General features: G+C 38.1%; 1 protein-coding gene across 1 annotated transcript; it reads left to right on the forward strand.

The window, feature by feature from the left end:
* Positions 1-5,254: 5,254 nt before the first annotated feature.
* Positions 5,255-59,868, forward strand: OLFM3 (olfactomedin 3). The gene is made up of 6 exons (XM_082287662.1): positions 5,255-5,384; positions 44,098-44,244; positions 46,668-46,823; positions 49,929-50,148; positions 57,662-57,768; positions 59,103-59,868. The coding sequence occupies exons 1-6, from the start codon at positions 5,316-5,318 to the stop codon at positions 59,778-59,780; spliced, it is 1,377 nt and encodes a 458-aa protein (XP_082143788.1). The 5' UTR covers positions 5,255-5,315; the 3' UTR covers positions 59,781-59,868.
* The last annotated feature ends 12,221 nt before the right edge of the window (positions 59,869-72,089 follow it).

Genomic DNA, 72,089 nt, shown 5'->3' on the forward strand with positions numbered 1-72,089 from the left:
ATACTTTTTTTGTGATCTTGTAGAAGAGAATCTTAATTCTTAAGTTTTATGATCCTTAAAATTATAAAAGTCGTGCATAACCAATACAATTAAAGGCTACTCTGATGGGATGTGTTATAAAATACTTGTCCATACTCGAAGGGGAAAATGCCAGAAAGCTTGTGAGCAGAGTTCCATAATCTTCTAGCAAAAGCATTTTTGTAGAGAAGCATTCCTTATAGATGCTGTCACTTTGACAAAGAACATTCTTCCTACATTTCACACTGATGAAATCTTTAATTACATTTTCTTATTTCTATTCATAGTGATTTAAATATAACTGAACTATAAATCTGAAAATACTATAGCTACATTTTACTCTAAAGATTATGTTAACTCCTAAAAGGAGGATTTATTTTATAGATTTGTTTTTGATGCATAAATGAAGTCCTGAATTTAAAAAAGTAAATAAATAAGCATGGTATATAAAAGAAAAACAAAGCAAACTAAATCACAGAAATGTTTACAAATATTGATCTTAGCTTTATATACAATTTAAACTTCCACAGAATTAAGTCTTTCTTATATTTCATATGAACTGTAAATACGTGAGAATACTTTACTAAGGCTGTTTCTTCACCAATGAAAATTAAGGTCAAACTTAAACTCCAACCAAAGTAAATTCTAGATATGGATTAGCTTTAAAGAACGAGTTAAAGAGGTGCCTGACTCACTGGTTCTCTATTAAACCTGTCCACAGTATCCAGTACCTAAATATTTCTGTCCATCTGTCAGGTGCAACTTGGTATTTGTCAAGGGAGGCAGTAACACTTATGCTGACTCACAGCTCCTCGCATCACAGCACACCTCACACCGGCACCGGCACATCGGGAAATAATAGCACTGCACTTCTGCAGAAACTTGAATTTTAACTATTTTCAGTGCACCCTTACAGAGATATACAAAGAAAGGTAATGTTCACAGAAAAGTTCCTAAAACAACTCTGAGTAACAAAAATTCTTTTGAAAGATTCACTTCAAGAAAGCAGGGAGTAGGAAAAACATCAACTCCTAAACTTACTTTCAATAATTATTTAGTCACCTTTTAATTTTGATAACATTCAAGAAAAATCAAAATACATTTTTCAGGTATTAGTAGGACTTTAAAAAAATCTCTATTTAGAAAAGTAATCATCACTAGGACTGTTACACTGACAAAACATGCTTCTGAAGCCTCACTTTGATATTTAACTAATACAGATGTGTGGATTAGGAAGCAAGGTCATAGTATTGACAGATTCCAAAATTTACTCTGCTAAAACAACTGATGATTATAAACCGTATTTCAGTCTGATAGTAAAAACTATCCAAATATTAGCAAATTCAATCATTGAAAGTAGACCTGAATTTTGTCCCACATGTGCAGTATTTTTGTATTTTATTTAACATCTATGTACTCTTCACTGGCTAAATTAAATTAATATTTTCCTAATATTTCTAATCATCTGATTTAAAAACACTTCAAGTGTCCTGTTTCTGTCGTGTTCTTTACAAATATAAACAAATATAATGTGTCAAAAAGTTTCACTTCTATACCATTGATAGCTTAATTTTGTTTGTACCTTTTTCTCTCTTTTGCTTCTGTGAGGCATAAAAATCTTTCCTGTAGTGAAGAACAAATTTGTCCTCTTCAAGGACATTTCAGACCAGTTAACATCAACAAGGGTCAGTATTCAACCCTTCTTTCCAACTCCCTAAACTTTTCATTCTCATAATCAGGAGAATGCCTAAAATTTGAAATCTGGACCACCTTCCTAACTTAGTAGAAAATACAACACCCGTGAAATAGTAAGCGTACGACCAGTTTCATGAAGAATTTTCTTGTTTGGAAAAAATACTTGTTAGCACTGCAATTCAAAAGTTTTCAGATGTTACCTGCTACAAATAAAGATTGTCTTTCCACAGATGCACATGTATGGTGTCCTTTTTCATAACCCCCATCACTACTTTCAATTCTCAAACTCAGATTGCAGAACTCTGAATTTATTTATGTATAATTTGGCACCTACACCCAATTTATCTTCACTTTCCGTGCACCCAAGTGAACAAGTGTCTGTCTTATTCCAACTGCCAGCAATGCATCTTGCAATATGGTGTGAAGAAAAGTTGTTGTAACTTTAAGCACACACTGAGAACATCCTTCTCCATCTAGACGAGCTGTATTCACAGTGTGCCTCCATTCTGCCCATACTCTGTCCCTTGATGCCTGCAGGAAAGCTTTTGGTATCTCTTTCATTTCTCTCACAATCGTGTATTTCACACTGACTGCAGCAGCCAGTCTCTATACTAAGACCTCAAGAAGAAATGTCATTCACATAGAATTTCACAGGTTTTTAAGGATGATTAAAAGCTTTGCTAGAGAGAGATCTTCACAATCAGGTATTCCCTTGCCACTTCAGGGCATGAGGCAGAAATAAAAATTTCTCATGAGGGCTTCAATTTGTTTAATTTTTCAGATACAGTTTAACAAACACAATTATTTCAGGTACTAATTGCTAATGATTCTCACCAGTTTTCATACAGTCTTTCCTGGCAAAAAAAATATTACTTGTCGGCTTGCTGGAGGGTGGAGGAATAAGTCTATTACCCATTTTAATTTTCTTCCAAATGGATTGTTAAAATCAGACAGAAAAAAATTGGGTCATTTTATGCTATCCTTTTGAAATATGTTTTGGTACCTTTTCATATATCAAAAAAATTATTAGATTGTAACACACAAAAGTATCTGAGGAGTTCAGGAGTTCTGAAGGCTTATGTTTTCAGGGGCCTGGGGAACCACTGGTTTTATTTTTAACTTTACTCTTCAATATTTTACTGATTTCAAAGACAGATATTCCAAGCATCATCAGGAAGTGGAAAAACATACTGCATCACTGAAGCTCCTTAAAAAATTTGCATTCTATGATTAATTTAATAGTTCATATACTTTGCCAGGTTTATCTATGATAGACTGAAAAAAAAGAAGGGGAGAAAAGCGTGGGGACAACAAAGCTAGGGAAAATTAGAGAACTGGTCACTGAGGTGCTCTAGAAATGATTTAAATACCTTCAATCTTGCCTTTGTGGCTTTGAATCTATGTTCTTTTTTCATATGAAATTGTTTCTGCTGAAAGCACCATTCACTTTGTCCTTTGGAGAGCCTGAGGTTTCCAGTGCTTTGGTGTGAGTACCTTACTCTATATTGAATTCATAGGAATATATGTGACTATCCCCTTTTATATATATATATATTTTTAGTGCTACTTAATAGAAAATAAGGCTTTTACCTACTTTCTACAGAGAAAAAAAAAAAAAAACAACTAATCTCCTTTCTGTATCCTTTGTATTTTCCTTGCAGAAGGTAATTCAATAGTGTCTGTATCAGAGGGGATTCTCTTTCCATTGCTGACCCTAGCATGTCAATGAAATCTAATTCATAATTTCCTTTCCATGACATAAGGAAACATATTTTGTAGATCTACCTTCCAAGGAAATGAAAGATTGTATCTCTGTAAAAGATACTGCTGATGAAAAGGGGATGTCTAAGACATCTTAACATAAAACATAAATTTTAATTCACTCACAAAAGAAAATCTAGTTATTGTAATCCCAGAAGAAATCAGAAATGTAATAAAACACTGGAAAACACAAGAAAAGTCAGCATTTTTGATCTGGGAACACTGTGCCAAGGATACACAATCTTTTCAGATAGCCTGAAAGCACAACAGTTTCTGCTCCATTTATCTTTCAGCAGTGGTCTTAGCTCTTGAAGGCAAAGACACCAATCTTGTAGACTTGGAGACAGTTAGAAAATCATGTCTGTTCACACTAATCCTAGCACCCTCCCAAGCATGGGGTTTTGTTTTGTCTGGAGTTTGGTATTTTTACACTGAAGTTTTGCTTTTTTAAGGAAGTTTTTAGCCCATTTTCCTCTTAGTTAAGATTATACAGCACCTAAATAAAAGGCACAACAGTGTTGGCCTTTCTGTGCTAGATACTGAAAAAGCACACAGTATAGCCCTCAGAGAATCTAGTTAAGACCAAAAAATCGCCAACTATAAAGCTATTTTTACCACACAAAGCTGAAAAACACATTTATAATAACCTTGACTATGACATAAATAAGACTACCCTGCCCATACATTTTGGGTTTGAGTCTTCTAAGGGGAAGTAATTGAGCCATTAAGACGCTTCGTCCATGTTAACAGGATAGTGCTGTTATATTCACTTGAGCCATGTTCAGCTGCTGAACGCGCGTCCCTGAGGAAGCCAAATCCCATTGCTGCCTGTCCTGTGAAACCGACCTGCGAAACTGACCTGCACAGGCGGACTGGAGCCAAGCCAGAGCCCAGGCTGGCAAAGCAGCATCGTCTGACTGCAAAGACGCTGGCTAATGTAGGCAAAAAGAAACTCCTGGTTGCCCTTGAGAAGGTTTTCAAGGGCTCCTCTCAGCAAATGACCTTCACCTGCCTGCATGTGCACAGGCTTTCCCACCTCAGCTCACAGGTCAAACCAAGGAGACACGATAGTCCCTTGCTGCCCATGGGCCAGCTGGAGAGCACAGGTAGCTTTACCCTCACCAGGGCTCAGTCAAGCCCTGATTTAACTTTCTAGATGGAGGTGCGAAAGGGATTCCACTGAGGAAAACCCCGTCCTCGCAGCTCCCTACATCAACCCACCCTTGCCATGGTGCCAGGGGTTCTTTCGGGAGAGCGGCTCCTCCCCGCCTACAGCTGCACTCCACAGAGGAGCGGGCCTCCGCCGGCCCTGCCGGGGGCGGTAACCCGCAGTTGGGTGCGGGGCCGGGCGCTAACCCACGGCCGGGTGCGGCGTCGGTGAGGCCGCCCCTCACGGGGGCACCGCGCCCCGCAGCGGCCCGGCCGCGCCTCCCCTCAGCCCGCGGCAGCTGCCCGGAGCCCCCGCGCCGCCCCCGCGCCCCCTGCCCGCGCTCCCTCCCGGCGGCGCTGATGTCACATCCGCCGCCCGCTCCCGCGCCCGTCCAGCCGCGCTGGCTCCGCCGTCTCCCGGGCCCAAACTTTTGCGGTGGGCTGGCCGGGGGGAGGGGCGGGGTGGGACGGGGCCGCGGAGCCGCTCCGCCAGCTCGAGCAGCGCCGTCCTCGCCCCCCCTCCCCGCGCCGAGGCTGCCTGCGGAATGAGCGTCCCCCGGGCGGCTGCCGCTGCCGCCTCCACTCGGGCTCCGGCGGGCGGGCAGAGAGCGCGGCTGCTGGCGCGGTCGCTGCGGCGGGAGCGGAGTGAATGACCGAGAGGAGCGGCGCGGAGAGGCAGCCCCGGGATCAGGATGCGGGCGCCCGCCAGCATCCTCAACCTCCTCCTGCTGTCCTTGCTGGCCGGCCTCGATCCCTCCAAGGTAGGAGCCGACCGGGCGGCAAGTTCGCAGCGGCGGACCCGGCCCGCACACGGCGTATGCGGTAGCGGGCGAAGCGCTGGATAGCTCCGGGGAGAAGCGGGTGCGTGTCCTTGGCTGTCCGAGCGGCCAGGCGGGAGAGCTCGTGTCGGGAGCGGCTGGCCCCGGTTCCCGGCGTGGCGGCCGGGGCGGGGGGCGCGGTGCCCGCCGTCAGCGGGGTGCGGGCGCCATGCAGCGCGGCCCTGGGCCCCGGCGCGCAGGGCAGGGCACCGCCGCACCCCGCAGCTGCCCGCGGCCCCGGCAGCACCGCTCGCTCGCAGGAGCTGTGTCCGCCGCAGAGGGACGGGGCTGCCGTGCGGGCTGCCGCGGCCCCAGCCCGGTAGCTGTCCAGCGCAAACCAGCGGCGATCCATCCCGCTCCAGGCAAGGAGGCACTTACAGCGCTGGGTGACTGCACCAGTTCTGGGGAAGCAGCGAGGCGCTGGAAGCAGGGATCGGCAGCCTCCGACTGGAAATAAAATTGTTTAGAGTGAAACTGGAGGCGTCACGTGAAGACGCTGAATTTAGTACTATAGCCACGCTCCGGGCTGCTGCAGAGTTTTGTTATTTACAAACGTGGTCAAGTCACCAAGAGATCGCAGCTGATATTGAAATAATGATAAAAGTAAACAATAGGTTTTAGCCGTACAGCCTGGCTTTTGAAGGAGATTTCAGATTAAGTAATTTGGAAAATCGGAATTGCACTCTACCACTTACAATAATGACTGAACAGGTCTGCAGATGTCTCTAGAGCTGTATTTTATAGATGTAGAGCTTGTCTCATTTGTCTTTTTTTGTGGCATACAGTCTTGAAACTGTGAGCATTATAGAAACGTGACAAGAGAAAACATTGCTATAGTATTGCAGTCCATTACCAGTAGCAGTCCGTGCCATGTTGCCACAATTGGTATTGCATGTTGGTGAATGTCATTTTAATGATACCAGTTAGGTACCAGACAACCATGTGAGGCAATGTTCAGCTCTTCTGGCAGGTTTTTCATTTAAAATAAAGGTATTAATCATATAAAAATATGTACTGAATGTCCAACAATATGGAATGGATGCTCCTCATTAAAAACAAAAACAGAACCTAAAAAGCAATTCAGTGGAAATCTGATTTACAGCTGCAGTATTCTGACTGCTTTTCAGTCAGTAAGATACAGTAACAAAAAAGCAAAGGGGATAGTTGGATTAATAACATTACCTAAGAAATTAGTTATATCAGTTCTATTAAATAAGAGCTATTTGAAAGTATCAGGTATTGCTGTGCCTGTAAGGGGACTTATCAGGCAATGCACACACAGGAGTTTCACATCTGTGTGAATAGCAGCACATGGTCTCATTATAACTACAGGTTTCCACACACTCATTTTCTTTCTGTCTTCTGTTACCCTTAGCAAGATCTGTCAAAGAGGCTGCATAAAAGCAGGAAAAGCAAATTTGTATCATTCTCTGTTCACAGAAGAGTAAAACCACTAATGAAGCAAAAAGAGCTGGCAGAAAAATTCTTTTTAGTTCAGGCCCCAAAATAACACTGGGAAAAAATGTTCCATCTTATGTCTCTGTCACCATGCAGCACTGAAAACCAGGATGAGGCACTGGAAAGAAATGGCACAAATGAACTTTGGAAACTTTGCTTCTAGCCCTTTTTGCTGTGGCAGGCTGTGCAGAGGGCATGAAAATGGCCTTTTATTCATCACTCCTTGTGACATTTCCAGAGATATTCAGATATTCTTTCCAGGCTCTTTTGACTTTGTCAAGGGTCAGGAATAAAAAATCACAGAAGTCTTTAAGATTAGATTAAAATTAGAGCCCTTAGTCAAAATCTGTTTTTTATTGGATCTAACTGGATTTTCATAAATTAAAAAAAAGTGAGATCAAATGGATCCTACACCACATTAAATATAAAAAGGTGTAACATGGAAAATAGTAATTAAATTTTGTTGACTATGGGCAATACATCTCCATATTTCTGTGGAAAATTACATATGTTAAAAATTTTTACAACATTTTTCTAGCAAAAAAGTACAAGTTCTGAGTGCAGACTCACTTCAGAAATGGAATTAGTGCTTAATTATTTATCTTGCTTTATGCTAAATTGAAATAGAATATTAATTTTCTGCCCTGCAGGTTGGGAAGCAAATCTATGACATGAAACTAATTGTAGGAAACAACGGGATGGGAAATTCTTTCTTTTCCAGAAAGAATTGTGCAGTATGCTCATGCCTAGAAAGACAACTTTTACGTGCCCTTGCCACTCACAAACTTACTAGCTTAGGGAAATGAATCACAAGAGATATTTCCAGTATACACAATACAATTTCTAGTCATGGCCTACATAATTTTCAGGTAATAATTTATTTTATTGATCAACTATTTTAAAATAATGCCTTGGGCAGTAAAAAAAATACTACTAGGCTATCATTGAGTCAAGACTGCTGTCCACAGGCACTCTTATTATGACAGAGATACTGTGCTGAACTTACTCAGTTATTTACTGATAGTAAAGTGTTTAAGTATCGCCATCTTATGGTAAAATATGTAACAAAAATTTATATATGGTTTATTCCCCAAACTCTGAAACATTAGGATTTTATTTCAACCACAGCAGTTTACTGCCCGTGCTTTTGAATTCTTTCATTTTAAGCTCAGTATAAATTATTGATCAACTGAAGAAATTCTTCTTTAATAAATGGAAGGCAGCTCACTAATGATAAATTATAACACAGTGCTAATTACTGAATATCAATTTAAGATACTTATTAAATGCTATTTTTTTTTACTTTATTCTATTTTTTATCTGTATTTACATAGGATTTTTTTTTTCATTATCCATGATAATATATTTCATTAAAGATTTATTTCCAACAGGGTGCCTAGACATTCATCAGGAAGCCAGATACAGTGATAGGACTTGGATATAAAATTTTCCTTTCTCCTAGTCGTAAGTGCAGTATCTTGAAAGAAGGAAGTATCCAATATTAGGAAATTTCTAAGAGTTACTGCTAGATGGCATCTCTGTACTGCTTTTCTCCACCTGGATTTTTCTGTAATGACCTTCACAGTATGTAAAGTGGACTTCTTTTATAAGGGTTGCTTTGCTGACCATCACTTGATAATCACTGTGGTATGACCAAGTAAGCATTTTATAGTGTGATAAAGCTGTTCCACATAGAAATCAAGCTCAGCATTTTTCTAAGTATAGATGGCATTTTGTAAGTTTAGTTTTTGAAATCTAAATAGATCTGATAAATATGTTCATGTTTCAATGCAGTTAATGACCTTTAGGCCTTTAAATTTTATAATGGCTTTATATCCTTCATATAGGATATGTATATGCTGTTTGTTTTCCATTATTTGAATTTTGAGAAAAAATACGCCAAGTGCAATCCCAGACAAAAACTAAGTGCAGTATTATTAAGGACAGTTACAGAAAGGAACTGTGATTTATATTCATTGCATGGGATAAGAGGATGGTTGGGAATATTAACACTAAAAAATAAAAGCTGATTTGAAATCAGTCATCTATTTTGGAATGCTTAAACTTTGCATCTTTGGAATGGCTGTGTTTCTAGATTTTAAAAATCTATGATTTTCACACAATCAGACTATACAAATAGCCACTAAAATCTTTATTTTTCCCAGATTTCAAGAACTTGTCAGTAGGCAGGGTGCACTGCTTTAGTGCTGCTTAGCAATACAAATTAATTGATCCATATTGCAGGAATTTATAAGAATCCTAAGTACAGCAAAGGCTTACCACAATACACTATTGTACTGAAAATGACTCATAGGACTACAGTACACTGCAAAATTATATCTCATTACCTGCTTGGAAATTAATTTACTCTGTTTCCTACGGTATTAGTACTTAGTCAATATGAAAATCATTCCTAATTATTTAACCTCCAAGGTTTAAGAATGCTCTAAATCATTAATTGCTGAATGTGGTCAACTCTCACTTGGTGTCTTTTCTCCCGTTTCTGAGGATCATGACTCAACAGCCATTGAGGAACATCCTGTTACTGTCAATATGCCCTGGGCTCTCTCCCAGGTGTCATTCCAGTTATTTTACTCTCACTCTAGTAACTTCAGTCAATATGTAAAGACCCAAGATTGTAGTTAACACTGCTTGTTCTTCCTGCAGTAATCAATACAGTGCCTTCTAGCCTTCCAGTCCTGGGGAAAAAGGGTGCTTCATGTATTTCCTATTTATGTACACACAAAGACATCCCTCCATCATTACATTATATAAAATCACTGAAAGGTATTCATTACATCATTGTAAGTCACATATATTAAGATATTGGAAGAGAATATGCAAAAACACACACGTGAGTGACAACTGGATGAGTGCTAACTCCCCTGTATATATCAGATATCACGTGGTCTTTAAGGGCTTTTTAAAACTCTTGATGCTATGGGAAGAGGTCTTTTTTTTCTCTGGCTAAAATCCGATTCCTTTGTTGCTCATGAGTATTATGACTTCTACTCATTTGAATGCACTCAAAACCAATTATATATGGTATGCAAAATCTCAAAAATAGTTTTGTATGTATACATATACACAGACTTATCCTCACAGGAAAAAATTATTTTTCCAGTAGAGACATATTGCCTTCAGGTAACCAAGCTTCCACCTTTCTTCTATGTTTGGCCAAGTCATAAGCCAGTGAAAGAGAATCAATTCACAAAGTCTGCAAAGAAGAAAAAGCTGAAGCACAGAAGGCAACTATCAGGAACAGGAAATACAGTATTAAAGCTATTAAAACAACATCAACTCTAAAAAATTGTGTTTCTGGTTGGCTGCAGATTTAACAGTTGTGTTAAAATTTCAAGTTCAAATATGTGAAATTCATAAGGGACCTATTAAGAAATGAACAGGGAGTCTAGAGGGGGCCCAGTCTATTTGGGGCACTGAAATCCCCTTTTTCAAAACTGCAGTATGACAAAAATGCTTCAGGGCATCACTTAGGCATTCTTAGTGAATCTTGACTGAAAAGCCAGGGAAAATTCAAAAGCATTCTGTAAATCTATGCAGCAGTAGTCTGGGAAAAGTCCTCTCAAGGACCGTCTTTCACAAGAACACCAATCTATCCTACTGCTTCACTCCACAAGGCAGTAGATTTCTTGCCTGAGACCAAACCTAGAGAAAGCAAGGATTCTGTGTGCCTAGGATTGAGTATAGAATTCTTTGCATGAGTGAGAATTTGGAAACAGTGTAACAGTTACCTTACTTTCAGAGTTTCAGAAATTCTTGGATTTACCTCAGAATTCCAGACCACATCTGTTGTTCACGTGTTTTTAAACCAAGATATGTGACCCAAGCACATGGTTCTATCCACGTTAATCATTCCACCTAAGAACCTAGCCAGCAGAATTCTTAGTCCTCTAAGTCAGTAAAAAACCAGAAATGCAATAGCAATACATATTACTCTTAAAAGTGCTTTCAAATCTATCTTGGACATGACCTTAGTCTATGTCACAGCATTACTTCCAAGGTTCAGTGACACTTGTAAGCATGGACTGCAGCTTCTGATTTTTTCCTTAGTGACTCAAAGAAAACTGACCTTCTATCAGCAGCATAATCTACTAGAACACTTGAAACTATTTCAAAAACGTTACTATTTTTATTGTCTTTGTTTTAATTCCTGACGTTAAGGGGCTTTAAAGGCTAGACTTTGTTTTATTTGAAATCGAAGAATTTGTATTTCTGTCTTAAAGAGACATCAAGCAGCAAAATGTAAAATAACAAGGCACACTGTATGGATTAGTTTATCTCCATTCCATCCCTTTTGGAATAGGACTAACATATTTTTTTGTAAATAAGGAAATAACTGATGTATCAGATAAAAAAAGTTAGTATCTTTGTCTACTTAGGCACGTGTTGTCTAAAACTAGATGATGTCTAGTCTTCATCTTTACTGGCCAGCTTCTAGAGATGTTTCCTAATAACTACTTTTTCTGACAGCAGGACTGTTTCATACCAATTAACTGAATACAGCACAAAATGTGTGCCTGCTTAGGGAAGGAAACAGAGCACAAAATATTGGTGATAAAAGCAGTTGACATTGAGAAGTAACTGTCTCAATGGATACAGGAGTGTACACAAGAATTGCTTACTGAAAGGTTCATGACAGAGGTTTACAGATCAGAAAAGCTAAAGAAACAACCAGCTATATTTTTCATAAGTCGGTAAACAATCTCAAATTGGAATTTGAGTTATAGCCCAAAGTAGATTGAATACCAGGCCTATGGATATGGAGTTGTGTGAATTCTTACCCAGCTGCTTCTGTAGCTATGTCTTTTCACAAGAAAGAAAAACATTTTATGTAATTACTCATAAAATATGCAGCCCTCTTTATTTAAAACATTTTTTTCCTCAGGAGGAATTAAAGAAACTTTAATATTCTGACCTCTGTTTCAGACTTTTAAATCACTTAAGTAACTAACCTAAAGCAGCCCCAGATAACACAAATGCAGTGGTTTTCATCCTGCATTCCCCTGAAGAGCAGTCATCTGTCTGCTGCACTGCCTTCTAACCAAATCCTTGTAACTATGATTTAATGATTCTGTTTACTTATTTCACTGAAAAGCATGTATCAGTCAGCATAACAGCAGCTTAAGCAAATTCTGGAAACAAGCAGCCCTCTTCACTGCTATGGTTTTGGGAAACAGTGTTTGCATCCTCCTCAAGCTATAAAGTAACCCATAAAGGGGGCAGCCAGAACAATTGGAAAAAACTAACTCCATTCTGAGTGACAAGTGAGGGAACTCTCTTATTAAGAGCCAATCATAATATGGTGAATATTATTCTTAAATTATTGTGGCATATTATTAAAAAAGAGTTTATAGAGATCTGCATGGGCTTCCTTTCTTAGAACCACAGCTATAGGAATATACTTCAAATTGTGTTTCAGTGTATCCGTCTCAAGGAGACAACTAAGCACGTAAGTATTTTTCCAGGTATGAAATTATAAAACTATTTGAGTTTAGACTTCAGATTTAAAATTAGATTTACACAAATATGAACTTCAGCATTTAGAATACAGTAGTACTTGTGGTGACAGCAAATATTATTGATCTGAGATCTCATTACAAACACAAACCTATCACACACTTCCTTACTCATATTAAATGGGGATGTTCAGTCTCAGCCTCCCTACTACAATTATTTTTTTTCCTATTCTTTTTTTATAACCTCCTACATCTTATTTGAACTGTTTTACTTTCTTAAATAAGACTGTGCATTTTCAATATATGGTATTGGGATGTTTTTCCCAAGAAAATATGCAGAAGTCACTGTAGTTGTAACAAAATATTGTACTGAGTAACCAACAGTACATAGAATAGATGATGGTACAAAAAAGGTAGATCCAGCTGTAGATACAAGCACTCAGTTCTCAGTTCTGAAAGCCAGTGTGTGATAGGTTTGAATTTATAATGAGATCTCAGATCACTATTTTTTGCTATCATCACAGGTGTTTCTGGGCACCTGCATAAGGAATACAGATATATATGTCAGGCAGAGTAGCCTAAATGCAAAAATTGCTGCTGATCTGTTTTCCATCCTGTCTCTGAATACGTACACAATTATCAAAACACCAAAACCATATGTGTTAGCAATCTCCCGTGAGAATCAGCTTTAGCCTCAAGCAGAGAGGATGGTCTCCTGCATTTCTGAATTTTTAAAGCCTCAAGTTCCCTTCTGACTCTTTAACCTAGAGGCTAATCCTACTGCCACCTCTGCCTGCCATGTAACAGGCAGGAATTCACTGACTTCCAGATACCTCCTCAGTCTCCAACAAAAACTTCACAAGCGCTCTTGCTTTTCTTTGTGATTAATATGTTGATACTAAAATGATATGGACTTTACTATTCAACAAGCTCAACAGTATGTATGTGTAATACCATCTGCAATTAAACTAGATATGCAAAAATGTAGCTGAAAGGCAAATGAGTAAACTGGAAGCTATTCCATACTATGTCACACAAAAATTAGTTTCCAGTCTTACAGAAGTCTCCTGGCCCTGAAAAATACACTGAAACCAGATGCAAAGAATAAAAGAAGTTCCTCTAAGGTAGGAGGATATGTAAATAGTAGGAGTGGCTATGTCTTTACCTTTTTACTGAATTTTCATGTAAAACTCCTGAAGTTACATATGCACCATATAATTCTACGTTCTTTGATGTAACAGGTTCACTTATGACATCAAGAAATCTGGCAGCTGTGGCTCATACAAGGTTAAATACCTGGTTTGCATTCTAATCCTTTTCAATAGATAGGTTAAAATAATTTTTAATGACTTGCTATACTCGTTCTACAGACACTGTTAAAATAAATACTTCCATATTAGTAGATGATACAGATATATATTTCTACCTTGTTTTCTTTCCATACATCTTGCTGTGATCAGCAATCTATCCAGCACAATTCAAGAAGCTCAGATTTCTGTGCTGTAGTTGTCTTTTGCTGATCTTTGCCCTCTGGACTTGCTTTCTCATAAAGCCACACACATCTGCTGCTCAAGTTCAAGTCAATGAACGTGAATATCTTCACTGGGGTGATAGAGTAAAATAAGTGTATCCAGAGTTCTGGGTACTGACCTTGCATTTACATGTGACATCTCACAACACCAGCAATGTTCTGTCCTTCCTTTAAAACACCAAAATACAACTTTAGCCTACAGACGTGTGTGTGTGTAGATAGATATAGATATAGATATAGTTCCCCTCTTATTTGTCAATGAAAAAGAGCATGCATTTGAAGAAAATTTTGAATGGAAATATTTACTGAATCAGTGTTCTCAGAATGCCCCATTTATTTAGACCATGGTATTTATCTTTTTTAGAGACAAAGTTCTCCCTCTCTAAGGTGGTCTTTCTCGTCTCAAGCAGAAGAAAAACTCTATTGGCTAAAACACTTAGTCATCATTAAAAGTATTTCATGAAGCAATAACTTGATTTTGTGAGCACCACCAGGGATTAGATTGTGGAATTTTAGAGCTGTCAGGGAAGTAGTTTCTCATCCCCAAAATACCTTTATTTATACTTCAGTCAGTGCTACCTTTCCCCCTCTTCCTTCTCCCACTCTGAGCTTCAGAGGGCAGCACATGAGGATGACCACAAATGCCACTCATCTGTTCTTCCAACTCCTTCAACATCATCTGTGTGTGGAGGGATGTACAGGCAGATCTGTTCCTCTACTTGTCAGACTAGACAATGAAATTATCCTGGTGGCTGTGATTCACAAGGAGAAGGAATGTGTTGGCTCAATTTGAGTTTCTTCCAGCCTGAGCGAGTGGTGAAGAAACATTCTTCCTTTGGAGATTTCGAAACCAAAAGAAGACAGAATGACATGGCTCCCCTGATGTCTCTGATAAGGCTGCTGTACAAGAAGCCACCAGGCAATACATAGAGCCTCAAATTTTAATTTTTTGAGAAAATGAAGGAAAAGGGATTTTGATGCAATACTGGTAGTAGTTGAAGTATTCAAATTTGCCCAGTTCTAGATTTGTCAAGTAAGAAAGCTACATGAATGGCTAAGGTCACCACTGTTGCTTGTACAGAAGAAAAAATTACCCAGATCCTATTGGCATTCATATTATATTCACCAGTGTCTTTCAGGAATAAAATAATTTCCTCATGCTAATAGCTCTCTCCCATTTAGAAATAGCACAGAAATTAAGTAAGGTCAAGACTGGTTAGGCCAGTGGGTCCATTGTCTGTGCAAAGGACATGACCAGTTCATGTTTTCTCATATGATTCCCCAAATCACTTTTTAAAAGATGGTAAGAGTGATGGTAGTTACTGAAAAATATGCCTGATAAGCCCTAACTGCCCAGTTCTGCTGGTAAATAGACACAAGAGTGCATCTTTCCTCCAAAATTTTCCCAAACCACATGGAATTAGGTATCATCCAACACTGACATTCCCATCCTCATTAGCACTCTTGGATATATGCTATTTGTATTTTGTGATTTTCTGGTTTTAATAGCCTCTTTTACTTAAGAATGACCAATATTACCTTTTCACTTTCTAGCCCCTCTGGGCCCCTACCTTCAGAAACTGTTCTTTTAGGCAAATATTTTTGTGTTGAATTATCACTCTTTTTTTATCCATTGTCATAAATTTCTTACAGTTATAATAATTTACTGTATCATATCATCTGTGTTTTCCCAAACCAATGATGCAGATTTTATGAAACTAATAAATGGGATATTTTTCTTTTCTAGCACATCTGCTTCCTCTGCAAAAAATCTGCCAGCATTAGCCAATTTAATACCAAGGTCCTTAGGCTTCTGCTTTCTTCTCTCTCCAAAATGCTGATTGTTATCCTGTACCCACACACTTCTTGTTTGCAATCTTGGAATGCTTTCTGACTGGCTACGTCCCTTAGAGATTCCCCTAACAGCCAGGGATTTGTGTTTGGCATTCGGTTTTCTTTAGAGGATGCCTTCTTTTACCTGCAATCTTTTTGATACTTTTTGGTTTTGAGAGATTAAGAGTTTTGCTAAGTTTCCTTCTGTATTATTTCATATGCTAAATTTTGTTATTTCTATTTTCTTTACTAATAATTGAAATTAATTCCTCTGAGCTACAAATAAGAGCATGTCAAGCCAAATTCTCTGTTTACCTAGGAAAAATATCCCAGACTTAGATCAATTCACATGATTGTGGTTCATGCCTCATATATGTTTGATTTTACTTAAGAGTCTGTAACAGACTGATCTTGTAACTTGTTCATTGGACTGGGAAGACTTTCAGCTATCCTTCCAAGGGCATATATCCAAGTTCTGGATCAGTTATTCCCATTAGTATCAGTTTAATTAAAATGCTTCACGTCAGGCATTGGGCAGGGCAGGGCGTGGAGGCAGGGAGGTCAAAGAACCTACCACAGCCTAAAGGAGCCATTTTTTATATATTTACTGTTTTGGGAAGGCTTTTTATAACACAAGTCTGTTGGAACAAAGTATTGACTGTAACATGAGGAGCTAATGATCATCACACCTACCACCATCAACTTAGACATTAGGTGAAGAAATATTTTAAATAATCTACTTGGTTATTTTAATCTTTTTTAAAAATAATATCCCGTCAGACCATTCACATTTGGTGATCAGTCATATTACTTCAGAGTCTCTGCATTTTCCACTGAATTCTTTGAATTCAGAACATTTTAAGATTGGCAACATCCTGTTAGAGACATGTTCACACCAAACAGAGCATGGCAACATCCTGTTAGAGACATGTTCACACCAAACAGAGCATGTCCTCCCCTTCTCTGGTCAGTAGGGCTTTGCACTTCCATTTTCATTAGGACCAGCATACTCAGACCCACAGGCACTGATGCTGAAGGGATTCTTGCCTGACAAAATCACAAGGGTGATTCCACAGTATAAGTGAGTGCCATGGTGTCTATTCTACAAGACTCTGCTTGGAGATCAACTTGAACAGTAACTGGCTGAAAGACCAAAGATAGCACTGGAGGTAACAGGAACTTCAGAACAAACTCTTAAATGCCTGACTATAAATGCAGGCTATTTATAAATGCAGACTATAAATGCAGACTATAAATGCAGGCTATGCCACTGCTGACTCTTAAAAGTGAGCTCTAAATCCAACTCAAAGCTGTATGCAAGACCACCTGCACTGTTTGCCTTGAGAAAACAACTTCTGTTGTCACATGGCACCAAAATTGTTTGGTTTGAATTGTGTCATGTGAAACAATACATAAATTATATAAATGCACAAGATACAAGCCTTACAGGATAAAATGCAAAGTCTGTCTCAAATGAACAGGCTGTGAAACTGAGAGTTTGTGATGAAAAGAAGAATGAAAGCAATAAGCTAAATAGTGGACATATTGTGAAAAATGGACATATTGTGAAAAATGTACTAGGTACTCTGAAAAATGCAAAGAACGGGCTTAGAAAGGGAAGATAAGAAATCCAAATGATACAATGGGAGATTAGAATAAATAATTGTACTGGGAACAGCCTGAAAACACTGAAAATGGAAATACCTGAAAAAACTTGCTAACATCTAAAGACTATTTTGTATTTCATAAAGGCACTGACCTATTAAAAAAATAAGACTAATGGTACCCAAGTAGATTGGGACTGGGATATATTTCATGAAAAAATGCACTGCTGAGTGCCTAAAGAAAGCCCTATGACTATACCTTCCTCTGCCCATCCATCAGTTGTGAATTAGAATGCTACTGTACCTTTGGTCAGCAGGCCTGTGCCCATCAAAGGTCACGTGGACAGAAGATTATTGTGAACAAGCACATCAGTGCAAGATGCATATGAAGAAAGTGAGAATGAAAAAGCAAATTTTTCAATATTCATATTTCTTAACACACTGCCCTCAGTAGATGGGAAAGAAAACAGAAGTAAAATCTTCCACAAATAGTTGTTCCAAATTTTAAACAAACGTAGGTCCAAAATTGTTTGTACTACTTTCCTATCAAGCAAAATCAGTGATGAAGCAGAATGTTAGGTGAATACTATAATTTTGAATACACATTTATAATTTATACTTGCATTTATATAAGATAACAAATTTTGTGTGCTCACTTAAGAAATACCAGTATATTTATGGCTTATCAATCCAAAGTTGCTCAAATTTTAGCATTCAGATTTGTGAATTATTCATAAAATAGCTGTGCAGTAGAAATTATTTATAGAAATGTTGCTGAAAATAGCACTCTTTGTAAACTGATTCTAGTAAAAGAGAAAGCTAATTTTGTTAAATTGTTTAGATCAAATTATCTGCTTAGCCTTATTATTGAGTATACAGTGCAGTCTATTTTTAACTATTCAGTGGGGCCCTCAGCACTTCTCAGAAGAGTGAGATAAAGCCTAACACATTTCACTGCTGCTGTTCTGGAGGCCTGCTGTGAATATGCAATTATGAATGGATTCAGAGTGTGAATTTGCTTTGAACTGTACTGTCTTTTATTGTGTTTCTGGGAACTGCTAAGCCATCCTGTTCTGTTTCCATCCAGAGTTTTGTCTTTTGAGGACATCATACACTACTGCAGAAGAAATAACAGGTATCTTCTATATGAGAAAGAGTAAGCAGAGCAAACAACATGACTGCTATTATGGGATTCACATGGGATTTGTATAGTACAATCTCAAGACAATAGATTTCCTTATTCTGTAGCTAGAAAGAGAATATGTTGGAGTCTGAGGTACAACTTAAATGCCTCAGGGGCCCTAGGGGAGTGTTTCTGCACAAGGACCCATGGAGTTGCAAACACTATCTGCACTGCAGCAGCGAAGCAGTGGCAAAGACTGAGGACTGACTTATGGCCATATCTCTGGTCTCTGAGAAATGCTGCAGCCCCTGAGCACTGTCAGAAGTCAGAAAAGTTAAACCAGTTGAGGATCTGACCCTAACTAAATTTCTAGTTGTAATTTTGTGGTGTTGCTGAGTCTAGAGTGATCCTGCCATCCCCAAGCCAGTAATTACTGGCTATGCCTGGGCCTGACATCTGCACAGCACTAAAAAGTTAGAGAGATAAGCCAAAATCTGGCCACCATTATTTAATATCCTTGCCCCCATTTTCTTTCTTTCCTCCTCCTCACTAAAGGAATCGTAAGCTGAAATAACAAGAAATTTTTTGCATCATTTCTGTCACCAAAGGTTCTCGGAGAAGTCAGGGTGAGTGAGGACCCATTCTAGTGCCGGTAAGAAGACTATTTTCTGTGTAGTGGAATTCTCAATTGCCTTTTTTCCTCTCCTTGAAAGCTTTTTAACAAAGAAAGTCATGCTGCTATTTACTCCTTGTTCATCATTAACTAAATAAAACTCCATAAATATTTCATTCTGGTAAAACCTTAATATTCAAATAAACCAACATACTCCAGCAAACATGTTCATTATTACAGATTACTCTGAGTTGATTGGGCACATATAAAGATTTCTATTCCCCCCTAAACAATAGGGGTTTTTTTATTATGTTTGGAAAAAAAAGAAAATCATCCTGAGTGGCTTCCTTCTATTTGTCTGGTGAACCAGTGACCAAAGGCAATGTCCAGAGAATGAAATTGTGACATCCTTTACATCCTTAGTGGTGTAAACTAGGTACCGTACTGAGGACAGTCACTTCAGGGTTAGTCCTAGATATCACAAGACACAGTGTGCTCTATAATTTTTGAGAAGACAGATGCAGTTGCATAATACAGTGACATTTAATGCTTAAGAGTCATCACTAGCAGCCACCTTAAGGTACACTCAGAACTGCATTTCATGCACAGAAATGCTTATGGAACTAAACGTTATTTATATTCAGTATTTTGCTCATCATTTTTCTATTTGTTATCATGCAGACACTGTTTCATTTTTTGCTAACACCAGGACTGGATACCTATAAAACACAGATATGGTGGTTTGAATTCACACTTCTGGGGGTTTTTAAAGCTCAATTTTCAGGGATTAATTTGAGAACAGTGCAATAGCAGAGTGTGAAAAAGGGAATGGTTCTATTCTTCTGTACATAGTGATAGAGAATTTCTTTTACTATGAACACTTGTAACCAAGTAATTATGTTTGGTAAAGAGGCAATATGGAGCAAAATTCTTAATCCTTATCCTGTCTGAGTAAGAATTTAGGGATTTAGCTCTGCATAACAGTTGCTTCACATTATTAGTATATGATTACCTTTACCCTGTGTAATGGTGAGAGAATATGTTGTTACCCAGTGTTTGGAGTTTATTGTACACAATCTAGAAACAAAGTGCATTTATGTGATGTTGTCTCACACATGTATTTATATTCTCCATACATTGTGAAATAGCATATAAATGTGCTATTTCCTCATACACAAATTATCTTTTAATTATACCAAATCTGCAGCTCACAGGCTAGATTTCAGCACCAGCTATTCAATTACAATCAGTAGATGTGACTTCCAGTTCTGCCTCCCTTGCTGTCACTCCAGGGTTGTAGCAATTTAACTGTAGGTTCATATCTGTGACAAGAACACACATTCTTCTTATCACATAGAAAGTAACAGGATTTTAGAACTCCTCTTTGTTGCTAGGCTGGACTGAACACATTAAAATATTATGACATCCTTAGATTAAATTCCCTGTCTAAATCAAAATCATTTTTATTATCAAAGAGAAATTAAGGAGAAATTTGAAACACAATGAAATGGAAAATAATTCAGTCAGACTTGTTCCAAACTTAAATACTTAATGTCTTTCTGTGAATTCAGAAAGAATTCTTCGGTTGACCAAAGAACCCAAGCTTGGATAACCTACAATTAACCCATGTGAAGCAGTGTTGTGGAGTCCCTCTGAGAAGCTCCCATGGCACTTAGGAGATGGCTGATTAACTGCACTGCTGGGACAGCTTCCCCTCCATGGAGTTTCCACAGCATGCCTATCAGGAAACCATCACTGTACAATCAGTCTACTCCTTACTGACTGAACCTCCAAAGATGAAAGTGCAGTAGAATTATTTGCCAAGTGACACAAATTGATCCCTTGTCCTTAATAAAAATTGTGTTCCAAAACCTTCAAGCTTTTCTAGCATGCAGAGTACAACTCATTCCCAGATGAAGTGAGACCATTCTTTCCCTCTTTATAAACTTGTAAAGAAAGCCTTTGGAACCTATATAGGTCATCTACCTCCAAATTACGCCCTGGGGATACAATTCTCAGTGATCATTAGATTGGTTTACTATTATATGAACAGCACAAAGAAAGAATTGTTTCCCCCTTTAATCCAAAGATGTTAATTATTGCTATTAATAAAAGAAAGTATTTACTATTCTTGTCACACTGCCTCATTTGCAATGGCTGATTATCTTGGGAAGAGAATTGTTTTTGTATTCCTCCCTATTCTGAAATTCTGTGTAGCTCCCTGTGGGAAGAACAAAAGAAGAGGACTCATTCTTCCTCAGCAGTCACACAGCTGATCTCACAATATGATGCTGAGTTCATAATGCTTCCAAGTGTTTACCAAAATAAAAGAGAGAATGCTGTTTGTTGTGTTTAACTTCAGATTATGCAATTTCAGGAATATATGCTCCTGTACCAATGAGAGGAGGGAAGGACTGATCCAGAGCTCAGTTTGGTTTTAATGTTTCTTTCTCTTTCCATTCTTACTCCTTCCCCGTTTACAAAAGGAATAATGTAGAAGAAAAAGTATTTGTAAAGGGACACAGGAGGGACCCTTCCTTTGTTCACTTTGACACTTATTTGGCATTTATTTTATCTCATTTTGGCAAAATTACATTGCAGCTGTCTGGAAGTGATATTTAATCTATTATGAACTCTGCATGAAGTATTTTTAGATTTGATTTTGGTGAGCCTCCTCTTAGTAAATTATTTCTAATTCATATGAGTTGCATGAACCCGAGAGCTCCATTAACCTTCATTATGCCTTCTCCTCACTTCATAGTCTGAGCTCACATACAAACACAAAGGAAAGCTCTAAATGAAACAGTGTCTTAAAAAAGATTCCAAACTTATGAAACAAACTACTGATTTAAGGAGGCACAGCTACCTTATCTATGCTAAGGTCCCACCATTGTTGTGTTTGACTGGTTTTATTGGACCAGAGCCTAATCAATAGTTTCTGACAGTAACCTTGCTTTCTTGTCAGCTCAGAAGAGCTCGTTTTCTGTCCTTCTGCTGCCCTCTAAAAACATCCTTCATTTAAACAGTATTTTGAGGGATCCTATCCCCCCACTTTAATCTCAAATGAAAAGCAAAAAAGTCTCTCAAGTACTTCAGAATTTTTTCTCCTTCCCAGGTCATTCCCTTCACCCAGAAACAAATCTTGTGCTACCTACCTTCATCAGAACACTCACAGAATCATAAAAGATAAACTAGAAACAGAAGCTTGAAAATGTATTCCTCCAAAACAGAACAATTTAACATACTTGCATCATAAACTCTTAGCCCTGCATCATCCTAGAAATACAACTGAAATTTGAGTGCTTTATGTTGACAGATGGTGTCATAAGAGCATTTTCCGAAAAGTGAAGTGAATACATTTATCTCAAACTAAGAATTCAGGCCATGCAGCTCTTCCCTTTTGCTCTAAAGTCTTCAAAATCAGTGAATTTATCATCTGAGCATTACAGAGTTCTCAGTCCTCCTAATTTGTAACTATGCATTGAGCTGGCTGTTGGAATGTGCAGGTGTGATTAAGCAGATCTAAATACTGTGCTATGGAAAAGAAAGAAAACAGTTGATCAAGTTAGTGCTTGATCAACAAATTATATGTGGCCTGTAGTTCAAGAATGTTATTCTAAAGATAACTGGCATACCTTATGTTCCCCTTTAGGCTTTATATCACTTCCAGTTCATTAACTCCTTTGTTAGTGTTGTCTCAGTTATAAAGGATGGTAGCTTATATTATGTCTTTTAAAAACATGGTCCAAAGAAGGACTTTCCCCTGGATTCCTTGGAAGGTTTCTTAGAGCCCTTCTGTTTCAGCTGACAGGATGGTGCTTGTATTACAACAGCCTGAGCCTCCCTCCTTCAGCACTGGTCAAGGTCTGGGTTCAGAAAGTAGGGGTGTTGCTGTCTTCTGGAAGTGCTCTTCTCTTTAGTATAGGACAGGACACACTTGCCTGGAAAGGTTTAGCTCAGTGCTGCTATTTCAGAAACCCACTAAAACACCAGTATCTGTGAAGTCAATGATACTTGGTCATTGCAAGTAGCAATGTACTGATTGATGGAAAATATGACATTTTTATGAATTCATATTATATTTTGTAAAACTCTTTTAAAAAGTTGCAGTACAGATTCCTCAAATCTAAGTGCCCTTTTCAGTGAGTAATCAATAATTTACATACTACAAGAGCAGAGGCAGAACTCGTGTTCAGAGTCTTACGCATAATCCTTTAGGTATAGCATATCCATGAATCTGTATCATGAGTAGGCAAAAATAAGTGCTGAAATAACAATCAGTAAGGTTCCATAAAGTGAAATATGAGGTTTTCTCTCATAATTTCAGGGATTAAATAATCAATTCATACAAAAAATTCTCTACAGTTGTTGATTAGAACAAAAGATATTTTGCTGGATCATAAAATTTTTTATTCATACTTACATTCCTTTGTGCTTCAGTAAAACTAAATCAGTCTAGGGTAGTGTAATTCTTCCATGCATGGAATAAAAACCATCAAAAAGCACCACTGTACATAAGATTTTCAGTGATATATGCACACTCCTTTACTACTGATAAGGAACTCAGGAGAAACAGTAACACACCAGTCCTTTTCTCTTAAATTTGTATGTCAGTACTAGAACCTGGCATTTGTGCTGCATTTTCCTAAAGATTACAGGTTTGCCTTTCAGGAACCTCTGACATGTATCCAGTAAAAACACCCGAGAAGGACTGACGTGGTTATAAATCTCTTGCTGCTACAGCCTTGGAGTTGCCAGGAGTCCCTGCTTATCACAGCATAACCCAGAGCTGAGTGCAGCCCATGATGCCAACAAATGTCTTAGAAGTCCAGGAAGAAAGACAGTGCACAAGAGAGTCATGTAATCCAGAGAGCTCTTCATGCTCAGACATCTTTTCTCAGCCAGTGCAGGACAGCTAGAAGGTCCCAATGCGTCCTAACACAAACCAGAAAGCTCCTGGTTCTTGATTTATGTCAGCCTTCACTCTTACACTTCTGTCCTGCTCTCCCTGTGAAACAGCTCAGTTTTCAGCTGCAGTAATTTTCTTTGGCAGACTGTTAGTGTATTACCCAGTAGGAACACCATACTAGACTGAGGAAAAGTCTTTTGAAAGGATCATTATAGAATGAGGAATAAAGAATATTACCTTGTTGAGTTATTTTTATTTATATTCCTCTTCCCTGCTGTCTTATCTTACAGTAGCATGTGAAGTAATTTTTTTCTTTTTTTTCCTCTTCTACAATAGATTGCAGACAACTGTTTGCCAACCCAGAAGGCTTAAATTTACAGTATGAATACAGACTGTGAATTGCCTTAGATTCTTTGTAATTACTGAAGACTGACTTTGTGCAGCAATGTTACTGGCTGTATAGAGTGCTGGAAGGCTTTTATCCTAATGGTTACATTCGGAACACAAAACAGCGTACTGTGCTACAGCTGCACTGCAGTTCATATGCCTTTGGCATGAGTAACAGCTTTAAGTAATTTGGAATTATAATCTGTCCTTCAACATCTGCTAAAGCAGGTGCTTTCTTTTTCCAAGATACTGATATTCCTGACTGTCAGCCCTTTCAGTTTCTATTGCATTTTTAAAGGGTCTATATTGTCATATCAGCTCCACTATTTTCCTCTGATTGTCTTCGAGATAAATAATATTTGACTATCTTCTCTACAGGCATCTAGTATTTAAAATTTGAAAATTTTCACATGAAGATTGTAGGGCCAGTTTTCTCTTTTTTATTATTTGGAAAGTTCCTTGAGAATTCTTTTGTCTAATGGAGCAGCACTTGCACTTTGTGCTCTGAAACAATGTTGTTTTCAACTCATTACATAAGGAGAAATGAGGCATCTTGTGAAGTAAGCATTAGAATATGAAGTCAGAAAGTCTGCACTGCTAAGCCAGATTGGTCTTTGGGGAAATTGGATGTTTCCACTCCACTAAAAAGCTATTATAATAACATTCTTCTGACTGCCAAGCAAGCTGCACTAGAGATTTCATTTGCTCCCTGCTTAATGTATCTGACTTCTAATACCTCACTTTTGAGTCAAAGCAAGAGATTTTACCTTTTTTTTCTGTGACTCTCTTGCTCCTACTGATTCCCAACCTTCATTCCTTTATTGGTTTAATTAGATTCTAGTATCCTTGCCAAGTTCAGGACAACATAAACTTGCAGCAGTGCAGGAACAATATCTTCTGAATTAAACAGTAATTCCTCCAAGACTCAAAGTGCAAAGAGAAAAACAATAAATGACATTTGTATCTAGATAGCGTTTGCATTATACATTCAACCTTGGCTTTCCAGCTTTATCTCTAGAGCACAGTGCTACTGAGGTAAGAGCTGAAGCATCTCATCTGCCCTGTAAACCAGGATTTTTCATCTCCTCCACTCTGCCTTCTTGCTGTGGTGTGTTACCTGATCTTGTTACATTTTGAAAGAAATATTTACAAATCCAATATATTCTGTCTCTGAGACTGCTGATCAGCTCAAGGGATTTATAGATGTGACATTTCCTGTACATCTAGGAATTCATAGCAGAAATGAAAGTCTTCAAGGAACACTGATTGAGAGATTAATTTGTGCGTTGCTATCTGGTGTACACATAGTGCACAGTCCAAAATTTATTTATAGGTAATTCATTATGCCCTCAAGGAACAATGAGGAAAGTCTATACTACATGAGGAAGGCTTTATCATACTAGAAAGATTTAGCAAAGCTAAGTCTACAATCTCATGTCTCAGTTACTTAATACAGGTACCCTTAAGCTATAACTTCTAGGAGAGTCTTTGACCCTGCAAGGAAGGATGGAAAATCTGGAGCCAGATTACAGAGTTCTTCTGAAAAGATCCACATCTGTGAATCTCATCTGAACTCAATTGTTCTAACCCCAGAAAGCAAACTGTAGCACAGAAAACTCATACAACGTTAAGGGAGCGTTCTAGGTTCATATATGTATATGAGCCAGGTAAAATTTTTAGGAAGTTGTATCATTTATTGAACCAACAGATAGAGAAAATGGTTTGCTAAGGGAAAAAAATCAGCAATTTAAATGGCTTAAGAAACCATAACCAGGAGTTACGAATAATCAAAAATACACAAGAGCTAAAAACAGCTCAGACATGGAACTTAAAAATGTACAAGAATGAAAGACTTCCAGAAGCAAAACATGAGGGCAGAATTCAGGATAAAGCAAGATTGCTTGAATGTCCCCATTTAGGTGTGGTTTTGTAGCCTGCTTTCCAGGCACTGGAGCACTCCCATAAGCTGTGGGGATAAGTAACTCAACAAGCAACAAAATAAACGTATTTCAGGTCTATCAAATTTTCAAAAGAAATAAAGTGCATAAGCTGATATTTATTCTAAACACTTTGAAATAAGAATTTGTTGCTTAGCCAAAAATAGCCATTCTTGTTACCAATAAGCCATTGAATTTATGTGAAATGACTTGATTGACAAGTTTCTGAGGATGAAAAAGTCATTTACAACCTAAGGACTTGTCTCTTTCACCTCTAAAAGGAAGTTTTTGAGAATATTTCTTTTTATATCAGTCATATAATAAAATCTCCAATGATAAATTTAATATTTTAAATTCATCAGAATATTTTTAATTCATACTATGGATGAAAAATGCGCATGTCATGAACTTTATCTACTGAGTTTTCCTTTAACTCATGAACTTATCTGTATCCTTAGTTTGCTAAACAGTATATTAAAAATCTCACCGTCCAGAGCAGAGCTTAACAATGTCAGCAAAGATAATCTAGCCAAACCAAGAGGATTGTGATATATCTCTTGTGTAAATCATGCAATTCATGCTTGGCCTTTAAACTGATTTTGATTATTTGACTATAATGAGCAAAAACTGTCTGCAAAGTGACTGTCATTTAATTAAGTTACTCCACAGCTAAAACTTAGCTCTTTATTTTAAAACTCCCCTTAAATCCTTCCAGGAAAATGTGGTATAAATTCAAGTTGGGTTTTGTTGAAGTGCCCTTCAGGAAATGACTTGTGTTATCTGTGAAACATGTGTGTGGTAATAAAACAAAAAGAGCTCCCAACAGGGATAATTTAGGAAAGCACTATTAACAGCCTTCAGGCTCAAGTTGTCATCCCTTGCATCAGATATAAGACCTGCAGAAGTCTGTTTCCTAAACAGTCTAAAGTAGATGAGAAGCTGCAACAAGCTAACACTTGGTTTCTTGGGCTTTATTTCTACCGAAAAAAAACAGTGTCTTTGAAACTGTTACTGCCCTTCATTAGGCAAGTTTTCCTGTTACTCCTGACAGGCCCCTGCTAAAATCCTACACTAATGTACCTGCCTTCCTTCCCCCTTGACCTCAAGAGAGCTTAGGAGAAGTAAGAACACAGGCAGGAGGTGCTTCCCTGCAGCAGCCATATTTTCATACTAGAGAATGTATTTCCACCTCCTTTTTCCTTCATTATATGCTATGCTAAAAAAAAAAAACAAAAAAAAAAAAACCACACTAATAACTAATTCTTGCAAATAGCCCTATGGCATGCCATCTGGCCCCAAAGAAGACAAATATTTTCCCTAAGCAATGGCTGAGGTAGATTCCATCTGGAATCACTTTTCTCCTTATTTGTGACAGATTGACTCTGTTGTATTCATAAGAGAACAAATAAGCAATAATTTGTTAGTCCATCAAAAGCAAAAAGTCAATAAAAAAGAAGTATGTTTGAAATGCAGTTTCTTCAGTTTCCCACTTTTGAGTTCCACAATATTATCTTCAGCATCTTCCTATTTCTGTCAAATCATCTCTTTTTATATAGATTTTAAATCATTTTATTCTAGTTATAAATCTAAAATGGATTTTCAAAGCTAACAATTATGGGCCTTAGTGCTTTTTTATTGCTATTTAATTGCTTTAACACCACCAGCACTTTGACAAATCGGCTAACAATTTTTTTTCAAGTTTCATGTTAGTAGCTTTTACTGTTATTGTTTAATCTCTTGGTGCTTTTTTAGAAGCAGGAGCTGTGAATCTTGGCTAGGAATACACTAATGGAAGACAAAAACTTGGAACAGAATTTTTTCTTGGTCAGGACGGAGGGCTATAAAATACAGATAAGAACTGTGTAGTCTGAACTGTACAGTAGCTTTGATTGAAATTTCCTTTTCTTGTTTTATGATCCTTGATACGAGTTTGTGCATGTTTTTAAAATCATCTTTTTGGATTGAAAACACTCTCAGGAGCTCCAGAACAAGTTGTGTGCCCAAAGTTATTTTTTGCCCTTTTGCAAATAGTTCTACTTTCTGTAGCACTGTTGGCCAAGCTGCAGGAACTAATTACAAGATTTAGTAGAAATATTTTATTAAATTTCTCTGTCATTTGCTAATAAGTTAGTTAAATCTCCCTGTAAAATTAATATCAAATCTTGAAGGTTATGTAAATGCCTTCATTAATCAAAATCTTGGCCCTTTTTTATTAATTAGATCTAAAAGCTTATGTAAAACTTCACCAGCATTGCCCATGAATTTTATTCTCACAGTCATATTGCTAAGCAGTCCTTTAAAGACTCACTGACTTTGTGATTCCTAGTTGTTGAATTTCCCCTCATTAAAGCTAGAAAGAACGCCTGCATTGAACTGCTTGTGGACAGAAACCTTTTTCTCTGTAAATCAAATCTTTGCTTCTGAGCTATTCATTGATGCTCACTCCTCACACTTTTCATATTTTTCTCCTATGAGATAATAGTGGTGTTTTAATTTTGATACTGTAAACAGAGGATTATGACTGCACATGGGGATTAAGTGTGGGAGATGATAAAAGAATAGCCTTAAAGTGCTGAAGAGACTTTTTAAAAACACAGGTTATGGAGAGTGTCAGTAAACAGAAGGCTTCTGATGGGGTATCGGCTGAGTCCTCATCATTTATACTCCGCTGTTGTCAGCTCACTAAATCCCACAAAACTGCAAAATTCCAGTCATGTCCTAAACTAGGAATGACCTTGTTTCCTTTCGTCTTAAAATGCAACTGTAAAAGAACGACTATAATGCGACATGATGTGCATTATTATGTTTTTTTAGTATACATTTTCACCTTCATTTGGAAGATGAAAAGTGAAATTTTTGTGTGGGATAAGTCATTGATCAGTTTGATGTCAGAACTGCTTACTGTGCTGTAACAGCTTTGTTCTCTTCCACTGTCACAGCCTGTAGTATCAGACACTGCTCTGTACAACTGCAAAGCAACACAAAGCCCAGCCATTTCCCACCATCTCCTCAGCTGCTGCAATCATGGTCTGTAGTAGCTGAAAAACCACCCACTATTAGTCCAAGAACACAACTTCCTAACTCAGAGAATAGGATTCAGTGCCTCTTTTAGAGACACAAGAGAAGAGATAAAGGGTAGCACGTGACAGGGTGAAGAATCACAAGTGTTCAAATTATTAACTTCTAAATATCACCATGCAAGCTACATACTTACAGTGTGAACATAGTTGTTTAGACTATGTCTCCAGTTTTCCTTTTCCACAAGTTTGAAAAAATACCTATATTTATGTCAGTGTTTACATTGGCTCGCAATTTTCTGTGCTAGTTTCATGAGATCTTTCAATGGACACCACTCTCTTGTAATCAAAAGAAGGTGGCCTCTCCTAATAGTTGCTAGCTTCTGCCCATATGGATTTTTCTGAGCATTGTGCTCATACTGAAAGTCTACAGAGTGGTGTGGCAATCACACCTGAGTCAAACCCCTGGTAGAATGGAGGAAGGGAAGTCAGAATTCAAATCGATTCTTTCAAATCAGTGTAAAGATCTCTGGTTAGCCAGCACATCTACTGAGCCTGGGATCCTGGAATATCATGAGCTGTATGAACTACAGTAACCTTATTTGTCCCTAACAAGAGGCAACATTCAATACTAAGAATATTAACCAGTTCAGGATTTTAATTCTCAAGGAAGGATCTCAACCTTCACACAGCAGGCAGTGTGCCTGAGGTGATGGAATGACCAGGCTGAGGATGGGCACACTACCATGACTGCCACTGTGCCCATGCATAAATGCTAAATTTATGAAAAAAGGTGCTTTGAATTGTCTTTTAGGCATCTTTCTTTTGGTATACTCAAGTTGCAAGGTAGGAGCAAAGAGGCAGAAATCCCTAATAGCTCACCACTAAGTATGTCTTAGTTTTTTCAGAGCCATTTTTTCCCTATCTCTTCCTTCCTGCAGCTTTCTTTTCCTTCCTCGTAAGAGTTTTACAAGTTACTGTAAACTTTTCATGTTCAGAGTAGCTTTTACAATCTCACTTCTCACCCACATGCAGAAATCTCAATCATCCATATCAAAACTTACAAAATTAGCATTTTTTCATTTCAGGGAAATGGTAGCCAAGATTAAACCACACATTATTTAGGTTTTATTTATTTATACAAGCCACTTGTACTGCCTGAGAGATAAAAACACTTATCTTTAGAAGATATGGGACACATTTGTGGGGCTTTTTTTTAATATTTATATTTTGTGTTGTTCATTGCTGTGCATTACAGAAGTTCATTTCCCACAGTACTATCTTCAGACAACAGCACCAATCTAATACATTTCTCTTTTTGCTCACAGGGGGCTGGGAACAGAACTTTGGACCTTCAAATTTGACACTCAAATTCTTCACCCAGGAGAAGCTGCAGTTGCTAATAGTATTCGGGCCTATGGAGGGCAGCACCCATTCCTTACAAGGATGGATCTAACTCAACCACTCAGGGTCACACACCCGTTTAAATTATTTCAGTAAAAAAAGAAAAAATAGGATAAAGGGGAAGATTAAGGGATTTTAATTGCTCATTTTAATTTAAGTGAGATATGATTTAAAACTTTTATTTCTGTTCTGTAAAGTGTAAATAGGGCATTAGAAAGGCAGCTAGAAAACAGTATGTCATAACTTCAGTAAGGCTTATGGGATACTCTCTATTATTTTTCTTCAAGTAATACAATTTTGATTCTTTCCCAGATAAATACCTTCAGTTCTTCTCAGCATTATTCAATTCAGAAACTTCCAGGATTGTTACAGCCTTAGAAAATAGCAAGTGTTTGCTTTCTATACCCTTAAACATAAAAGTATTTTACAGCATCTTTGATCTGGGCTTATGCTTTGTAGCATATCCATACATTGTTTTACCCACTACTGAAATGCAGCATGTTTTACTGAGCTGAAACACAGCACCTGGCTCATCGTATTCAAAGCACTACACAGCATTTAGAACAGATTAAGTACCCAACTGAAACAGCAAGAAGCATTTTGCTAGACAGAACACAGCTAACTACTGGAATTTGGCCATGGCATTCAGATTAACACCTCTGTCTTGCAGACAAGATAGCCCATGGAATTTTCTCAATATTCACTTAAACTACTTGTAAGCTTTCATCCCTGTTTAAAAGTAAACTAGGCCTTCCAGGATGGTGTCGAGAAGCAGTATACATTAAAAACGGATTTGCTTGCAATGAGACACATTCAAAAAATCTTTTTATTTGAAGATTTTGCAGGAAACATGGTGCTTTCTGAACAGAAATCTAATTTTCTTTCTCGGTCTTTCTGCCTACAGAAAAAGATCTTTGTACCTCAGGAGGGAAATGTTAATGCCACCGTTGTTAGAAAATGCAAACAGGAAGATACTACAGCCTTTAAATGCCTTTATCAGTGCCATGCTCATTAAACCTATAAACTTCTGCTTAGTACCTACATGTGCCGTAGCCTCTGGGGTACCAGACCACTGGGAGTAAGCTCAAGTTTAGACTTCTGAAGAATTTTTCCCTATTTCATCCCTACAGAGGATACGACAGGGATATGTTAGAAAAGGGTATCAGCATGATGTGACAGTTTAAGAGACTTGCCAAAAGAATGTATGGCAACATGGTGGGATGAAGGGCAAGTCAGCAGGATAACCCTTGCCACCTTGCTTTTTCATTACTCAGTCTTGACAATTATCTGCATTGGGAAATACAGGAGAATACAGCCAAGTGTTTCTGTAGTGCAAAGCTGTACATTTACAAAGAACAAAGACTTGCTTGTCAGAATGCAGCAGAAATCAAACAGTAGATCGTTCCTTTGCTCTCAGTTCCAAAGACAGCACTTGGCCAAATGCAGACACAGCCATGCTACTAAATAAAAAGGAGATGAGCTGATTTCTGGGCTCTGAGGGGCAGCTGCTTTCCACACAGCAAAACTACTCTTTCCCTCTTGAAATGCTGCATCCGTGTCCAAACCATCTAACTGAAGCATGCCCAGGCATAAAAGGAAAAGGTAACTAGGGTGTGTGGTACTAACAAACACTATGGTTTGCTATGGGCCAGCATTCAACCCCATACCCCCCAAACCTGTTGTATTTATAAGTGCAGATATACCCCACGAGACATACCCTTTTCCCAAAGACAAAATTTCCTTTTGAGAGGGTATTTTACTTTGCAAACCCTTTCCACTTTCTTCATTTCTGTGTTCTTCTCACTTGCAAATATTCAAGGAGATTTTAAAAAGTCACTGAACAAATTTACCTGTATAGATTAAAAATGACAGTCCACAGGCAAGCTCCCATTCAAGGGTCTGTAAGTGCTGACTGCAAAGCTGTAAGCTTGCATTAACCAGAGGAAGGACCAGTTATACTGCCCATTCTCACAGAGTCTAAAGGCACTTTGGCTCTAAGTAGCTTAAGTCCCTGTTTTCTAACATCTAGTTGCAATCAGAGCCAGCTGGAATCACTTATTTTATTCAATTACTACAGAGTTTACTGATTTTCATTGCTCAAGCTCTCTCCAGGATTATATACGATCTAACTTCAGTTTCAGCTCCTTTAATATCTTAAAATTTACTCTCAATGAAAGCCAGCTCACCTACCTCACACCCATCCTCAACAGAATAATATGTATTTTGAGGATGGAAAATTGTACATTAAGCATGAGAATTACTCCAGGAGGACTTCTGTATAAATTCTCATATCCAATCGGTACAGTTTTCAAAGGAAAGCAAAACTGCAACAAATTCCAGACCCAGAACTGTCCAACATTGCACCCTGCCATTCTGTAGATGCTCAGAGCAAGACAAGGGATCACAGAATCCTTGAAAAACGTCCAGATTTCGAGCCTCTGTTAAAGGAAAAAGGACTGTCTGCACAATCTTTAGTCATTATCTACTAAATAGATGTCTCCATATATTTTAGAAAATATGCTCTTTCTCCCATTAGATCCATCATATCACACATTTGAGGGAAAAGCTTATGAGGTTTTATGAGTACCTGATATAAATGTTATTGAAAATTAAAATAGCAGGAAATCAAGAGAAGCAGCTTTTCATTTCACTTAGTCCTTCCCCATCCATTTGTTTTTCCCAGTTGTTTCAATTAACTGCAGATTTTCCTAAATCAGACTGCCCATCCTGCTTCCTGTTTCAGTCAATTCCCGTAATTCTTCTGTGGAGACACTACTTTGTTATTCTGTACACTTGGGATTTGCTAACAGCAGAACACAAGACAATAAGTGTGAAAAAAATGTGAAAATGTTCTCTAATGTCTTCACTCAAAAGAAGCTCCCTGAAGCCTGAAAAATGAACCAGCAGATAGCTAAGACCACTTCAGAAAGGTCACCTCCAGAGCATTGGTCCAGAAGCATGTAATAGACACCACACTATAAATCCCTTGCTAAATACTTCTCTAAGTGTCACTTGACTGCAGAATGTCACTGTATATGCACTGATGAGCTGTGAGAAGATACATTCTAGAAAGGGCACATACCTCTCAAACTGCCCTTACAAAGAACCTGGATATCAGTGCTCACAAGTAGCACTGCAAAGCCACAGGGTTTTGTAGAACAAAAACAGAGTAAGATGAAGAAGGTACAGTTCTCTAAATTCAGAGAACTGCAGTTGAACTGATAGCACAAATCTGTGCTTTCTCAGTCCATCTGCAGCTCTATGAATTTTAATTGCCATTCCAGTTCTGAGAACTTTGCTTTGTACATGCATTAACGTAATGTGAATAAATAATCATGTGCAGGAACACGACTAATGACTAATGTACTGCCATTTTTTAAACCAGTGTACTACTGAGTTCAAGAATATGTCACATGAAGATGACTACCTACACTATAGAACACTGCCATGAGGGAAGCCTTGACTTTTCTTCTTGAGTTAACTTTCTAAACCTAACCTGTCAAAGTACAAACCTACTGAGATGTAAGATTCCTGATTTTGCTCTGCTTCAGAGGAATCTAGTTAAGCCAGCTGAGCCATGAGTATGCAATCACTTCTACATAAAATGCAAGGTTTCAGGTATTTACATTATAGCATTTACCCATGAATGCAATTTTGAATTGCAAGAATTATTTAAGGTAGCATTGCTTTTTTACATATATTAAGTAAGTGACATCAGGGTTAAGTGACTGCTGCTAAACTTCACTGTTTCCTTTCTTGCAAATCCGTATTTTCCTCTGGCCAGGAGGTAATTAGACAGTTTTTGGGGTGGGTGCCTGGGTATATTTTCACATGTTGCTGACTCAGGACATTTGCTTTGTTGCTTTTCCAAATTGATGTTAATTACTTTTTACTGTACAGAGATCCTACTACCTCAGTTGTAATAAGATAATGTTGGGATGTATTCTCATTTTCAGTAGACTCAATCCCTATCAAAATGGAACAGGATCTCAAAGTGAAAGTAAATATCAGAGACTGGAAGAGCCTTCAGACTTCTTATTAAATAAAGGCCTTAAATAATACTTTTAATAACCCTAGTAATTTGTAATATATTAATTGAATACTACAGAACTAGCATACAATAACATTAACAACATTGAAATTGCTACAGATTGACAGATTTTTATGTAAGATCAAAATATGGCATCTGAAGTTATTCTGTATAGATGCTTCCATTCTGGCTGACTTTAGAAGTTAATTAAAAGAGGAAGTTATCATACCAACAGAAATTTAGGGTAATAAAGAATATTGTTCAGATTTTAGAATTGCTGTTGCATTCTAGCTTTTGTTCAGAAAACTAATTCATAGCAGTTAATCATAAACTAGAATTGCAGCTTTTAAAAAAACCAGAAAATACAGAGCTGAAATGAAACACAGATCATAAGGTTTTGTTTCTATTTCCTAGCAAGATGAGAATAACTCTTCAGTTATTCTGTGGCTTCAGGTATGATCTTTGTATATCTTACCTCAGATGTGGTACAAAAATTTTCTACTTTTTGCTTGCCATTTTTTAATTTACCCAATTATTTATAGTAAAGTACAGCTAAAATTATTTTAACATTCTATTTCCTTAACAAAAAGGGGGTTTGGACACTTACACAGTTCTGGTAAAAACACAAACAAAATATAGTTTCATTGAGTATTCCACTGTTCAGGAAAGATATTTTTAAGACTGTTCCCATGTACACCTTCTCTAGCAATAGTGCTCTGAAGCAATACTTGACAAATGGGTGCAGAGAATGGGAAATACCAGACACACAGAATATGGACAATTACACAGAGCAAGTGCTGTCCCTGTCTAAGCAATCTGGGGCTGGCATTGCCTTTGCAGCAGCCCAGGATGCAGCTGCCACATATTCGCAGCCCTAGCAGAACGGGTTTCCAGCTTTCCAGGGTGAGCCTCACTCCTGCAGGCCCTGGGCCAGGGCAGCCTGAGGAGGCTCCCAGACACTTGTACAACCTGCCCTCATCCCTGCACTGCAGCACAAAGGGGCTTTAAAGCCCCAGTGCAGCTACAGCAGATCTGACTTCAGCACCATGGGGGTACCAGCGTTCTGGTAATGTTAAATTATATAACTAGCCAAGAGGACTAGAGCATCATCTCCTGCTGAGTTCTTTAAAGATGTATCTAGCAGCAATACTGGGAATTACATGGCAGCAAGCTTTCTCTTCCGCAGTCAAACCAGTTGGAAGAAAATAAAGTGCTAAACTGCATTAATGAATATTCTGTCACAAGAACCAAGCAGCATGTCATCTGTTAGGAATAATCATAATAACCCAACAAACAGCATTCTTTCCAGGAATTGAAAATACCCTGGATGAAGGATAATCAGCAGTAATTATTAATCTGGGCATCAGAAAAGTCTTTCTTTGCCTTTTGAATGTATCTTGTCAAATGTTAAAATTCAGGAGGAAACCAATTACATTCTTCTGTGAAACAGCAAATGTTGAAGAGAAGAAAACCGAAAATGTTAAAAGCTGCAATTCAATGTGGTAAAAAAAACCCTATCATTACATTCAGGAAATGTCTTGGAACTGAGGGAATTAGTGTGCTTATTAAACTTCTGAAAGAGGACAGGAATAAAAAAAGGTGATAAAACTGATGCATAGAATTTTTTTTGTATTAAGTCTAGAGAGTGTGCTGAGATACTTCAGAATAACCTAATAAAACTGGAAAATTATCCAAAATTATCAAGTGTTACCTTATCCATATTGGAAGTAATCAGTGGAGGTCCTTGGGAAATTTACAAATTGCCAATGAAATGCGACAGTTCAGCAAAAAGCCTCATTCTTGATGTCAGTCTGGACAATTCAGTGTGTACCATCTGTTCAGAGGAGAACTTTAAGCCCCTCTCCACAGAAACACTAACTCCTGGAAAGCCTCAAATGCCTTTACCTGCTAAGCCCTTCATCAGGCTGAGGTAAAGGCCTGACTCATCTCTCAGTCTTAAAATCACAATATCAAGAATAGGCCACAGAGACTCTAAAGAGAAATGTGCATAATGACCACCATCAGGCAATCCAAGCTTATATGAACTTTATCTTCTGAAATACAGAAAATACTCCAAGTAAAACTTCTGTGATTGCATAGCATTTCTCAAATTTGCAATCTATACACCACTTCTAGCAACTACATTCTTCACAAAAGACATCATTAAATTGTGGAACTCCATGCAGGTGAACGTTGTGCCTCCTGAAAGTACAGATGACTTTAAAAATTACTTGAAAAATTCAGAAGGCGGCATCATAAACACAAAATTGCAACTTCTGGCCCAGTAAGTGTCACAGTTTGCTGGAAGGTTACAACAAGGCAAGTATCACTGTAGGTCTGTTCTCTCCTTGCACTCTGCTTTTAAGCACCTACAGCTGACCATTATGGACAAAGGAGCTAAATGGATCAGGGAGACTGATGCAGTGCAGCTTTTTTTCACTGGGATACTTTTCTTGTAAATCAGCAAAAAAAAGCGTGTTTTCTTGTTCAGACATCAGCAACTATCAGTTAATAGTTTAAAAGCAATTCTAGTTCTCTGGAGAAAACAGCCCTTGCGTGTTAGTTTGTTCCAGGACTTCTGGACAAAGTGTGTGAAATAAGTCAAAAAGCAGGCAAACCAGCGTGTGCATTCAGTATGCTACAGGTAAATAAAACTAAAAATGTTTAGTATTTAATTATTTTCATATTTAGGTCTTCTACTGCAGTGTTTATATATACAGAGAAGCTAGCAAAAAGCTTATTTTTCTGTGCAGAAGCAAACTCATTCTTTCACTGTATTCAAATATCTCTTCAGTGAATTAAGTTTTTGAGTATTTGAAACATTTCAGAGCTCACCTTACTGTGTAACTACTACAAGATATTTAATACTTGGATACACAGATTTTCTATTTTCTATTGCTGGGAGACTCCTTAAGTTTCTATAATAGCTCTCAATAGTTTCTTCAATTTCTTTAAAAAAAAAAAAAAGTTTATGTGTATTTTCCTTAAACTGCAGAGATTTATGTAAATAATTCTGAGTGAATACTGGAAGAGAAATGTCTAGCCTGAATTGGTGTACAAGCTCTGAGGATCTGAAAAACTGTTTCAGGGTTACAGTAGCTTTAATAAATACATTCATGATGACACACACCTATAAAAATGCATCCCTTCGGTTTCATTGCACACAGGGTTCCCTCATATAACTGCCAAAAGTCCTTAAGAAAAAATAATTTTCTTTTCTAAAGCAAATTCAGAAACTAAGTTCATAACTGCCCTCGGGAAAATGCAGTAGCCTATCTCCCAGAAAACTTTATGCATGTTTCTCTTAAATAATTGCCATTAGAAGTCCTCACTCAGCACTTCTTTTACAAATAATTCTTAAAAAGTAAAACTGCCCCTATGGCACAATGATTTCTAGACTGTTTTTTCTGCTTTTCTTTCCCCCCCTACACTCACTAAATATATGAATAAGATAAATTGCTACAGAACCTGGAGCTCATGCTACAGCACTAGAGAACAGTAGATTTAACAGCAGAGCCAAAAGAAGTCTCAAAATGTGCGATCCCAAATTTATCTTCTGTTCCCATCCAGGCACCAATGAAGACATAGTGAGTCTGCCAACCCTGGAAGTAATGCAATAACTCTTGGTACAAAAACTTGTAAACTAACAAGAACACCGAGAAATATGACTCTTCACTGCCTCAGTGTTCTTTCATGAACAATAAAGATGTTAATAACAACCTGTGCAAATAATAAAGTCACCGATGTTTGTAATTTATGAGAGCAGCAAATCAAGGCAGGTCCAGAAAGATGCTTTGATGAGCAGGCTGACAGTTCTGCCCCTTCCCATGGACAGGTGCAGTACCACATTTACAAACCGACCTGAGCATATTTCTGCCAAAGCACTGATGAGGAGTGGGGGGTTATTTGTGCTCAGGCTTTTGCATTTTAGACAGGAGCACGCTGCTCTGCTAGGACGGAACTAATTAAGGGCTAATTGACTGTCTAGCACCTATAAAGAGATAATTCACCCACACCATCTCCCACTGGGAACTGCAATGACTATTAGCATAGAAAGGATTGTTTATTTAGTGGTCAGCATAAGACAGTCATAAGTATTTGCTAGTAAGAGCAGAAAGACAGAGGGCAAATGAGGATATGGATGTTTTTAATGGATGATTAAATCTGGATACCTTGATCTCCTTTCATGCTGTGGATGTTGTGTGCTGCAGTCACGCCTCTCACTGCCAGCCTGCACTGGGATGATAATCACTCACTATGAAAACTCATTAGCTCCACAGCAATGAGTCCTCCGCTGCTGAAGCTTGGTGCTGTTCTTAGTACCATGGCAATGATCTCTAACTGGATGTCCCAAACTCTCCCTTCTCTGGTAGGACTAAATACCACCAGAATAACCACTTCAGATACTCTAGTAAGTAGCTGTTACATGTTGCAAGCCATTTAATGCTGAATTAGTATTTAAGTGCCAGCAAAAGCTTTAGTTTGTTGCCTCTTTATAAATCTCTTTTTAAGCTACTAATCTTCCTATCGTGTCTTAATGCATGCTTCTTTTTGGGCATCATAAAACCACACTGGTGAGCAGGTTGTGGTCTTACTATGGAAGGGAAGATTTCAAAATAGTGTCCTTAAATATTTAAGAACAAATACCTTCATCTTGAATATGGAATGCTAAAAAGAGTACAGCAGTGGCTTTTCGTTTGTCTAGACTGTTCTTCCTATCTTTACTGCTCCAGAAAAATGCATTGCATAGAAAAATTATATCTGGCAGTAGGTTTCTTTTTGAAAACTGGATAATGTTACATAGTAACTATTCACTACAACATGCAAAGGGTCTGATTCCTTCCTATTTTTCTTTATTGGAGTACAGTTAAACAAATAAATAGCTGTTAGAAACAAAATAAAATTGCTGCTAGGAGGTTGGGTACCAGAATTTTAGAAAGGCTGATAATGGGAATAATACAAATGACACAAATATCACTTTGTATCATTGACGCTCATATACAGCAGCCTCAGTTAGTGAAAACCTACAGGAAAGCTGTGAATATGAACTCATGAAAAGCTTAAAAAGTCAAGTAACAGTTTATTTGGATGAGAGGGCACACTGTCCTGGTATTCATAAATTAAATTAGAACATCATTTTCTTAAATGCTTAGTAAAACACTCTTGTCTCTGTATCTTTTTGTGTAACTGCAATCAGATGTTTACATAATAGGAGGTTATGTAAAATACTAATTTAAGTATTTGTATAGTAGTTCACAATTCTCAGAACTCAGAATTTTTTTAACTAAAAATTATTTATTTACTAACCAATGTGTAATAATTGAATATATGCATGCAGGAAAAATACTACTGCAGAAAATCACCATATTTAGTCTGTAAATGTTACTACTTTAAAATTAACTATGTTGTAAGAAAAATTCTGTTGTCTTTTAGAGCAGCAAGATGAGAATACCAAGAAAAGCTCTATTTTATTTTCCTTAAATGTAACCATCTCACTGAGTTACAGTATATGTTTCTAGTTCTTGTGGCTATATATTATACATAGAAGTTCCCTATCATATTTACATCCAAGTTTAAAGTTGCAACTGAGTAACTACAAGATGCACACTAGTTATTATAATATATAGAGACATTTATATACACACACATGCATATGTGTTTACACTGATATGTCCACATTCCAAGTAATACAAAACTGTCATGCTCCCCTTGGCTACAACAGGGCACTGCTGATAGAAATGCCTTCTAAGTATTATTTCAAGAACGTTCTTTTCACTACTTGAGTTGAGCTATATGCAAATTTTTTGTTTTGATAAGGGTAACAGGAGTGCCAGTAGAGCTGGGAAAATGATAATAAAAACTTGATTATCTGAGTTTGGCAACATCTGCCAAATAAAAAAAAACATGAATTGCAATCATGTAGGGTTCTTTCTGCACAAAACCAAGCACCACAAATCTGGTACCTTTCTCAAAACTTTAGATGTTGGACTTTATGTAAAGAGTTTATGCTGCAAGTGCTCAGTAATACCGAGGTCATCACTGAGTGATTTTTAGCTGCCATCAGTTCCCGACTGGCAGCTTCTCCAGTGAACTCTGCAGCATGAGCACTTCTCCAGAATTTCTCTCCTAGCACATACACAGCTCATAAATTGTGTATATTGTACGAGGTAAAAAAAGAACAAAACCTCCCTATTTCCTGCCTGCAGCTGGAAGAATTGTACAAGGATATGGGGTCAGGTAAAGGGCCTCCTCTTTTGAGCTCTGTTTCAGTACCAGTGTTGAAATTGCAAGACAAACCAGAAAATACTGTTTATGTTGAAGCAAACTCCTAAGTAAGGTACTGTCATTTGACCTGTCACTATAGTAACAACAGAGGTAGCTGTAACAGTTTTTTCAGAATATATAAAAGTGCAAGTGAAAAAATAAATCTTTTACAAGTGAAATAAGTCTGTAATACAGCAGCCTGCCATGGCAGTGGTTAATATTGGGCTTTATAGGGACTCCGCTGTTTTCCCAAGATTTTCAAGAACTAGCATAACTTATTACTGTTGTTTTCCACTTGTTATTTCTTTTCTTGCTTGTTTACTTTATTACCTGTCAGCAGTAAGCCTGCATTTGAAGAGTTGATGCAGTAGCTTCTGTAAGGTTTTGATGCCTTCTAGCTCTCTGCACAGCAATTTCTGCTTGAGGTAGGGATTAAATGTCAAACTAAAACAATAACAGAAAAATGAAGCAAGGTGCACCTTTGCACACATGCATGTTTTTCTCTGCCATCACTTACATTACCCATCCTAATTAATGAAGGAAGCCTAAAAATTTTGGTACTATGTGGGTGCTTATTAATTCATGGACAGTCAATAACCATGCTCTTGGTTAACCAGTCTCTCACCGTGAGAAATATTTTCCCTAATAGAAGTTACCTTTTTTAATCAGATGTATTTTAGACACCATAAGAGAGTACCTGCTAATTTAATCACTAAAGTGTTTTTTATTTCCTTAGATAAAGCCTAGAGAGACACTTAAAATTTCTCTGGCATAAATAAGTACCTTTGATAACAGCCAGGATTATACAGCTTTACTATAGACTGCATGATCCTGGAGTCTCATACATTGTCCAGTGCAGAAAACTTAGTTGAACCCAGTCTAAATGTAGCAGCCATAAGGCTCAAATATAATAATTTTTCATAAACTTATATTAATTCCTAAAGGAATTATAATCAGAAGCTCTAGGTTCCTGAACATGTTCCTGAACTTCCACAAAAACATTTGTTTCCTTGCTGTTGCATGACCACACTGTTTGGCCATAAGTTCTACTGACAAACATAGAAACTACTGGGGTAAATGGAGCTTACACTTTTCAAGGGTTACAGCCTTGAAAGGCTGCACTTGTTCAAGCTTGCAATTTTAGTAGCTTCTCAAAACTAATTTGTCTCTGCAGATGTAATTTTGTTTAGTTTTTATTGTTCTCCATGTCTTAAGCTAAATTCCTTTTGCTCTAAAAATTAAGGTGCAGATAATGCCATAGAACCAGTGTAATTTAGCACTGAACTCTGGATATGTCTTCCTAGCAAAACCTAAGGCAAGATCATCTTTCTACAGTTGAGAGAGAGAAAATGGGCAAGGTTGGAAAGGACCACAGTGGGTCCTCTGGTCCAACCTCCCTGCTCAAAGTGATCCTAGAGCACATGGCACAGGATTGTGTCCAGATGTTTCTGGAATATCTCCAGTGAGGGACACTCCACACCCTCTCAGGTCAATCTGTTCCAGTGCAGTCACTCACACAGTAAAGAAGTTCATCCTCATATTGAGGTGGAACTCCCTGTGCATGAATTTCTGCCCATTGCCTCTTGTCCTATTGCTCGGCACCACCCAGCAGGGGCTGGTCCATCCCCTGACACCTCCCTGCAGACACTGACAGCCACTGATGAGGTCCCCTCTCAGTCATCTCTTCTCAAAGCTCAACAGGCCAAGCTCTCTCAGCCCTTCAAGTCATCTACATTATAGCACTTTGTTTTTCCTTGCAAAACATGGTTACAACACGATTTTGATTTTCCTATTAACTCTGCAGTAGAAGGTCACTGCCATCTTCCATGACTTCTTCAGGGGAGTCACTGTTGTGAAAAGACTGTGCTCTTTTTCTTACCTCAATCCACAGAGATACTGGCAGCTCTGAAGAAATGAGGAACTCTGCAACTCATTCTGCACTAAGCTGCCAGGAAAGCATCAATATCAAATCTGCCCAGTTTAAAGAATCACTTTCTCTGCTGGCACTGAATACAATTTTATAATATAAGTAGCAACTGATTCCAACTGTGTCCAGACCAAAATTACTTCAATGATATCCGTTAGCATCTGTACTATGAAATTCATCACTCAGTACAATATTAACAAAGAGTAAAGCACAATATTAACTTTAAATTACAATTTTAAAAGAAAGTTTAAAAACTGCTGCTTGTATCTATTAAGTTCCATCACCTTTCAGTCTTCTCATTATGTTGTTTTCTCTCATTCCTACGCTGTTTCTGTACATCCAATTAAAGAGATACCGAGTCCCACACAAACATTAAATGCAGTTCAGTGTCACCCTGCTCTGCAAGCAAATGTGATTTTTTTTTTTTTTTTTTTTTGCCTTTCTTTCTTGGTCGTGGTTGCTGTACAAAAGAACAGGTTAGGAATTTCCAGATTTCTGCTGTCCCAGTGAAAGACATGCGGTGTCTTTATCACCCTGTGCCTTGCTTGCCATGAGCCCCATTCCCCTGGCCTAACCAGACACTTTTCCATCCTGCCCTGAGCAAGCCCCTGTTCCCTTGGCTAAGTGCAGTGGAAGCCCCTGGAGAACAGTTCCTGTGAGCTGCAGCTTCAAGAGCAAACCTTTTCCTCCCCCACGTCCGAACTGCTGCTGAGCCAGTTCCTACCCGTGAGTCACACACTGTGCTCTCCCTGGGCTCATGTATTTGCTCTTTCCTGTCTTTGTTGTTTCCATTAGTCTAAAGTAAAAGTCATTCAGGCTGAAAGGACATGTTTGTTCTCTGCTGATGAAAAACTGTAATGTCCCTTTGCGAAGAATTAAATCACCTGGTTTGTGCTGAATCACAAGCAGAATACTGCTCCACCCTGGAAACCGTGTGCTAAACTCGTCTAGAGAACCATTGCAAAGGTGTGAGATGTGGCAAAACTGGGAAACTACCAAACTAATTAGTTCAGATTAGTAATTGCTGACTAGTAGGAACCTCATTGCAAACATGTACTGCAAAAATAAAATATTCTGCTGTAGTGTTTTTTTCAAACAATAAAAAATCAGTTCCTTTCATTGTTATGATTTTGTTGTTACAGACTCAGATTAGCCCCAAGGAAGGGTGGCAAGTTTATAGTTCAGCCCAGGATCCCGATGGCCGCTGCATTTGCACTGTTGTTGCACCTGAACAAAACCTATGCTCAAGAGATGCCAAAAGCAGGCAACTGAGACAACTACTAGAGAAGGTAAGTCTTCCCAAAAAAATTCCTCCTCTTGATCATTAAACTTCCTATGGATATCTACTGCTTTCCCTCTAAGTTAATACGTAATGAACTACTGAAGAGGTACCTGATAAAAATTGTTGTTCAGGGTATATCCCCTACCTGTGTTCTCATCTCTGATGATTATTTGTCTGTTTTCCTTATATCACACCTTTCCCAACCCAAGTTGCATCTTCTCTCTTATTCGCTCCTCCCAAATTCTTCCTTACACACAAGACAGATTTTTCTGTGTAAAACCCATTACAAATCCCACCTCAAATGCTTTGTGATTTAAACTGCAACTTCTGCTTCAATCATACGAGACTGCTGAAGGTCATTTCTTTTATCAAAAAGTAATGAGAGAGACACAACAGCATCTTGAAAGCAAACTGTACAGAGGATAAAGAGTTCTAATTTTTTCATTGTTTCTTTCCTCAAGTTTATTTATTCATTTTCGGTGGTGCAAATTTTCCCCAACAGTCCAATTCTTAATTCCAGTATTATCTACTATTGCACATATAGTGGAACCAGTGAAGTCTTGTTTTGCATCAACAGAAAAAATGCTGCAACTATAACACAAACATTCTGCATTCCCTGTATAAGTAACCAAGGTTATAGTTACTGTATCACAGCCAGGGGTACAGAACCTTAGGCCTGAGTGTTTGAACAGTAGCAAAAATCAGCATAAAATGTAGACCTTAAAATACATTTTTAGCACACAATTGTTAGTAGTATTCTAGCTATAGAAAAGTCATTCCAGTGCTAATATAACACCGGATCCCCATAGATTTTTGCTCCCTGTGCTTCCATGAACTTCAGAAGGGACTTAATGTCAAGTTGTGATAGAACCCATAACATGAGATGCAGGGAGAGGACATTGATGGACCAGCAGAGAGAAAAGGAGCTGCTTCCCCTCATGCTGTCTGTTCACTAAAGAAAGGAAGACTTCAGTCTTTGCTCCAGCATATTTCCCAAATATTAAAATATTACTGCAAAAAAAAAAATTTACTTTCTTTTGAGGTGGGGGCTGGAGGGGTTTGTTAAGATCACAGCATCGTTTTTAAGCTGCCACAGAAATGAACCCAAATCATTAGCCTCTAAAAGCCATTTTCTTATGATTAGAACTGTGGCAATCACAGATATGTAATGTTGTATTACTACTTCACTGAGTCCATGCAGTCCTTTAATTAGAACCTCTATATGAATGTGTTTTCTGCCAAATGGAAATGCTCAAAGTTCTTCCAGCACCCGAAGGACTTTATTTGCCTGCTTTCAACAATTAGATAGGGAAAAAAAAAAAAGTCTGCTTTTTTCATTAAAAATCCTTTCTCAGAACTACTAACGGCAACTGTGCAATAACTAATGTATACTATTTTTAAGAGTACTTTCGGAATCCACACATTCAGTAGATCATAATGAGTTAGTTCCAAACATGAATACCCATTCAAACATTGCATATTCTTGCAAACCACAGGAGTACTGCTGGGTTTGTTTTTTCTTAGGAAGGTACAATTTTTTTTTTGTTTGAGCCAAAACTTCAATAAGGTGCGTAATACATTTACAGCAATCTAGTTTTCTCATGTTTTGGGAAAACAAAACACTTACTGAAATAGAATAACTGCACTTGGAAAATGTGTCATTTTTATGGCTGGCAAAAGCATTGCTTTCATAACAGAAACTTTTAGAAGTATGTATAATTTACTCTGGATGACAGTTACTGCTGCCTCACTGTAGTAAAAGTCCTCACTATAGCTACAAAATCACTTGCTCTTTTGGGTAACAAAAGCTACCCAAACATTCGCTACTTTTCCTCTATTTAAAAAAAAAAAAAATATTGTGGTTTTCTAACGCTGAGACCACTGGATAAAATTTTTCATTTTACATTTACTTACAGAATTATGAGCAAACACCTCTGTGGTGATTGACACACCCCAGCTTATCTCTGGGTAGTCTTATGAATGCCTCATATTGAATGATTATATAAATGCCTACTAACAATGGAAGTCATGCTCTTCATGCTGACCAAAATCTCCAAATTTCAGTCCAGTGCCTCCCAAAGTGCCTGGAAGGAAGTAGACATTGTATTAGCACCTTCTGAACCACAGTCATATCTACTACAGGTCTCAAAGTTGACTCCATTGCCTGACAGCCTCTCCTGAGCCCATTGTTAATGATGCTTAAAGGATCTCTCTCTCTTTACCTCTAAGTAGTGCAAATAATTTATGGCCTGAAGGTCTTGCCCTGTTCCCCAGGATTTGTACTGTCACGCAGTTACGGAATGTAGAATCGTACTGTGGTAGAAATGACTCACAACTAATTCACAGAAGTGCATTTCAAGGCCTGACATTTAACCAGGAAAAAAGGTAAAGCAACAAAAAGTGCTTTTAGAGACTGTTCTTCTTTAACAGGTTCAGAATATGTCCCAATCGATTGAAGTGCTAAACCTACGGACTCAGAGGGATTTCCAGTACGTTTTAAAAATGGAAACGCAGATGAAAGGGCTGAAGGCCAAGTTTCGGCAAATCGAAGATGATCGGAAGACATTAATGACAAAACATTTTCAAGTAGGTTCAGTTTTAACAATGACTCTCAAGCCTGCTGGAAACAATGTACGAAGTAGCAATTCATGGACTGCTAAGGCCTCAGCTTGAAGTGCTTGTACCATTAAGCACCATTAAAAAGAAAAGCATAATAAATATTCCTTTATGATGATAATCTCTTGCTCTGTTCAATTTAATTGTAATAGGGAGGAACTATTAATTATTAAGTCATTAGAGAAATGTCACTTATAAACAGATTCCTGTTTTTTCTGTATCAGTGTGCATGTCATACTGAGAAATTTATATTCATTCAAGCTCCAATGATAAAGAGGGAGATCCAGTGGAATTAATAGCAAACAAGTAGAGTTCTGTGCTTGTAGTGTTGCCTGACATTTACTGCAGTTGAAGGGAAGAAAGGCTGAAATAAATCAGTTTATTGTAATTTTTATCCAGTACAATTAAGATCTAATTTCATGTCTGAAGGTCTGCTGTTTTGAATTCAAGATGGGGAGGAGGGCAATCACTCCCAGTCGCATTTGCGTGATTAAAAAAAGACTTCCACCGAATTTTAATGACAACAAAAACCACAAGCCAATCCTTTTGTGAAGAAGAAGGGTTGCAGATATTACAAGATACCATTGTGTATTCTGAAAAAGCTATCTGAAGTATCCTTCAGGAAAAAAATACTTCAAGAGCACATTTAAGGTTCTTTAAATATCAAATCTGATAAATTGATCTTTCAAGGCTTTGAGAACACAAAACAGATTCTAGAAAATACATTCAGAGGATTACATTATGTTAAGCAAGTATATATTTTTTGAAGTGTTTCTGAAAGTTCCCATAAAATGAAAATTTTCTAATTGGTGCTAGAGTTAGATACCTAAATAATTACATTGCCAAGAGGTCTAGGGTTTTTTTATCAGTGACACTGAATATCCAGTGGGTCTTAATAATATCAGGAAGTAAGTACACTAATGATCTGACTACCAAGCTTTATAAATTACATCATTGTTCTTAGTTTACAGCTGTTTGAGCACATACTTCCAGGTTTTTTGGTTAATAAGAAACATCTCCACCTTTTTTCCTTTTATCCCATATTGCTACAATAACAACACATTTGCATAATGCCATTATATATTCGGTATTCTCATTTTAGTTTTCCTTGGAAGCAAAATATCAAAATGTGAATGTCTGACACACAATGTCAGAGATAGCACAATACTCCAGTACAATAACCTTTTAAATATCCAATATTTCTATTGGCCAGTCATTTACTTTCAGTCCGACAGTTTGCCAGGAGTTCCAGCCAATCAAACTATAAAATAATTTAAAAGGTCAACATAATACAATATGCTCTTCTGAAATATAGTCTACCAAAATTCCAGTGTTTTATCTTTCCTGAGACAGAAAAATTCATGTTGGATATAACATTACCCTTCATATCAACTGGCTTAAAGTGCCAGAACACATCTACCACCTATCTGTGTTGCAATACAAATTAGTTTTCGTACCACTCATCACAGCAACAAACTCTGGAGTGTCAGCTGAAGAAAAAAATTTTTTTTTTTTTTTAAATCATGAAAATACCAAAATCAACTTCATATGATTTACTGAAGCGAGATATTCTAAATCTGTGTTTTCATGCTGATCAGAACCAAGGAGTTGGTCCAGATCACACTTGAGCTTACAGTTAGTCCATGCTTTATGCCAAGCAGGAAGTACCTGATTGCCACAAAAAGTTACAGCAAGTTTGCTCAAATGATACATCATCTGGCATAAATCCTACCAGCAATACATTACCTCCACTAATTCAAACACTTTTTATCTTCCTGAGTTTTTACAAGCTTTGCATTTTTTCCCATTACAGCTTATCCATGGTTTTTGGCCATTCACCACCCCACGGAACTGAAGCCTAAGTTCACTATTTCAAAATGAAGTAACAAAAACTATGGTTTCTGGAGCTATTCTCTCTCTGTCACAAAGCCTACTTCCCTTGTCATCAAGAAAAAAATTACTATTCATTTTAACAGGCATAAAGTAGGTTTAAATTAAGATTTTAATAAAAACAGCCAAATAAAAATAGCTTTAACTGTAAACAAAAGGACTTCACTTCTTTGTGTCCATTTTGGTAACTCTGCTACCATAATGGAATTGGAAGACCCCCTAAGAACAGAATCAACAGAACTAATACTCTCAAATCCATATATACTGACATATTGGCTACGTTTCAGTAAAGCAAGACTTTTTGACTGCAAGGATTCTTTGAGGTTTTCTACAAAACAGTAACAAAAAACAACTTCAAATTGGCTTAAATTTAATAAAGCCCCTATTATTAGTGCATTTAAAAGAATAATTAAGAAATGAAAGATGGGTAACCAATATATGCTAAAAATTAAGACAAATTCTCAAAGTATGAGTCTCAGGAAAAATCTGAGAAAAGGGCAATCTGAGATTTCAAGGTGGAGCTTTATTTTCTTCAGTCAGTGTTTAAGAATAGGATTGGCAATGCAACAACAACTGCACATGGCAAAAAAATACATTTGTGATATTCCAGAAGAGATGTCAACTGAGCAAGTTCAAAAGCATTTAGTGATGTACCCAGTTGACAAGCACAAATCACAATTAAGAACCATGGATTTTTTACTTCAGAAAAAAAAGTTAAATATCATTGTGGTTGGAACAGGAATAAACACCGTTCAACAGACATTGAGGAAAAAAATAATTTAGTACTTCTAGGGAATGAAATAGAAATTAACAGCCCACCAACTATGTATGACAGCTCTGTAAACCAGGTATGATCTTGAACACTACTGTGCATTCATCTTCTGATGACAGACACACTTAGGGGCGGTTTATATCCTCTAGATGGAAAGTCAGTGGGTTTGGTTCAGATCATCTGAAGGTAACTCTTTATTTTCAATAGAAAAACTATTCTCTCATGCATTTAGTCTACTGCTTACTACCATTAAGTCTGAGGTGCCTAAGACTTTTCACAGTAGCCTAACAATAGATCTGTAAAATAAATAATCATTTTCAAGTTGTTTTAATAATCAGGCATAAATATTAAAGGAAATTAGGGGATTGAACTCCTTTAAACTGCTCTAATGCACATATGATTGCCTTTAACAGGAGTTGAAAGAAAAGATGGATGAGCTCCTGCCACTGATCCCAGTTCTGGAACAATACAAAACTGATGCCAAGTTGATCACACAGTTCAAGGAGGAAATTAGGAATCTGTCTACTGTGCTGACTGGGATTCAGGAAGAAATTGGTGCTTATGACTATGAGGAACTACACCAGCGTGTAATCAATTTAGAAACCAGGCTTCGTGACTGCATGAAAAAGCTCAGTAAGTTAACAAGTTCATGGCAAATTTTGTCCCTTTGCTATGCATTTTTAGTTGTCTCTCCTTAGAAAGATTAAAGTTTGTTTGTTTCTTTGATGAAAGACTGCATCATATTCTGATCTGTGTTACCCTAATAAAAAACAAGAGTAACTCAACCTAAGGTCAGTCATATCATTCTAAGTACATGACATAATGTTCTACCCTACTGTATACAGAAGGAATTAAGATGAAAAAATGTAACAGATGGAAAATTCAAAATCTGAGGTTTAAACCAGTTGGGGAGTTACAAATATTCTTTCAAAAAAAGCTCAGACACACACTGCTACTAGAGTCATCTTTGGGCTGTCAGTGTGAAAAGAAAAACAGTGAAAAGTAGACTTTAATCAGTTTTGAGATGTCCACATCATAAGCCTGTCATCTTGCTATAACACCTGAGAGGCCACTGACTACAATGTCTTTAGCCTGTATTAGTGTTAGGAGAGATATCCCATTCTCCAGTTTGCATTACAATCTAAGCCTCACATCTAATTTAAGGCAGCAAAGTGTGATTTCTGCAGGATGCACAGCAACGATGCATTGCTATTGCTGCACCAGGTTTATTTCAGGCTGCCTCCATCTCAGCTGCTCCCATGCTGGCACTAGTTAGAAAAAGTCACACATTGAGCATCTCTGAAAATCAGCACTAGCTCAGTATCAGCTACCAAAACTAAGGGCCTGAAGGATCAATATCAAGTGTCAGGCACAACTTCCATTGATAGGTAACCTGCTTTGCAAACACAGTGCAGTCTCTCCTTTCCCCAGTCTATCCATGCATTCGGAGATTTCTGAATGGATCACTGTTGCAGCCTGGATTACTACAGCAAACAATCCAGCCCTTTTATGAAAAATGAACACTTTGCAGTTTAGCATTGAACATGAATAAACTTGAAATTCCAAGGTTTAGGCCTGTGATTGGTGTCTCAGTTATCAAATGCTGCCCAGGACATTAAATATCTTTTTAACTGGATTAGCAGAGCCTCCTTATTTTTGTGATGCAATAGAATGAGAAAAATCTAGGTTAAGTTAACCTCTTAAATTATTTATTTCCATTTCTTTATTTTATACTGGAAATAGCACAGTGAGGATGTGCTAAAATACATGAAAGACTTCTTCAAACAGAAATTTCTTATGATCCTATTTTCCCCTCAGCACACACACATAATAGCACATTACTGCATTGACAGAAGGCAGTCAGGAGAAAATGGCTGTGTTGCAATACTGCAGCAAATAAGAAAATTCCTATGAATAAACAGTATTTTCTGATAGCGAGTGTTCCAGTAAGTTATTAGATATCAAAAATCATCAGTTTAACAAGTATTGTTTTTCAATGCTTTTACAGGTTTGGGGGTTTTTTTACAGTTTTTACTGATCAGTGAAGCAATGACAGCGTGAAATATATTTTATACACCAGAATTAGGTGTATTGATATCCTATCTATCCTGAATTCCTGCAGTAAATTCTAATCTCTTGATGTACCTAATGAAAAAAACATTGAAATTTCATATATTAGGCAGTAGGGAGGAAAGTTTTGTATAAAATAAATTATTAAGCATATCCATTACCAAAAAGGAGTGGACCTTCTCAAGATGTAACACAGATTCATTCATCCTTATTGGCATTATTCCCTGGACTTAGATGCTTAAATTACTTTTATGGTCCCCTACTAACAGACTGGCTGTTTTTCTGGCCTATCCCTGTGCACCTTTTAAAGTACAAACAGCCTCAGTTCGGCTTCCTGTAACTGCTGAAAGCTGAGACTGTGTGCTCAGATCAGAAAGCATAAGGGGAAAGCAGCTTTCATGCCAACACCTTCTTTGCAGCCACATTGGCCACGCTGGAGATGACCCAGCTGTGCCTGTCCATGCCAGCCTGAGAGCCAGGAGCCAATGGCCCCAGTGTGCCACAAGATCTGGCTTGAAGCTTTGCAGATTTTGCTACATTTCACAATACAATTTTCTAATCAGCGTGTGCAATAGCTGTTCTCCACTCTTCTCCCTCACAGGTGTTTTTCAGCAGTATAATGCATTATTTATATTGTCCTGGCCACTTAAAAGGGTTCTTCCATCTGCACTGGCAACACTTTCAACACTCATTAACATACACTAAGCAGTTAATTTCACTGAGGTTTAATGATTACCACAACAGTTGTGATGACTGAATTTTACTCCTCTTTGGAATAAGAGAAAATTGAAGATGAAACTGCTGAGAAATTAGTTGACATAACTTTTAAAGGGTGCATGCAGGTAAACACGTAGGAATAGAGTGCATGTGATTACACACACCCCAAATTCCCATGTACTTATGCATGTATGGGTCCTTTGCTGACAATCCTGTAAGTCATGTGTATTTATAAGAGAATGCAAGTTGCACACGGTGCTTGGAACCCTCCTATTCTTGTCATGGCCTGTTTATGAAATTGGAAAAAAACTTACATGGGTAGCATTCATAGAAGCCAATACCCTGACATATAATTAGAGTAGATATATATTGGGTTCATGTCTAGCTACATTTGATTATAATGTAGGCTTTAAACAATATTTTACAGTAACATTTTTTGTTAGCAGTTCAAAAGTAGAGTATTCTATGTATCCAAAGAAGTGCTGTTACATCAGTGGCAGAGGAGCTATTAGTGCAGGCATGAGACTACTGATTGCAGTGGTACTTGTACTTCCAAAGCATCCTTCCCTTTGGGATTTGAGGAACTTTACAAATATCATTTTGTATAAAACTGGGCAAGAGAAATATAGATTCTTATCCCCATTTTGTAGATGATGAAACAATCAGCCCAGAAGTATAAATGACTTTTCCAAAGATTACACACCAAGTCATGGCATCCATGCAGAAAAATCCAGGGGCTTCCTCTCAGCAGACTCTAATAACTATACTAAAGTGCTTCCTGGATTGATATTATGCAGGAAAACAGACATATATTTATTTAGAACTAGTTCTTCATTCCCTCATGCTAGTATGTTATGACAAATTTGACCATAAGCAGAAAAGTGCAAGCAGTAGAACACTTAGAAGTCATTTGTGCAAGTGCCAAAAAAACCTCACTTCATTTTCCCCTATTTATTACCCACAAAAAAACCTGCAATAATGATGCTTATGAACACTTCAAGAGAATGTTGGGATTTTATTTCCTTCACCAGTCCTTCTACAAATTATACACTCACTTGCTCTATATAGCAGCTACCAGTATTCATTCCTATCACAGAGACTGGGACTATCTACCCATTTCTAGCTATCTCCAAAACAGCTCCTACACAGTTGGGCTATCACAGCCTCCTCCTGGTATTTGCTCACTTCGGAGCTCTCCAGATGCATTCTGCCCCATATACTTTCACAGCCCACAGGCTGTACAAAAGTACATCTATTTTCTGTTTTAATGGTCACTTCACGCTCAACTTTTTCCTTAACATAAATAAATACTGGAAATCATGAATAGACTTACAGGAGTCCACTGTACAGAATTGTTAAAGGAGATGAACCAAGCCAGAAACACCTGGATTGTGCATGGTATGATGCTTCTTGTACAGCTCAGTTTAGGATGTAAAAAGACTCCATGATTGAGATTTTCCAACTATTACAATCAGTAATGGTTGGGATTTTCTAATGTAGGCAGCTACTTCTTCCAAAGCCAAGGGAAAGAGACTGAGGGCTTCTAAAAATCCCACTGCTTTTCTGTGTAGCCCTATCTGAACCTCTTTGGGAAGAGAAAAAAAGCCTAGAAATATCACATTTTTCTTAGTTCTTACCTGAACTTCCTGACATTTGTTAGTATGGAGATATATTTGACCTAACTTTTTACTAGCATCTGGTCCTTCTATCAGGGAATCAAATTGCTATATTGCTATAAAGACTTTTCATATGTTCTCTTCTGCCAGTGGAAAGAAAGGAGAAAAGAAAAGAAAAAAAAAGTGTGGGCAGGGAAGAAGATTTTCGCTACTTGGAAAAAAAATTTGCATGGGCTAGTTTTAACTGTCAGCCCCCCCTCACTGCTATGGAAAATTCACAGTCCAGAAGTGATTCCCCTTTCACATGACATTTGTCTCTGTTCTATTTATCTACATACAAAATGAGCTAAAGAAATGTCTCAACTGGAAACTAATTAGAATTTTCATTAATTTCAAAACCCCTGACTTTTCATGCCAGAAGAATTTTAAGATCCTGCCTGCAGTATGTTAGTATTACCATTCCCTAGCAAAAAAACCTCAGCATGCAAGATCAGCTTTAATACTGCCACCCAAACAATTAAAAGGTTCATTCCACAGCTGAGAATACAGGCTGGGATTAGATGAACGCTCTTTAAGTAGACAAGAAGAAGCTGTTACCAGCTTTGGTTGAGGAGTAAGGAAAATTTCTTGGACTGAACACAAATTTGGAAGTGCTTAAAAGCAAGAGGGGACTCACCTTGTGTCAGTGAGCTGTTAAACGTGACTTCTGCAAAAGTTACTTGTGCAGCCTTAAGCAGTTTAAAACATCATCAGCTGATTCAACTTGACCGTTCAGCCGAGGCTTGCTCTGGGGCCTTGTCCTTGTTCTTTCGAGCAATACTTTCTGAACTGAGAGGACTTTCTGGTTTGTTTGAGTTCTTTTTCTTCCTCATTAAACAGAGACCCAGTCATGAGGATCTCTCAGCTGTGGGGAGGCTGAGATGACAAGACAGAGGTGGGCTCTGACAGCTCTGCTGCTTCCTTTTTACTGTCCATGCTGTCAGCAAGTAGGTCAGCAGACCTCAGGTACTGCTGGGATTTACAGAAGAAGCCTGCTGATGGGATATGAATTATCACTACAACAGGAATGAATATGTGGAAAAAATACTTGTAGTATTCCTTAGTTTTAAATACCAGTTCCATCAAGTTACATCATAAAATAAGCAGATCTGTGGGTTTCTGTTTAATGAGGAAGAAAAGAAAAATGGTGCCTACTACAGGGCAGGAGGGAAAAAAATCCTCATGCCTCTTACAAAGTGCTCTGTTTTGTTGTGCCAAAAAGAGAAGCTTTGACACTTTTTCAGTCAGCTACCCCTCAGCAATACAGCAGCTCTCCTAAGAGTCTTTCTTGATCACTACATGCTGCCTAGGAATAAAAATTTGATCAGAAGTATACCCTGACTCAAAGTGCTGATCATTTAGCGGCTGAAGTACAATGTCATCTCTTTTCACATTGAACAGCATCTCAATATGTTTTGAAAGATCATTCTCTAAAAGCATCTGACTCCCATGACAGGGGTACACAACTCAGTTCATATAGTTTAAACTAAATGAAGGCTGAAGAGGTTAATTAATTATTAACAACATGTAACTAACTGTAATCAGTGAGCTATACATTCAGGATAAATACAAGTAGTATAACAGAGGAACCACAGTACTGACACTTAAGCATACAAATCTCTGAACATTGTTCTCTAGCCTCAAAAAGCCCCTCACACATGGAGCAGCACCCAAAGAGCCACAGAGCTGAGTGCACACCCCCACAGGGACTCTGACCACCACCTGCTCTTATCCCTCTCCTGCTGCAGCTCCAGGGCCTTGAGCTTGCTGTGTGCCGGTGCTGCTCCCACCATGCCCTGGCACTGCTGAGCCCACCTGGAGTGCTCACACACCTGCCCTGCCTGGGGCCCCCGACACAAAAGGTGGCTCTGGGATCACTCAAATCCCTGCCAGGGGCTCTTCCATAGGTTTTATCCATTCAGAAGCAAAATCTCACAACTCATTTTGAGTCCACATTTAGCTTCCTCGACTTTTTTTCTTCATAGAAGAAACAGTGCTTCAGATTCCAAATTCTTTTTGTGCTTTCCCACTAATTGCAATACTGTGTTCTATAGGCACCAATTAGTATTAGTATACCTTATAACTCATGCATTCACTGTGTTTTAATTATCTTAGAAACTACAAGTTCAGGAGGGATTTTATTCTGATTTCTTTCTGCTTAATAGTTTTCTGGCAACTTACTCCAAATTAAGTATTCCAAATTTAAACTCAGACCTTCAGAAGGGTTATCTCATGCCCATTTCTGAGACTATTTACTAATATACCATGTAAAAATAAAAGCCTTCATCTTGATAGGTTATAGATCTCTACCTTTCAAGCTAATAGCAGTTCATGCTGTAGAAAAAGAGAATTCAGCACACGATAGCAGCCCATCTACAAAAAAACAAATCCAGAATAAAAAATTATGTACAATGATAACCAAGTATAAAAACCTATAAGATTCTTTAAAATGGGAAATTCCAAAAATATCTTCAAAATATTGTACCATACATAGATTTGAGATATGTAAATAATAACGTCTCTTAATTGACACAGAAAATAGACACAGCCTACCCTGCTCATTGAGATCTCAGCGTGCATTCAGTTATTTTCATTTTCAATCCATGCAATTTCCCTGCCTGTGAACGAAAACTACCCAAGCAGCTTCTGAGTTTTCACCACAGCATTAACCCAATCCTAAGTGACTGAAATAGGCTGGCATAATACATTCCTTTCCAGTTACAGAGTATAGAATTCAGGCTTGATGTGACCCTCTCTTTTGAAGTGAATAAATTCACTCTCAACACCAGATAGTTTGTTTTAAACATTTCCTAGATAGACATGGTTATCACTATAGCACAACCATGTAGCTCAGAAAAGCGGTTATTTTTAAACTTAAAAAAAATTAATTAAATGTTTCATTTCTTTTTACATTATTTTCTTTAAAAACATGCTATTTGACCTGATTACATGCACATCACTGTGTGGTATTAAATCTTGGTTCCACCAGGAGCTTGTTACTAACAGATATCTTATTAATGTCCCCTAAAATATAGATTTTTGAATTGTTTGGAAGGTCAGCGTCCAAGATGGTATCGACTTTCATTATTTCCTCCCAGACAGTCTAATGGATTAGAAGCCAACCAATACAGCCAAGTTTACTAAATAATTCTCATACTCACTTTCTTTAGCCAGCCTCCAGTACAGAAAGAGCCATGTGTGTGTGAGCTTGGGGCAGTCAGGCACAAGCTTTGAGTACAGACACGCTGTGTGTACGCGCTCTTTTTTTTGTGTCTGCCCTTAACCACCTTGTTCCCCTGGCAAATGGAAAACTGAAACATCCATCAATCCTAGCCTTGTGCTGAACTTCCTGAAGGCAGAATTGGGGGGGAGATTGTCTTCATTTCATTTATTATTAAATGTTCTTCAACTCAGAAAATATTTTACTAGGTTATATTTTAGTTTATGCCCAAAAACCATAACTGTGCTTCAAAAGATGTAAATACAAAAATATATATCAATAAAATTTTATGGGTATACTTTTACATATTTAGATTATTCTTCAATAAGAAGAGGTTCCTTCAGTGAAGGTGACAATCAATCTTCAACATAAGCCTGAATCCCCTGGAGCTACTATGAAGTTTGGAGCATTTGTTCTTGTGCTCTGATGTCAAGGAGAGTTGTGCAATTATTTACATTAATGCATTTGGTTTTTTTAATTTCAGCATGTGGCAAATTGATGAAAATCACAGGCCCCATTACAGTGAAGATATCTGGAACCCGATTTGGAGCCTGGATGACAGATCCATTGGCATCGGAGAAAAATAACCGAGTATGTTAAGGCATCATCTTCGTGTCCTGGAGTCTTACTTGGCTTCTTTTAATCCTTTAAAAGATACTTTCCCTTTAAAAGATACTCGCAAGCATGTTTCTTCTACTTCAGTCATTTTTACACTCAAACATCTTCAGAGAAAAAGCAACAGTATTTTTGGAAAAACATCCAAAGACAAAAGTTAACTGAGCGCTTTTGTGCTGTTTCCTTCAAATTTTTCAGGCTTGACAAACATCTGAACTGACAACACAATTTTTTTATTTTGTAACATATTTAAGTGTGCTTGGGTCTTTTAAGAACCAGAGTAATCTAAAACAAACATCAACACTTTTACCCAAGAGCAGGACCCATAATGCAGCACAGTTAAAATTGGCAGAATTAGGTCCCATATAGGCTCTAGTCAGACCATTTGCTCCATCATGTCCAAGTTATGGTATTGTTTTGTTGTTTGATCTGCAATAGTATCTCAAATTGGCGACAGTTTTGAGAAGGTGCTCTCTCTCCATCAAAGGCCTTTGGAAGTCAAAACACTAGGTGTCATTTGTATGAGAACCACAACATTAATTTTTTGAATACAGAAAAAAACCAAAGGCAACGGAAAAGACAACATAAAAATGACAACAAATAAAGATTTATATGCAGCTCTGCTCTGCCCACTGTGTCCATGCAGGTTTGCTACTTAGTCCAGAAATCTCAATTAGCTTTAAGAGAGCAGCAAACTCTGAGAAACTAAAAGGAGAAAAGGAAAAATGCATGAAGGAGAAAAATGGAGGAATGGAAGTTCCATACAGAACATTAAAAAGAAGTAATAATTCTGCTTTAAGAGGAAAAAATGGCTTTGAAACTCTACTAGTTTCTTTGCTATTATTTTTGTTTCCTTTACTAAGAAAAGACTATTTTTCTTTGAATAGAGATTCAGCTGAAAAAAGTTTAACCACATTTATTCCCAAGTATAAATTCAAGTTTATCTCACGTGCCATTTCCCATCTCTCTCTTGGAATATTAGTCTCTAGAAATATCTTTAAGCAAGCACCATATAGCAGAGACCCAAACACTGAATAATCCAGAATTAAATTTCTCTGAAAATGCAGACACTGTAGTTAGTAACAGTTGTATTGAGAGTTCACCTGTCGAGGTAAGTTTTGATTCACAAATTAAAGAGTTCCTCCTGCTTTTGTAACAGGAATGTGGGCAATATTGCACTTTGACAGCCTGCTGCACATTTAAAACTTGTTTTCCTTCTTTTTCTGCAATGTCTCCATCATGCCATATCATGATCACATACCACACACTGTGTTCAAGATGTTTACTCCCAGTCTTTGTTTTCTTTCCAGGTCTGGTACATGGATAGCTACACTAACAATAAAATTGTCCGCGAATACAAATCAATCGCTGACTTCGTCAGTGGGGCTGAATCAAGGACATACAACCTTCCATTCAAATGGGCAGGAACCAACCACGTTGTCTACAATGGCTCCCTCTATTTCAACAAGTATCAGAGCAACATCATCATCAAGTACAGCTTTGACACGGGGCGGGTGCTGGCACAGCGTAGCCTGGAGTACGCTGGCTTTCACAATGTCTACCCTTACACCTGGGGTGGCTTCTCTGATATCGACCTGATGGCAGATGAAATTGGGCTGTGGGCTGTGTATGCCACCAACCAGAATGCAGGCAACATTGTCATCAGCCAGCTAAACCAGGATACACTGGAGGTGCTGAAGAGCTGGAGCACAGGCTACCCAAAGAGAAGTGCTGGAGAATCCTTCATGATCTGTGGCACCTTGTATGTTACTAACTCGCACTTAACGGGAGCCAAGGTCTACTATTCCTATTCCACAAAAACCTCCACTTATGAGTACACAGACATTCCTTTCCATAATCAGTATTTTCATATATCCATGCTTGACTACAATGCAAGAGATAGAGCTCTCTATGCCTGGAATAATGGACATCAAGTCCTGTTTAACGTCACCCTTTTCCACGTCATTAAAACTGAGGATGACACATAATTCTTTCCCTTACCTCCCTCCCTCAAAGCAGTCTCATTTGTGATTAACTCTAAAAGCATCCATCTCTCTCAGTTCCTTTTAATTTACATTTCTTTCTTCATTAAACAAAAGCAACATTTTCTACTATGTAATGCATTTTAATATGGCTTGAACCTGTCAAAAATGACCTGTCAGAAATAAAAAGCATCTTAACTCATGATTCTGCAAGGTCTGTCAAGACCTTGTCTTGAAAAGCACTAAAGAGGATTTAAATGGCTAAAGACAGTTTTAAAAGATTATGATCTGCCTTATTTTAGAGTCAGAGACTAATGGTGGCTTAAATGCATGAATGTCTTTTTTTACCTCATTTTTTTTTAATATATTGCTTAACTTCAGGAAACATTTCAGTAGTGTCAGACACATATTGCACATTGTATTTTTTTATTTATTCCAAAAGAAAGATTTAGGAATTTAATTTACTTAGACAAGGAGTATGATTCATTTTGCCATCATCCAATTTCAGATGTGGTGCTGTACAGTATGTTTTTAAATCTCTTGCAAACATTTTATCAACAGTATGTATTTCTACCATTGTAACCACCATTGTGCAATTGTATCTCTTCACTTACGTGAAAGTAAACTAAGTACTATTTTTTATAAAATATATTGAAGCTGAATTGCAGTTCTGGCTATGAGTCAATTGAAAGTGGTAAAAATCTGATAAAAGGTTGTTATTTCTGAGAAAGACCAGTAGCTTCTCAGATGCATGATTTCTATTCTCAGCTTTGCTTCCTAGATCCCCCCCTTCTCCAGTGGTGCTTACTGGCACATTTTCAACTTTGAAGCTTCACACCAGTTCCAGCTTTACAATTGTCTGCCCTGTCCAGCCTGCTGCAGGCTTCACTCTCTCTCAATCTCTTTTTTGCCTACTTTCCTCCCTCCCACCATTTGACTGCCCCTGTTTATGCCTATCCCTGCTCTGGGCTTTACAGGCGAGCGTGGGAGTGCAGCCGAGAGTCCCGTGTTTGAGCTGCTCTGGGGCACTGAGGAGCAATGGTACAAGCCAAGCTGCTCTCCTTTATCTGCCTGTCTTCTTACTTGTAACAGGAGAACATCTGTCTGTTGACAAAACTCTTCTCTGGGATGACAGTAATCACAGAAAATACAACAGGGAAGGTGCAAAGCCCAGATAATCAGTGTGGCCCCTGGTAGCCACCATAATTCTTGTTAGGAAACAACATTGAGGCCAACCTCTTGCAAAGAGGTTTGGGATTTTCTGGCAGCAGAATTGCTGCACCCAAACTGATGCCTTCAAGAAACAAGTATTTCTGAAAGCTGTGTGGGTTGCTGTAGTATCTCATTAGAAACTGGGGGCAGGGAGAGGTGTGCATATTTTACTAAGAAAAAAGGAATGAGGTGCTATTTATCTCTTGGCATAAATGGAAAGAAAGTAACATTAAGCACTAGTAATCAGACTTTTTTATCACCTGGGCTCTAACATAATGCAAAAAGACAGGTATCTGAAAAATTCTGTGAAAGCTGTGTTTCTTACACTATCTGAGCTCCTATTCTTTATATCCTTTAAAACTGAAAAGCCAGACATTTTATTTTGTGGTTCTTCTAATGGACCAGCTAAGACCACCTTAAGGCTCATTAATGTTTTCTTCATTATAAATATGCGCCTATATATGTTTACAAGTATGCTATATAATATAAGCCCATGTGAAGCTGAACAAATTGCCTTATTTTTCAAACCAGTTGCAAAGCAAAAAAAAAATGCTAATAAGGTTTCAAGAACTGATAAAGGAAAAAAAAAACAAAAACACATTATGACATGACCAGAGAAAAATTACTTTCTTGCTTCCCTCTCCTGTCTAGATGAAATGGTAGCTATTACCCCATACAGTCAGTTACGTTGAATTTGGAGAGACTCAGTTCAGCTAAATAGACAAATTAAATCACTTCCCTCCTGTAAGCAACTTTCCTGTATTGACAATGAAACCTCCTCTGTGACATGTGAAAATGTATATGACTACTCATTAAAAAGGTATTTTATGTCATACAGGGATGTTTTATGAAAATGGATTATGTTCCGATTTTTATCAAAAGCCATAAAAAAACCCCAGCCTTTCCCCTGTACAGAGTAACTTCAACAAAATAGAACTTTTATCAACCAATACAGCATTTGTAAAAACATTAGTCATTAGATTGAGAAATGAAACGTCTTTCTACTGTATCATCCTAAATTAGAAGAATAGTCATGATCACTTTATGTGAAAACAATGATTACTACCATATTTCTTTATAAGAATTTCATACTGTGAAATTAGCCTACATATATTAGTACAGGTTGATACCACTTCTTACAGTAAAATTAATCTCACCTGATTTCAATAGCACTGACAGGGTAACACACTCCTATTAGTCAAAGGAAAGAAAAAAACCAACATTACTACAGGGTGCTAGAGATGGATGGATAAGAGGGGTAGGAAAAACACCTTTGTAAGGTGGTTTGTCATACTGAGATAAATCCTGCCCTTCTAAATTAGTAACAACCTGTTGGATTCCAGTATTTAGACTTGAAATAACAGCTTCCATACAATCAGTACTAAATGTGGCAAGACATTATCAAGTAACACAACTTCCCGCTAAGGAGAACTCGCTTTTCTGCAAATGTGTTGATCACCTGTCTTTTCAAAATTGGGAATTCCAAAGTAATATACCCAGAAGGCTGAAATCACCATGCCTCAATATAACCCGATTTCTGTTACAAGCTTTGCCTTCCTAATTAAGCAGCACAAGCAGAAAATCTTCATAATGTAGCAGCAACATACAAGCTTTATTCTTATAGGTGAAGCATGTGCTGTTTATTATGATAATAAGGTACCAATAGTATGTGGGAGGAAAAAACATCTCCTTAAACATGGGGAAATTAATTGTAGAGTCTGTTTCAATATCTTAATGACCTCCTGTTTCAAGGGATAAACATGTAAAAGGATCATGTCACTCCTCCACCCAAAGCAGAATACATAAATTTCACCAAGCTATGCTGGCAGCAGAAAGAGACACAGACAACCCCAAATCTAGCCCAGGAACACAAGTCTGCCAATCCTCCAGGCATGCCTGTCCTGAGGGACCCTAAGGAATGTGAACAATGCACACCACAAAGCCCATAGTACTCTCCTTGGAATGGACCAACTACTCCCCAGGACAAAATGGGCAGAACAAACCTCCCCAGAGAAAGCTTCCTGCACAGTAATAATCCTCTGTAGTCCCTTCTGGCAATTTGTGCCAGTGAGTAACTACCAAGTCTATTGTTACACACAAAGGCTGTTCAGCCTGCCCCATCTGTCGAAGCGTGCCAGGCAGACCACTGGAAGGGTCACTCTGTGACTCAGCACTGTAGTCACTGCTAGCAAAAGATGGTGTTAATTTGAAAAATGAAGAGAAAATAGCTGAGTGAGATGGATTGATACAAGGTTTTAATCACAGATTGCTTATATCTAAGAATATTCCTTTCCAGACAAGCTCAGGGGCTCAGTGACTAGCTGTCACTCAGCTCAGCAGGCTGGATCCACAGCAAAGGCTATTTGTTTCAAAGCACAGCCTGAATAAACCTGTTACCTGGTAATTTGTCATAATCAATTGCTTAGAAAATGCTAGAGTAGAGATGAACAAACCATTCACAGCAAATTACTCATCTAGTAAATTGTATCCTGTTCCAGTTCAAGAATTGCCAGGGAACAGTCTTGATACATACTGATGTTTGGCCAGTGAAAATATTTTTTGGAAATTATTTGGATAAGCACCTCTTCCTATAAATCACCCAAGCATTTCCTGCTGTGAATCTCATATCCTTGACATTCAGAAGGCAATACTGAGCATTTGGGCATATTTTCTATAAAAGGCAAATGAGGGCTGCAACTGCAGATCTTTGGGACAGAGTTGCATCACAGCCTGCTGTGCTGACACACTCCCCACACCACTAATTCCCAGGAAGCTAACTCCTGCACCATGACAGTGTCACAACTGCATCCCACCAGCTCACACTCAAAAGGACTCAAGCATGCAAACTACCTTCCATAGATCATAAAGCCAAGTCCTGAAACTCACCTCCCCACCAAGAACAGAGACCACTTTATTGCCAGAACTAAAAGCAAAGCCTGTTTTCTAAGATGAGCTTTCCTCATTAATTTTCCAACAGATAATCATATACATGGACATCAACATGCAAAAAAAATAAATTAACTATAAACTAATCCTAAAATTCTAGAATAATAAGGTTATTTTTCCCACAGAAAAGAGACCATTTAAGTTATGCATAGATATGCAGGTTTCTACATTGACTTAATGGGAAACTGAGGAAAGACAGTTACCCAGCACCAAGTTGTGGAAATTATACAAAAATGACTACTTTGTATAGGATGGCTTTTACCTGGCCCTAGAAAACAGGAGTATATTGATGCAGTAGCTATGACCACAGATTCACTAAACTGAGGTATGCAGGAATTTTCCCAAAACTGCGAACAGATCATCCACCTGAATATTCTGGTATTATGATTAATTTCCACTCTTATAATCTTTAGGCTCCTATAGACTTCTAGTTGTTATTTATCTGTATTTAGCAAGCATTTCAAGATAACTTCTACACTCCTACATCTCTTTTTTCCTCAGAAGCCTCTCACACATGTAACACATCTTGTGTCAGGCCATGAGGGTGATGAACACAAGGGATACATCCTTTCTGCAGCTCTCATTAGAGTCAGGAGGGATTATTCATAAATGTAGAGATTGACTCCAGATATCAAAACTCTGTTTCTTCCAACACCACTACTGGAGGAAATCCTTACTCTTAAAATACAAATCATGTTTACTGATTTAATACAAAGACGAGTTGCACCAGCTTTTCATAAAAGCATGCAGCCTCCGAAAGACCAAGGATATTGTCTTTGAAATCCAGACACTGAAGAAAATTCACATTTTCTTGAGAAGCAGAAATTTCTACTCAATTCATATGCTTCTTGCCAGCTGAGCACCAGCAGAAGAGCCTGTGGAGTTTTCCTGTATCTACTGCTTCAGAATATTCAATTAAAATAATTACATTGCAGAAACATTTCAACAAGCCAAGTGAAACAAATCTTCCTCAGGATTTTTTTTCAAAAGTGGCAGAGTTTTAAACACAGCTCACTATAAATGAATACAATATTTAGATCAGTGGCATTCTGGCCCCACCTTTGCATCCACTGTACAGAAGTCCCATTTTCCCTAGAAACTGTGTGACTGATATACCATAGCAGCACAGAAAAGTATATGAAGACATTAAAATGACAGCTAACAGGTCAGATTTGACATCTCAGAACATAATCCATTTTATTGTGCCTTTTGTACAGAAGTTTGAATTCCTATTTACACAGCTCTTGTGGTGAACACGAACAGGAAGAACCTACTGGGCCAGAAATACTCATTTTCCCCTCACACAGTATCAGCCACACGCACAAACCACTCCAGCTTATTTTTCTTTGCATTTTCTCTTCTTTTGTTCTAATCTTCTTGATCTTCACCTAAACCTGCCCCAACCCCTCTCATCTTGCAGTATGTTTAATGAATGGCTGTTCAGATAGAACCCAAACTGCACAGAGGATTTATAGTACAGCAAGTTTCATCTGGAGAAGGCATAAATTTATTTTTCCAGTTACGTAAAATTTAGCTGTAGTATGCCCATAAAACTGCCTACAAGCAATACAGATTTTATATCATGGATTGCTCTACAGAAATAATTTAAAACAGGTTCAAGATAACTTTCTCCCCTTTTATTTATTTTAAAGGAAATATTTTGTTTTGTATCTGCCATGGTGAGAAATTAATTCAAATTAAATTCATCATTGTCCCCAGCAGGTTTAGACATCCATTTCTCCTTTCTGGATGACAGCCTCAAGGTGGTCAGCAGCAGTTCCAACTCGTGAAAAATCAGGTCTCACAATAATTGAGCATTCACACTGTCAAAGGTCCTTACGCCTTTTGAGTTAAGCTCCAAGTCTGTGTCACACCATGCAAACAGGCCATTCATTTAGGCTTCCCTCATCTTGGTAAATTTGGCTTACTGTCACCTTGAAGGATATCCCAGAGTGATGGTGCTGTTGTAAGGTATTTGAACCTTGACAGTGTGCCCCAGCCAAACCATCTTTATCTATTCTTATCAGAGCCCTCAGAGTGGGACCAGGCTGGAATTACCCTCACTGGCTTCACCGGGCCTTCCACCTTCAGCTGCAGCACAACAGGCCCAAGAGGGTTTTTAAGCTCCAGTCTGAAGGCTCAAGGGAAGAGGAGGGACAGGCTTATATCTGCTCTCTGTCCTTTGCTGTCTTGTTGTTTGGATTTCCTGGACTAACTTGGCTGCTGATCGCTGATGGGTTTTGTTGCTGTCATCATCTTGACGCTGCTTGCCTGGATCAGGAGCCCCACCTGTTAGAGCCTTCAGGAATTAATCATGGACTGAAAGGTAAACTGTGCTAAACTGGAAAAGAATTGAGAAAGAAGAAGCTGAAAAACTAAATACCAAGACCACAAGGAATAGATGAAAAGGACTGTGCCGCACTAGATTAAGACCAATCATATTATCAAAAATGTGTGTGCAGAGCTCATGGACAGAATAGAGAAACCAATCAAGCAATGTGAAACCTCATGCACATCAGTTGCAAAATGTAGATGTACTGTGTTATGGATAAGTTGTAAAATGTATGAGTACCATGTAAAGGTTGTAAGATGTATAAGTAGAGTAACATGTGTAAGTAGGTAAAATGCATGAGTACAGTGTTATGTAGAAGTTGTAAAAAGTATAAGTAAGAAAATGTATAAGTAGAGCGGTATGTATAAGTAGTATAAGGTAAGTAGGTAGAATGTATAACTAAGCAAAGTGTATAAGTAGGGTATGATGTCAAAGTTGTGAGATGTGTGAGTGGAGTGTGTTTTAAACAATAAGAAGCTCCTGTGAAATCATATTGCTTCGTTGATCAGAAGGCATGAGTTCCTGCATGGGGCTCAGGCCCGTCCCTGTCAGGGCAGCGCTGGGAGAGACAGGTGCCTTTTGGAGGTGAAGAGCGCAGGAGGGCTGCAGTAACTCATTACTGTGGCTCTGACAGCAGCTCATTCCTGAGGGAAGAGCACACAGCACCTGTCATTCCTGCAGCCACCACCTCCTCCGGACTGCAAGGTAATTTACGGACACTAATTTAGACCATTTCCCACTCTGTCAGGAAAGAAATGACATTTGTATGAATCTCATTGTTGAGGCTGAGCAGCTTGGACACAGAAGTGTTCAGCTTAAGCCCAGCAGAGCTTCTTTGGCTCACCAGCAGTTGCTGTTAGATTTTCAGTTCCCAAGTCAGTGTATCACTCATTAGCTCACTTCTGCTGAGATAAATATGTGTATCCAAAAGTTCAGGTCCCACAGTCTTACACTGATTTTAAATGCTTTGCTTGTTTTGGCTTTGGCCTAATAAGGAGGCCTGTGTCCATTAGTAAGGTGGCTGGTTAATTCACAGTCATGATATGCCTGCCATGGGTGACTGCCTCCAATAATTTCTGAGGGGAAAAAATGTCACTTTATATGGAGTTACTTTGTTCCCTTTATGAAGGAGGAATCCAAAGGGTGCTCCCATGGCAGGGCAGTGTCAGGGATGGGCATAACCTTGGACACAGAGCTCTGCCATGAACCCAGCCATGCTCAGGAGGAGCAGTGGGTGCCTACCTAAACACATTTTAGGTTCCTACATTTCTGGACTAGCTCTCTTCACAGCACAAATTTCATCAAAGTATATTCAAAAGCAGTTCTGTTCACCAGGCCAAATGAGGGAGGAAAACATGAGAATTTTTAAATGCTTTGGCACTTATTTGGGAGCTGAATTAGGACTTCGGAGATTCACAGGCCTCATCCTGGCTCTGTGCCCAGGAATGAATTACACACTGAAAGTCTAAACTGCACTCTTATGGCAAATGCTGAAATGCTGTTATTCTAATAGCAATGCCATATCATGATACAGAGCAAAGAAATGACACACAGCAGGGATACTAATCTGAAAGACAATAACACTGTAAAATACAACATACTAAAAAAAAAAAATTATCCCAATTAAGTGTTTCCCAATATATGCCCTAGCTTAATAACACTCAGTTTTTCAACAGAATATACTAAACACCAGCTCAGTTGATTTTATTGGGATTTACTGAATAATAGTATGCATTACAGGCCTAGGTAATTATGGAACTGGATATTTATGTACCATATAAAAATTGATATTTATGTCATTCAACTGACTCAAAAAAATTTAAAAAATCCTATAATTATGAGCATGGAACATGCCATATTAAATAGAGCAGGAAAACACATTGAAATAGAAATATTTTATGCCACAGTGTAGGATGATACTTCTATTAAAGATAGAAATTAGAAATCTGTGTATACAGTGCATCAAATACACATGGATGAAAGAGCTACATAAATTTCAGTTTTGTGTTTTCCTTTCCAAACTGCATTTACAAAAATCACAAAACCAATTTTACAGAAAATATAGTCAGATGCAGATGTAAGTACAGATATATGACTGTACCTGGGTTGTACATGATATTTATAACCATGCCTGGAGAGAATACAGAATGTCTGGGCAAGAGCTTACATACTAACTGAAGCAGTAACAGCTAGAAAACAATCAAATATGCAACATAAGGAAACTTCTCCCTTGTTAGCCAGACTTCCCAAAATGGAGATATTTCTTCTACCTGGAACAAAATCAGTCATGCCTTGCAGAGGCTGCATCCAGCCAGAGATATTGGGACAGCCACAGCCCCCAGTGTCTGGGCAGCTGCCACCATCCAGTGCAAACAGCAATATATTCACCCTGTGGAAACTGTAAAGCCCTCAACAGATAGTCCTGAGAACTCCAACGTTGCACATAATGGTTACCTGAATAATCAAAGGAACCTTTGCCATAAAGTCAAGCAAACTGTACAGTGTGACAGGTTTGTAAGAAAATAATCTTAGTTTAAACACCTTCTGTTTAAGTAGTTTGCCAAGCTTTATGCCACTGTGTAGCTAGTCCACTTGGTGGCACAGACTCATTAACATTTTGTCCATGATTGCCACATGGCCACCCAGGAATTAGGGGAGAATGTTTGGGGAGATTTATTAGATTTATTACAGAAATTCTGATAAATAAGCATATAGCTACAGCAAGTCTAGAAATGCTAATTGGGTTTTTTTACCATTTTTTTCTAATTTGTATTCTTTTGGAATACCTTACTCATCGGCTACTAAATAGAGATTCCTCTGGCCTGCCAAATAACTCATTTAAAATAGCATACACTTACATATATTGAAATAGAAATCAGCCCCACTGTCATGCCTGGATATCATTTTAAATGTCTGAATCTACCTATCAATACTAACAGCTAAATTATCTTTCACTGACACTACTGTAAAATTTCAGAACCCTTTTACAAGGTGTGTAACTAAGTTACAGAAAAGGGCCTTTAGCATTTCAAGTAATGAATTAGATATCAGTTCAACAAATACTCTGTTTTCCTTCTACATAATGCTGTCTTATTAACTTTAAAAGGGGCATTAAGAAACCATATCTGAAAATATTTTTATACCAATAAAAGCTGTAAAAGAACTGACTGAATTATTTGTGTACCCAGTGATGCTGAGAATGCGTGAATGGTTGGGAGTTTCACCTCTGTTTTGCTTCAGTCAATCCCAAACTATTGGGCTCAACAAAGAACCAATACAGGAGTCAATTTTGGAGAAGTAACGGTGTGTGAAATAGGAAAGGTCAGATTAGGCAATGCATTATTCAGTACAGATTTAAACTGTGACTGTATGAATCTCTGACAGATTCAGATCTAAAGCATTTATCAGCACTTTTGGGTGCATTCTTCCATTCAGATTTATACGGACTGAATAAACACACAGCAATGCTTCAAGAAATATAAAAAGGTCAACATTTAAAAATTGGCCCATCGATTTGGACTTTCCTGCACTTACGGAAATTAATGATCTAGAAAGTCACATGAAAGTTATGAGTAACCATTTGTGAGCTTTTGCTTTTAAAAGCCAGATAATGCTAAACAGTGATTACTTTGCACTGTCTTTAGGCAACGTGTATGATGCCAGCTGTGGCGGTGCAGGTGGCTGCAGCCACCCTGACCCCTGAAGACATAACCAGCTGCAAGCTGCGGTGGGCAGGCACTGAAGTTGAATGCCACACTCGTGGTTAGGGTGAGAACCCATAATCCCCCAGTTTTGTGATCTGCATACTTTCGTATGGTTGGTTCATGTTTTCCCCTCCCTGTTCTATGTATAAGTTTGTTAATATTCATTTCCCTCAAGTTAATATGTATAGATTCTAGAAGCTTCTGTTATACTCGACAGCCCCCATTGGTTCCTTCCCTAAGTCCCTCCTTTGTGTTAATCCCATTGGTTCCCCCCACCTCAACCCTGTCTCCTGTCACATAGCCCATTGGCTGTGTCCCTTATCCCTGCCTTTCCATCCCCACTATAAAATCCCTGGACACCCTCAGATCCTGCTCTTTCTGTCCTCGTCCTTTCCGGCGTGTGAACGTTTTGTGTGGAACCTATACGAAGAGTCCCCTCTCTCTCCTTCTCTGCCTGTGCACCCTCCATCCAGCCCAGGAGTAGCTCCCTCGGGTGAGGGGCTCGCTCTCAGTCTCCCTTTAGTGTGTGCCACCGTGGACCAGCTGGAGTGCAGCTAGACCTCCAGGCTCCTTCTGTGGCTAGCCTGCTGCTGCAAGTAACCCGTCAACCAGCATTTAATCCATTTTTAACAATTGCCATTAACATAAAAATCAAACTGGGAGTATGTTAGATAAGTGTTTTACTTGTAAAAGTTGTAGAATGATTTCTGGGTTTTTTGATGACTGTTACAGACTTGCCAGGAATCAAGACTGTGATCACAAGCTTCTAAAGAGCATAGTTCTACATTTCATTTCGGTAGTAGTAAATCCAGTTAAACAGCTTCCTACTTTTGCTGTCTGTTTCCAACCCTGCTACTACTCCCAGCCTATTTGAGCTGATAGAACTGTGTTGCTGTGTGACTGATAAATGGAATCTAGAGTTAAGCAGGAAAAAAAATAGGGTGGAGGGAATACAGAACATAGACAGCTAGATAGACATTGCCACCTAGACACAAAAACAGCCATAAGTGTCTCATGCAGTTTGAAAAAGTGGCACTCATTTATTTGGTCTATAAAGTAAGTTAAACAGGAAAGAAAGATTTTTGGGACATGATTGCAACCTTGAATTACAGATTCTTCCAGGCCTCTATCTTGACTATTGTGAAGTTAACATGGCACATGGAATTTAAATGTTAAAGCAAGAACCACAACAGTGGGATGCAGCAAATGGAGTTTCTCTTTTTTTGGAGAAATTTAAGAAAACTGACTTCATTAAAAAAAAAAAAAAAAGATGTTACAATGGCTATGTAGGAGGAGATCATGATGAGCTACTGATAGATTAGGCTGAGTAAACCTCTTTAGGCAAGGAGAGAAGCATTACAGGGATTGTCTGAACTCCACCAGTCCCCACAGTAGTGATTCTCCTGAGTGGTCTGCCCTGTCCCGGTGCCTATCCAACAAAAAAGCAAATCTCAAGCAGGGGACTCACCCTGTCCCAGCATAGCTTACAGAAACCCAAACAGATTGAAAAAACACAAGCCAGAGAATCTTGGCAGATACTAGCCACCAGATAACCTGACCCTTACTTCTACATATTTACGACTTGCTTTTGAATCACTGTGGTTTGTGCCTGGATGATGCTTGCAAGTAACAGCCATCTTTCCTAGCCCCCACCTTTAATTTTAAAAATATACAAGAGTGAGTTAGAGGCCTCCATATTTCCACTTAATTTCATTATCAAAGAGAGAAACCCAATTGTTTTAACTGTATATATATATATTTGTTTGTTTGTTTTCATCTTTGAAGATGCAATAGTAGCCCAATGAGAATATTTTCTTTGTCTACTCAGCTTCCAAGTCGCTATATTAAAATGCTATGGACAGAAATATTTCTAAGAGAATATATGAAGACACCAGCCTCGCCTTTCTGATTATTTCTGTGGTATCTGAGTTCTCTTCTTTCTAAAATAGCTATCACTTCTTCAGGAAATATTTTTTTGAATAAATGATCCAGGCCCATCCATCTGATTTCAGCAGAAAAGGCTGAAATAAATACCTTTCACACTGTTTTACGAAATTACATGGACTACAATTTAGCAGATAACCCTGAAGTTATAGAAAACATCTATACAAAAAAGTCACT

Source organism: Coloeus monedula (genome assembly GCF_965178545.1).
Source record: "Coloeus monedula genome assembly, chromosome: 9".
In the NCBI taxonomy this organism is placed as follows: domain Eukaryota; kingdom Metazoa; phylum Chordata; class Aves; order Passeriformes; family Corvidae; genus Coloeus; species Coloeus monedula.

What these genes read in the sequence shown, in the direction of transcription:
- OLFM3 (XM_082287662.1), top strand. Translation starts at nt 5,316, where the DNA reads ATGCGGGCGCCCGCCAGCATCCTCAACCTCCTCCTGCTGTCCTTGCTG. An exon ending in TGACTGCATGAAAAAGCTCA is followed by an intron (nt 50,149 to 57,661) that starts GTAAGTTAACAA and finishes TTTTAATTTCAG; the next exon opens with CATGTGGCAAATTGATGAAA. An exon ending in CATCGGAGAAAAATAACCGA is followed by an intron (nt 57,769 to 59,102) that starts GTATGTTAAGGC and finishes TTTTCTTTCCAG; the next exon opens with GTCTGGTACATGGATAGCTA.